The 72089-nt window shown below is 44.1% G+C and overlaps 4 protein-coding genes across 7 annotated transcripts in view; 2 read left to right on the top strand and 2 right to left on the bottom strand.

Moving 5' to 3' along the window:
* LOC139933146 (uncharacterized) overlaps window positions 1–355 on the bottom strand; it is a 10422-nt gene extending 10067 nt beyond the window's left edge. For both annotated transcript variants that reach the window (XM_078289116.1, XM_071927187.2), the window contains exon 1: window positions 208–355. The gene's annotated coding sequence lies outside the window, so the exon portion shown is untranslated. The remainder of the gene's footprint in view (window positions 1–207) is intronic.
* Window positions 356–19503: 19148 nt separating this feature from the next.
* On the top strand, window positions 19504–46528 carry psd2 (pleckstrin and Sec7 domain containing 2). 3 transcript variants are annotated; one of them, XM_071927124.2, is made up of 17 exons: window positions 19504–19623; window positions 19657–19767; window positions 19885–20012; window positions 21852–22649; window positions 35304–35501; window positions 35952–36032; window positions 37000–37112; window positions 37450–37508; window positions 38038–38040; window positions 39689–39778; window positions 39935–39978; window positions 40111–40301; window positions 40620–40690; window positions 41114–41271; window positions 42161–42305; window positions 42595–42738; window positions 43207–46528. In XM_071927124.2, exons 1-17 carry the CDS (start codon window positions 19504–19506, stop codon window positions 43438–43440), a joined length of 2688 nt encoding a protein of 895 aa, XP_071783225.1. In that variant the 3' UTR covers window positions 43441–46528. The 3 variants fall into 3 exon arrangements, with proteins under 3 accessions (XP_071783225.1, XP_071783224.2, XP_078145062.1); XM_071927123.2 differs by lacking the exon at window positions 38038–38040 and having other exon boundaries at window positions 19504–20012; XM_078288936.1 differs by lacking the exons at window positions 19504–19623; window positions 19657–19767; window positions 19885–20012; window positions 21852–22649; window positions 38038–38040 and adding an exon at window positions 30506–30788 and having other exon boundaries at window positions 37000–37145.
* Window positions 46529–53486: 6958 nt separating this feature from the next.
* purab (purine-rich element binding protein Ab) lies at window positions 53487–60572 on the bottom strand. The gene is made up of 2 exons (XM_071927138.1): window positions 59459–60572; window positions 53487–53717 (listed from the first exon to the last, which is right to left on the bottom strand). The coding sequence occupies exon 1, from the start codon at window positions 60530–60532 to the stop codon at window positions 59687–59689; it is 846 nt and encodes a 281-aa protein (XP_071783239.1). The 5' UTR covers window positions 60533–60572; the 3' UTR covers window positions 53487–53717; window positions 59459–59686.
* Window positions 60573–65374: 4802 nt separating this feature from the next.
* Window positions 65375–72089, top strand: part of nrg2b (neuregulin 2b) — a 38155-nt gene continuing 31440 nt past the window's right edge. The window contains exon 1 of the mRNA XM_071927186.2: window positions 65375–65786. Within this exon, the coding sequence (XP_071783287.1) occupies window positions 65375–65786 (412 nt within the window). The remainder of the gene's footprint in view (window positions 65787–72089) is intronic.

Below are 72089 nucleotides of genomic sequence, written 5' to 3'. Positions count from 1 at the left end.
ATACTGAGAGAAAAGTTTGAAAAGTCCCTCAGTCTGAGCAAACAGAGCCCATTTCACACTGACAGAGGAGACTGTGAGAGATGGATGAACTCGGACGGGCCGCAGAATAGCAATCGCAACAAAGCAGGACAGAGAAAGAAAGAGAGAGAGAGAGAGAGAGAGAGAGAGAGAGAGAGAGAGAAAGAGAAAAGTAAAGAGTGGACTTACTCAGTGTGTGGCCAGCCGGTGCAGCATCTCCCGGCTAACTGGTGTGTGAGTTTCACCGCCTCTGTGGCTGTGGTATGATGAATGTGTGTGACGTGAGAGCATGTAAGAGTGTGTGTGTGTGTGTGTGTGTGGGCGACAGCAGCCTGAGTCGTCAGCAGTGGTGGAATGCAGGCATTGCTCTGCCCCGCTGCCTTTGTACTGGATATAGGAGTGGGACGGACTGACATCACAGCATTCCTCCTTTTCTTTCCTCCTTCCTCCTCCTCTTCTCCTCTCACTGACACTCCTCTTCTCCTCTCCTCTCTTCTCTTCTTTCCTCTTCTCCCAATTACAAATTCAGTTTCATTACACTTTATTGGCTTGTGTTGCCAAGGCAATGAAATTAATTGGTGAAATGGGATTACATAACAAATTCCCCCCCTCCATACAGCCTATCCATCGCTATAAATAAATTCACAGCCTGGCTGTTTCACATCTTTTCCCTTGTGACATTTAGTTCAGAACAAAGAACATTTCATTTCCCCTGACAGGATCTTTAACCTCTCTGTATCCAGCCACATGGGAAATGTGGACATCCGAACAAAAAGCAGGAATTCGGGAGTGATTCTCGGACCAGTTTGTGTTTGCTATGGCAGAGAAGGAGTGAATCACTCTGTTTTTAATTTTGTCTGACCGACAGCGACTGCACAGCTCGGTTTCGGGGGGGAACAGAGCTGGAGTCGCTGCCCCACCCTCACAGAAATCGATTAGCTTTGCTTTCAGTGGAAAGTTTTGGAGTCACATGGTACAAATGCGGTTTCAGAGACTTTTTGACCCCTCTCTCTCTCTCTCTCTCTCTCTCTCTCCCCCCCCCCCTCTCTCTCTCTCCCCCCTCTCTCTCTCTCTTCCTTCCTGAAATCCCCCTTGCTTGCCTTGTATGAAACCGTTGAGCACAACAACACATGTGCAGGAAGGAATCTGGGTATTTATTCCACGGGACTTTTTCCGTCAACAGGTTGTTGACACACTTTGATAGGACTGATCATTTCAACAGTCACTGTTATCCATTTGGCCCGCCCCATGGTGACACATTAGATGAGTCCAGTAGGATGATGCAGGTGTCAGTCAAATGCCTCTGAGCAATTACGGCTATTAATATGTGTAAGCAGTCTAAATGTAGATGACTAACCGGTGTCTGGGTTGTTTTTGACCTGTCTGACCCATGTGGGCGTGTCCTGCTCAAAGTGTTTACAGTCAATTTTAAATATTACAGGAACTATTAGTTGGTCCGACCTCACTTGCCTTGTTTACTTTTACGTTCAGCTGGTTTTTGCTATTTACAGTACACATAATAAGGGAAAATAATACTTCCACTGACATGGATCATTCTCTGGACCAACATGATTTTTCAGCTTAACCCACATATAACTACACTTAAATTACTATACATAAGAGTTTGTGTGAATGGGAACAATTAAAGCTTGGCTACATCGCTGTGAAAAAACGTACTAATAGCCTAATTGTAGGCTACTATTAAGTTTTCTTCTTTGAGCCACCAGGTCACATATGTATTATTATTAAAATGGGATTTTAATAATAAAATCATCACTCATCTGAACACTTCATACAGGCTTATATGGTTTGTTGTCACAAGATTTCAATTGGGCCTCGTTTATAGAGCCATAAACTATTTTTTTCACAAGGAAGTGTTATGCTAATATATGCAATGAAAACATGAAATTTCATTTATTCAAAAGGATTTACCCCAGGATTCCAGTATTTTGGCATCACACTTACGGGATATGAAACTTTGGAGACTTTCCACCAAAAACAGTGTTTCAATGATACTATGACATCCGTCTGTTTGTCTCTCGGTCTGTCACTGGTTTCAGGGCAGATAGATCAAGGTCCTACATGCGCAAAAACACACACACACACACACACTAGTGACTGGTGTTGAAATGTATCTAGTTTGTCCATTTTCAAGATTAAAAGAGCACCATACAATGAAAAAGAAAGTGATGTTCTCGAGAATTGCTGACATCCCCATAGTGGGATTTTTACCTCACCATTACCATAAGCCTGCTACTAGACACACACAGACACACACACACACACACACACACACACAGTCTTTTTCTCTCTCTCCCTCTGGGTTCAAGGTCAGGTCTGCTAGGGGAAAGCAACACAGTGATGTGCAGATGGCAGGAGTTTTCAGGGGGAAACACAAACACATTAATCACATACCGGCACAAGACTTTCTGGGTCAACCTAAGATAGGAACAGGTAGATGCGTCTGTACGGATGTGTGTGTAGAGCTGCTGTTACTCCTGTATGTGCATGACCCTGTGGATGGATGTTAGTACACATGATGTCATGATTCTCCTCTTCAACCTGAAGTCACACCTTTTGAATTCCCATCAGTTCCTTCGAAAAGCGTTATCCCTTATAACACGTGTACCAGGAAACATACTTCACAGTGAATGTATTATTTATTGTGCTCTGTCACGGTCACACCTTTATATTTCCTTGCCATGACGCACCTTGGGGAAAGTCCCAGTACTTATCAACACATCATCAGCGTTTATGGATACACTTGAAAAATGCAGTGTTATACTGGGACTCATAGGATCACAGTCAACTGAGTCAACTGCAAATCATGCATGCACAGCATCCTCTGCTGGGGAAAGGGGAAATAGCAATAGTCTATAATAGAGGGGTTCTCCAATGTTTAGGCCATAGAATACCATTTCATTTAATCTTGTCCCAGGGATCCCATCTGAGAATATTTTTTTAGTTGGATATAATTTCAAATTGTCTAAGGTATCTATACTACTACTATACTAATGTCTTGTGAATGAAAGAACTGTGAAATTAAAAGAATCATTCGCCACAAATCGAAAACTGTAATTTTCCACTCACCCCCATGTCAGTTGAAACTCCTTTGAAGTTCGTGGGATCGCCAAACACACAGCGAGTTAGTCCTTGACCAAGTGTTTTGTAGCCAAACGATTGCACTGTGGGTCCAAGAGTCCAATATTTACCTCATTATCTCGTATATTTCCCTCTGACAAATGCTATACGCCCTAAAGTAGCAGACTCTTCGGCCAGAGCGCTATAGACCCCCTGGAACCTCCTGAAGGACCCTTGGAATCCTATCAGAGCATTGTCAGTGAGGAAAACATAAGAGATAATGAGGACTTTTGGACCCACAGTACAATCATTTGGCTACAAAACACTTGGATTATGCTGCACAAGCTGTTTGGAGAAATTTGATGGACATTTTATTCTTTTTTTGGAGCTGTAAAGAGACGGCCCTGTTGACTTCAGTAGTTTGCAAGAAGGCTGAGATGAAACTACGGAGGCTACAATCAAGGGGAAGGCGGCAGTCAAGAGAAACTGTGGCTAAAGGCGAGAGGTGTGGCTAAATAAATGGGCCGCAAATTCAGCTCCGTGTCATGCACGCGCGCGAATGTGAGCGCGTTCGTGCGACGCCATCTTTGACACGGTGCACGAGCATTGGGGGAGGAGGAGGAGGAGGAGGAGGAGGAGGGGGGCGGCACAGCGCTGTCAAGTGCCCCAGTCAAAGCAGAGGATGATGTTTAGTGAGTATGTCTGGAGTGAGCAAGCACTATAGTTAATGTTACAGCATGCCAACACATGAACTGAACATCCAATTAACACCTTTTATTTTGAGTCTGTTGAAGACCCCCTGCATTCCCTTAAACGTTAAACGTGATAATTCAATCTTTAAGACACAATTTATTGTTCATGCAGGTATTGCAGTACTCGTTACTGTCTCTTTAAGAAACTCCCTGGCCTTTGCTCTATCCTCGTGCATTTGTTTACTTTCAGACAAAAACGGTACTTTTGTGACGGTTGGACTGGAGCTGTTCTTACCGCTAATACCTCCATGGGGCTAACTTGCCTTGTGTTTGGTGGTCCCACGAGCTTCAATGGAGTTTTGACTGGCATGAGGGTGAGTACATACTGACGAATTGTCATTTTGGGGGTGAACTATTCCTTTAAACTCTTCCTTCTTTTGCCTGACACCCCTTGGACCCTCTTGAAGTCGACTTTAGGAGCCAGTCCACAAGATTACACAGTAAACAACTTCTGATGGCCTTTGATCTCTGAAACCAAACACACGTAAATCATCTGACAGAAAGACAGCAGAGATTGCCAATAGGTCTAATGTTCTCTGCTGAGACCAAATCTATAGTCTGTCTTGATCCAGTGTCTTCATAATCTTTTTAGTTTTTAGCTATCTAAATGCAGTCCAAAGATTGAAATGGCATTCCAATATGTCTCAAGTGACTCAGAGACAGCACACACTGAGGAAGGCAATTTTCTCTTTTAACCACAAGATGAGATTACACTTCCCGTCATGCTTTCTGGGGCCTTGCAGAAACGGTCTGATTCAGCAACATGGTCAGGCAGATTTTCCATGGCAAAAATATTGGTATTCCAACATGTTCCCTTCCTCGACCGCCCCATGTTTAATGCATGGGCCCCACTGACATGTAGCCGCCTCCGAGAAGGGGATGTGCATTAGAACGGACTCACATGAGAGATGCATGTGGCTGAACAGACCGCACTGAAGGACAGCAGCTACATACAGTATAGCTCTAATTTAACTGCCATCAGGACAAGTTGTGCTGGGGTAGGCACTCTTGGGTGGCGTGTGTCGACTGTCTTTGCATGGAACGCTGACTATGCTCTGCAGAATGTGTGTGAAAGATTTAATGAAGTCAGCTGACTTAATTAGGATGATTACACTGCATAGGCTGTGATTATATGGCACATACAGTAATATAAGACCCTACTGTAGGTGGTAATGTACATAACAGGGCCACACACTGAATTCAAATGATCTCAGAAGATGCATATATTTTATCAGGTAGTGTTGGGTTAAGAAAAGTAGGCCTACATTATTTTCAGCATCAGCAAAACCTGGTTCAAGGCTACATGGCATGGCAGAATAAAGTAAAAGTTTATTTTTCTTTACTGGGCTCTTGTCACAAGAAATGTTTCTGGGCTAAATGTTTCTGAAATACTGGAAATATTCTGAAGGGAAAGTGTGTCTGAAATATTGGCACACATTTCACAAAAATGGAATCTATCATTACTGTCAGTATCAGTATTCCTCTTCGAAGCTAACAGGCACTGCTAGCTTCAAGCTAGCTTGTTGGTAGCTAGCGGTGGTCTCAAAGAGGAATGCTGACAACATGCTAAACAGTTTTTTTTTAATAGTAATTGAAGAACAAATGTAGAAACTGACGCATTTGAATAATATTGGCATCTGCTGAATTTCATTTAGACACCTAATTCAGGCAACACACAGAATACAGTGTATGTAGGAGCTACTTCAGTTTGAGTATTAGATTTACTTGATTTGTTTTGCATAATTTGTGTAGACAGCAGTGACACTAGTGAGCACTACAAGGCAGCACATAGCTAGGTGTTGGGTGATGTGCCAGAGAGGGCAAACAAACTTTTAAGTAGTGCAAGAGAGAGGCAGCGAGACGACTGGAAACCTTTACGTTGGCTTTTTCACTTGGAATAACCAACCAAAGCGTGACTCTTTGCCTGGACATTGGACTTATTTTATTACCTGCACACCAGCCTGCCTAAAGCCTGCCTGGTGCATCAGTGGCTTTTGCAATTCTGAAATTTCAAGCAAACAAATAGCCACTGCAATGAATATTTCACATGTTCATTAAGGTCAATATAGTCCTGTAGTCCAGTGAGTTGAGCATGGCACTATCACTACCAGGGGTTTGATTATGTAATGCCACTGTAAGGTACTTTGGATAAAAGCATCCATCAAATGGCATATGCAGTCAGAGGAAAACACTTAGATGGACCACCTAATAGTTTAATAGTCATGGAAATCCCTTTAATATGAGCATGGGCTGACCTCCCCGATGTATCAACATGGTGCCATTTAGAAACTTTCAAAGCCTCTTGTGATTTCAGGGGCAGTAGGACTTCCATATTTATGTGACTTCCATATTTACAACTTGGCACAGAGGAGCCGAGTGTGGCACTGTTGTCATGGTGATCGGTTTGTCTGTTGACCTGGCTGCCCAGCAGACTCGGAGTTGGCACGCACGCGCACACGCGCACACACACACACACACACAGACACACACACAGCGTCTAACACACATGGCACATTCTGTCAGCAGTTGGCAAGGTCGCCAGTGTTTTCCTTGTCTGTTTCTCTCTCTCTCTCACACACACACACACGCAAATGCAACCCCCCCCCTCACATACATACACATGCACACACACACATAAATTAATGCGGAATAGATTATGTCCATAAGCAAACAGACAGCTCTATGTGTCTATACGTTTTGCCCATTTCTCTGGGGCATCTCAACGATCTATTCCTCTATTCTATTTCTTCCAGAGCAATAGAGGCTTTTCATCTCAAGTCTTCAACTGAGATTCAACCTTGGGCTTTTCTGACTGCTCTTTTCCTCACTCTCTTTCTCTCTCTCTCTCTTCATCTTTCAGCCCAGTTTTAAGGGCTAATGGGCACAGGTGTAAGTAACTGAGGATCAAATTAAGACCCTCCCCCCTCTCTATCTCTCTATCTGTCTCTCTATCACGTGGAGGGATGTGTGTCATTGTAACCCTCTTCTCATGCCTGTGGGTATAATGACCCAGATGAGAGCCACACACACGCACACACACACACACACACACACACACACACACACACACACATGCTGACATGCCATGTCCCCCTCCTCCTCAGTAGTAATGAATGCTGATGAGGTGGTCTAGGGAATCGTTGAAGACCAAGACACAGCCGGCTAGATAATGATGTCCAAACTCTGAAGGCAGGGTTCGTGTTTCCTTTTTTACACAATTTATTACATTCAGGGGAGAGCAGAGAAAGATAAATGTTGTGGCACAAGGCCGTTATGGCATGGATGATGCCCCAGTGCTGCGACGTCTGTCTCTTACTGCACTCCCTTCCCCGTATGTAATAAATTCTTGTGAACCCCACAAGTTTGTATTTAACAGTTTGACAGGAGTCCGCTATTAGCATTTAGCTTAGCGATGCAGCTGAACATCAATCAGGAGCCAAACTATTTCTCTCGGAGTCACATAGTCACACATCCAATCCCTTCTACTTATTCTTACTCTTATTACAGCTTAATGAACTATACAGAATGCTTCTCTGAGAATATTCTTGCTGCCCCATTGACTTTCTTCAAACACTGCACTAGCGCACTAGCCCTGTCATTCCTACCAAACAGGATGCTGAAGTGATTAATGCCAATCTTCTAAAACGCTGCTCGACAAACTTCTTGAGTGTTGTCAAGGGAGTCTTGGTTCGCGATCAATGAAAGCAACTTGTTAAGATTCTGCACCGACTCTTGGCATCCGTCTTCATCTTCGGTAGCGAATCTGCATTGGTGCGCGCTCACACTCACACAAGCGCACACATAAACACACACTCCTGCTCATCTAATTTCCTCTAGTATCAGAGATACACACATGCTTGTGCACTCTAAAGCACATACTGCTGTGAAGTTCTCTGATCAAAATCAAAGACCCCCCCGCTTCCCCCCTCATGCGCACACATATTCTGCAGTGTCTCTGTGTGTGTATGTGTGCCTGCAAGTATGTGCCTGCTGTTAGTATGTGTGTGTGTGTGTGTGTGTGTGTGTGTGTGTGTGTGCGCCCCAGCTGTCTCAGTGAGCTCCCTGTTGTTTGGCCTGCCGTGGCAGACAGAACCGGCGCTGTAAACTCTGTGGATCGATGCTCGTTTGGAGGATTTCTCTCTCTAATTCCACCTCAGTCAGCACTGCATCCCCTTGTGTGTGTGCATGCGTGTGTGCCTGGGTGCATGCGTGTGTATGTGTGTGTGTGTTTGTGTGTGTACGTGTATATCTCTATGTCCGTATTGAGTTGTACCTGCGAGTATGCGCACAGGAATGCTACACATGCTCTTGATGTGTGTGCATGCTAACATCCGTGTGTGCATGCGTGTATTGGCCACTCACACACACACGTGCAGACACACACACACAAAGAGCTGGGAGCAGTGCAGTGGAGGCACACAGCTAAAGACACAGACTATCCGTCTGGCAATGGCTGTCTGAGACTCTAGCACCTCCCCCTTGCTTTGATTAACCACCATGTTATTACTACAGCAGACCAACATCAGCATATTGATTCAGCTTCCCCCTTTACCTGGCTTCATTTGATAGGCTAACACTCCCTTACACACACATTCACATGCGCACACACACACACTCTTCATGCCAGCACACCTTATGGTTGTGCGTGACAACACACACACACACACACACACACACACACACACACACACACACACATACACACGCACACACACATACACACGCACACACAAATCAATGTATGCTTGATGGCACACATACATGGATATACTGTGACAATGCAGCCACACACACATTCACACACTTATGTTTACGCCCACACAATCACTGGAGACCAGCACCCCCCACAAGCCAAAACGCAAGCTGTTACCTTTTCTCCTCACCAGTTACCCCCATCCCCTCCCTCCCTCCCTCCGTCCCTCCCTCTGTCCCTCCCTCCAGCTCCATCCCATTGTCACATCAGGGATTTCCAGTGTTCCCAACATGTTGCCGCCATCACGGCCCTGCAGATGTCACTTAGCAGACACACCTCTCCATCTCTCTATCCATCTCCTCCTCCCTCCATCCATCCATCCCTCTGCCTCTCGTGGGACAGAGCGGGGGGCAGTGTGTGTTTGGATGTGTGTGTGTGTGTGTGTACGGCTTCAGAAGGAGGAGGAGGAGGGGCAGCTGGGCAGGTTAATGAATTAGTAATTAGGATTGACAGTGCGTCTGCGATGGGTTTCCCCCAAACCATGTCCACCTCTCCCTCTCTCTCTCTCTCTCTCTCTCCGGTCATCTGTGCATCCTGTGAACTCTCTTTGTCATCTCCAAACCCTCGCCCTGCCCCCTCCCCATCTCTCTCTCCCTCTCCCTCTCCCTCTCTCCTTGCATAACCCCCCTCTACCTGTCTCGCTGTGGGCCTCGCCTCTCTAACCTTCTCCTTCCCTTGTCTTCAAACACCACCGTGACTCTTTTGTTCTGTCTGCAGCCACCTCTCTCTCTCTCTCTTTATGAATCTCTCTCTCCTTCACACACACTCCCTCTCTCTCTCTTTCTTTCTTCTCTCCTTATCTCATTTCAACCTCCCCCCCATCTCTTCCTCTATCTTCTCTCTAATGTGCTATTGATCACTGGATATCGCTGGATTGTAGACCGAGGTTCTCAGTCCATGCAGACGTTACATTAAAGCTTGGCAGCGCTGTGCGTTTACGGGGCTGTGTTCAAGATCGCTGCAACAAACGTCATCAAATTTTGGAAACGGACCATGCAGATCCCGTGTGTGCTTGTGTACCACTGCTGTGCTTCTGTTCATAACCTTGAGGTGCCAAAATAAGGAGGTACAGTCAAAATGTGTTGCAAAGACAATACAAGTTAACCTGGTTGTCCTTAGCTGTCCTGAATGGAGCCTTGCTTAGGTTTTTGGCTAGGCTTTCCATATGGGAGAGGAGAGAGAGTGAAAGAGGAGGATGAAGGGGAGTGAAATGGGGAGGGGGGGTGGGGGGCATAAGCTAGCATAGTGGATGAAATGACCTCTAATGCTTTGGCAAGGGCAGAATGTACAGAGGCTGCTTTACTGTATGTGTTGGCCAGCCAGTCAGTCAGTCCAGTAATCCAGGAATTGTATGTCACCCTCTCCTATCTGACAGATTGAACATGCCTTCATCATAATCTGGGGTTTCACCTCTCTCTCTCTCTCTCTCTCTCTCTCTCTCTCCTCCATCTCTCTTTCTCTTTATCTGCCTGTCTGTACCTTTCCTTATCACAAGCTCCTTGCAGGCATCATTTGCTTTTTTACAGCACAATCAGAGATTTCAAGCCATGCACTCTCTGTAATACTGATCGGGCCCAAACAAGACTCCTAATCAACTCCCCAGCTTGTCAGAGGTAACTGAGCACACACACACACACACACACACACACATACACACACAAAAGCACACGTGTGCACACACTCACTTTATGAATAAAAAATCAAAGCTTTTCTACAACGGCAACTGACACTAAAAGCCATTTATCTTTGTTCCCCAGACTACGTAAGTGATCTTCTTCACACTGGTTTAATGAGTGTGGTATTTTTCTTCTGGCAAGGCTGTAATTATGGTCCCACTGCAAAGGAAGGAGTATGTTGACTGTGCCCTGAATGACTGGTACCTTTGAAAAACTGACGGATCAGTAGAGAATAAATACCACAACTAATGAACTATGTTCTGTGGTCAGAACATTTGTAAAGATATTTCCAGTTGTTTAAAACTATTTAATCAATTATTATCAATGTGTGATAACCTTTTTTCAAATCAGCAACATTACAAGCAACCAATAGTCAGGAGGTCAAAGGTCAGGGCCATAGTGCTGTGACTAGTGTTACTGTCTAACGTTCTCTCAAACCCAAAATGACAATGTAAGAGACGTTAACAAAGAAATGAGAGAAATACGAGCAAAAAACGCCTAAAAGGCTGTTGATGTCTTTACTGGCAGCCTGTTTTCTCAATGAGAAGTACACCATTGACCTTATTCACACCGTGGCCATATTCGCTATTACATCAAACTCGGGTAGGCTAGTTCATTGGAGTTTTATTTTGAATGCTCTTCAAAGTCTCAACTACACTGACTTGCTTTTGAATTAATCTCAGTTGATTGTTTTGGCATCATCAGGTTTAGCTAATATTCCCTTTGGTGTATTGTGAATAACATAGTTAACTAATGATTATAAAAGCAGGTTATTGACGGTTTAGTTTCTGTTTCCCCTGCTGTTATCAAATTCCCATCTGTCTAAACCAGCCCAAGAAATATCATGGCCAAAACTACATCCGGGATATGACAGTTAAAGGACTTTAGACCTTGAACGCCACTATTTGAATATCTGTAAATCATCTGCACTGTAGCTGCGTTATTGTTATCTATTCCCAAACGTTTTCAAGTCAAGGATCCCCAACAAGTGAAAGTGAATAAATATTAATTCTCATTAGGCAAAATATTAATTCTTATACAGTCTCTCCTAGTGCTAATGTATAGTGAAAAATAAAAGTGAACTTAAAATATATCATTTATACTTCATTTTTCTAGGGACACCCTGGCACTCCCTCAAGGACCCTTGGGGGTCCCTAGTCCCAGTTTGGGAACCACCTTAGTCTGCTCAGCATCCAAAATCCAATAAAGCCTGTGCTGAAGTCTAACTAGAGTGTTTGAGTTTAATGATATTCTAATACATTCCAGCCTGGTCAGTTGTAATAGCACTGGTCAGAGAAGAGCAGGAGTTGTATCAACACTACTGCCAGACCTAATCTTCACTGCAGGCTACAGTCTCTGATATCAACAGGCCCTCGAGACAAGTCCCATTCACACCGTGCGCTAACCACGGGAGAGTGACGGTGCTCTCGTGCAGACCGATGAGCGGAATTACAATTTCTCCGCTGCCGTTCAAAGACACAGAGGTTCCACGGAGAGGACGACTCCGACCAGCCATCCATTCGCACAGTAATCGCTCTCCGCCGCCTGGACCTCCCGCGTGCCCCTACCAGCCTGCGCGGAGGCGCGAGACGACACCGCGAGCGTCGGTCGGTCGGTGGCGGCCGTGAACAGCGGTCGCACGCGCATACCGGTGAGAGGGGGGCAGTTAGGAAGGACGCTCGGCGTGGAGAGAAAAAAAGAGAGCTCCGTCTATCAATGTTATTCCCTCGTGTGGATGTACAGAGAGAGAGAGAGAGAGGGAGAGAGAGGACTAGGCTGTAAAACTCTCCTTTTAGCCTCTGACTGAACGCGTTTTGCTGGTGAGTGCAGAAACGATACGTTATTCTATAGGACACATGCTTAAATGTTATCATTTCAAAGCTAGTAGGTTTATTTGTGTTAGCACTGCATATTTTCTGTTTAATTGACAAGGCTCATGAAGCCCATGCTTAGATATCATGTCGCCTAGTTGATTAACGAGGCGACGTGCAAACTCATTTTGCATGGAGGCTTATTTGAGATTTCGCGTACTATAAATACTCGTTTTTCTTGCTAATCTGTGACCAAAAATGCACAGCCTGCAGCCTTTCGCACCGGCAGGGTTTTGGATAGCTGTGTTTGTTGAGCTAATAGGCTGGAGATATGCACCGTGCGGGCCGAGGGGTTTATGGAGGTGTGTTTTTTCTCTCCGTCCCCCGAGAAGAGGAATAGAAAAGCGTTTCCTTTCCGCTTTTAGGAGGACAAGTCGATCTTGAAACGCGACCAAGGTCTATTTTGGAGGAAAAGAAAGACACCGGCCTCAATTGAGCTCGAGCCGTGTCTCCCAGCCATCCTGTTGTCATGGTTACTGGCTCGAGGAGGCTGGGAGAACATGGCTGTGTCTCGCGCTTTGCTCTCTCTCTCTCTCTCTCTCTCTCTCTCTCTCTCTCTCTCTCTCAGACACACACACACACACACACACACACACACACACACAGGGAGAAAGAGAGAGAGCGAGAGAGAGACAATGAGCCTTGCTTATCTAGTGTTTGTATGTATGTTTAAGTCTATTGGGAGACATTTATGAAAAATAACTAGGTCTATAGTAATACATTCTAGGAAGATGCTATATATATATGACACTAAAACTATTAGTCCCCATAGGAACATTATAGTGATATCACAGGGGATAAAAATACTATAAAGAACGATAAGGTCACTGTAACCTCACCACTGAGCACCACACACACACACACACACACACACACACACACACACACACACACACACACACTATAAGCCCCATAGGAATATTATAGGAATATTAAAGTGATTTTTTTGCCTGTGTGAGGCAGAGATGCTGCCCCAGGCCTATCTTTGCCTTCTTCAGGAGATGGGTGGCTTTTATAAAACAGGTGTTTGATAGCAGCTCATTTTTCACCCTGGAAGCCAAGTTGTTATTATCTTAATTATAGACATTTGCATGTCTAGTCTAAATCCATTGTAATTCACTCCCCAATACGACTGTGGGTTCTTCCGGGCAACTGCAGCTCTCTCCAATGTATTCATTCAGAAATCAAGGTGTCAGACACCCAGACACAGCAACACCAGCTCCAGACCAAACTCTGTCTCACTCTGTTTCTCTCTGTCATTCCCCCTCTCTCTCTATTTCTCTCTCTCTCTCTCTCTCTCTCTCTTTCTCTTTCTCTCTTTCTCTCTCCTTGTCTGTCTTTCTCTCCCTCTAGTTACTTTATTGGCATGACCGTTGATCAGAAACAATATTGGCAAAACAACATACAAAAGATAGGCTACATTTTCAAAAACCCACAAACAACAGTTTATATTTTTAAACCGTATTGAGAAGATACATTATGTGGTTTGAAAACATGCAATACACTGGTACATAATCATCAATATTTATAATGATATAGCAATTCCAAAATTGAGATTACATGTAGTAATGCAAACCATTCAAAAGCCAGTAATTTACATATTATTACATATTGTAGTAACCATTGTGTGCGATTGAGTGTGTGACTCATAATGAAAGGAGTGAATTTGCATGACAAAATGGAAGAGCGCGGTGAAATAGCCCCAAAATAAGATAAATGACCGCAATACTGAGAGCATGTATCCAGATGAAGTCATTGTGAGCGATTAGAGTGACAAAATGCGAGCGGAAGGTTGACCTTGACGGCATAGAAGTGACATATCGGGGTGATTTGGGGGAGCTGGCTGACTGTTCCGCTCCGCTGGGCCGGTGTGGCTAGTTGTAGGCTCTGTGGTCATGCTGGTGTGACATGTAGGCAGGCAGGCAGGGCTAGGAAACACCCTGGAATAGATCCAGACCCATCGCTCCCTGGTTTCCTGCTCCAGTCCAGCATCTGGGAAAGGCTTTTCTCCCTCTATCTGTGTGTGTGTGTGTTACACAGCAGCATTATGGTGAAATGGTGACTGTGTATATCTGTGTGTGTGTGTGTGTGTGTGTGTGTGTTGGCTGCAGTGCCAGTGCTGCATCCTGCCTGCATATGAAAAGGGTCAGTAGGTCATGTATAGTATGAGACTGCAGCGTTTATCTGAGCACATCTCTTTGATAGACAGAGGAAGAAAGGAGGAGAGGAAGAGTAGGGGGGAAGGAAGAGGAGATGAGAGAGGAAAAGAGAGGAGAGGGCAGAAAGAGCCAGACTGAGGTTATGCTTTTATTTTGAAGGTGTTCCCTCTGTCTTTTCCCTGGTGTCACATGTAGCATGCCTTGATATTAAGATCAGTGTGGGATGGATAACTCCAAAAATGAATTCTGATCACCAATTGCCTCCCTATGAAAAGTATCCTTGGGGTGTCATTTGAAAATTGGAAGCAGCCACTTGCAATAATTGACATTAGGTTACTTTAAATTCCATGAGTTGGCCTGTAGTGTTTTTGTATCTTTGTGTTGTTTATTTGGTTAGAGATTCATCTTACAGTTTACAGTTTGTAAATGAACTGAAGGCAATGAGCTCCCTGTGAATGACTGCGGTGAAGCACCAACAATGTGTCCTTCACACCACTTGTCAATATTGTGGTGCTGCCTTTCAACAAGAAACCCTAATGGTGGCACACAGCACAAGCAGAAGAGCTGCACCGTTGTTTTTGTTTAAAATGACTTCAGGTTGCACTACAACGGTAATGAGGTCAGACAAGTTAAAAGTGGTCAATTGGCCACTTGTTCCACCACTTAAACTCACTAAAAGGTGCTGCATTGGTGCTCAATAGGAGTGCTTCTAATAAGGATCCAAGTGGGCAGTCAGTTATATGAGCTTTCATTTGCTGAGGCTGAGACAGATAGACAGACAGATAGATGGATAGATAGATAGGTAGATAGATAGATAGATAGATAGATAGATAGATAGATAGATGTAGGCAGCCATCAGGGTTCTATATACTATTCAGGAAGGACACATGATTGGCTGCCTCCTCACTCAGTTCACTGAGCCAATAGCAGCTCAGTTGACAGGGAAGTGATAACTTGGCCAGGTGGGCATACTGCGACCCCACTTCCTACCTTAGGGACTGTGTTTTTGTGCCAATGGTAATTGGGCTGCTAGAGGTTAAAGTGGGTATATTCCATTGTGGCCTAAACCACAACAGGGGGTTGGATGATTTCCATATTGCTACAGCTTTTGCCTTTCATTAAACTTAAACACCCAGGGAAGGCTGGGTAATGCCTCTCAGCAACGCCCTGCTACACATTCAGTCACTCCCAGTAACACCCTCCCACAGCGCAGCTCCACTGGAGTACCTGGGGGTTAAGTGCCCTACTCAAAGGCACAAAATGATCTAATTGTCTTTTTGTTATGTAGTTCATGCTGCACAGTCTGGTATGGCAGAGTAACTTGTCTAGCTATAGGTGACAGTTCCCTTGACGAACCAAAACAGAACAGTTCCACACTATTTTTCATAAACAGTATGGGGAGCGTTGCAGAGCATAACGTGCAGAAGTTGAAGCGTGTTCAAGTTCAACACGCAATGCACCACACTTTTACTGGGTTTCCTACTCTAGCAAGAAGCGTTCGCTCTGGAGGGGTGTGCCTCATTTTTTTCAAAGCCTCCAGTCTGATTGCCTCCATTGCGATTCCTTGGCCTCTCTGTGCGGCTGCCCATACAGACCAATCATGCTTATCACTGGAGACTCCCAGTGGACTGCGGGTCTGTCTCTCAGGGATCAATAAATTACCCCATGGCGTGTGTGTGTGTGTGTGTGTATGTGTACGTGCGTGCATTGTTGTGTGTCTGTCTGTGTGTGTGTCTGAGAGTGTGTGTGTGTGTATGTCTGAGTGAGAGAGAGAAAGACAGGCGGAGAGACAAAGAGAGATATAAACCCAGAGAGAGAGAAAGAAAGAAAGATTGAGAAGGCAGAAGAGACACAGAGGGAGTGGGTGGGGGAGAGAGAAAGAGGCAGAGAAAGCTATTTAATGGGGACTTGGCCTTTTATCCATCGTCTTCCACACTTGATTGGTAGGGGGTTTATGTGTGTGTGGGTGGGCATGTTTGTGGACATGTGTGTGTGTGTGTGTGTGTGTGTTGTTTGCGTGATTGGCAGATGGTCCAATGGCAATTAAAGGAAATTGATAAGGCTTAAGAGCCCCACTGTTCTGCTGACAAAAGTGGAATGCAATAACTCACTCCTGATACCCATCGCACGGACACAAAGACACAAAGACACACACATACACACACACGCACACTGCCCTCTGTCTCATAGCCCCACACACCCTTTCTCTATCATTGGCTGTATTTTCTCCATCCATCCAGGTGGATGAGCACATCTGCTCTCTCCTCAGCAGTGGGATTCATAGTGCTGTTCACATATAGCTTCCACAGTCCTCCCTCTGTGCTGGCAAAGACCCATTTATCTCAACAGCAACAACAAAATGAGAGGGAGAGAGAGAAAACAGAGAGAGAGTTAGAGTGTGAGAAAGCAGAAAACATAATGTAGGACAGAGGAAGAAGAGAGAGTGGGAGAGAAATAGGATACTGGAGACAGACAGAGAGAGAGAGCGAGAGAGACGGAGAATTCCCAGTTTCCATGTCTGGTTTCATAGCTATTTACTGTTTCCATTTCTGGCGATGTGTCATTGTTTTGGTCGTGTGTGTGTGTGTGCGTGTGCGTTTGACTGTGTGTTAATATGTGCAAATGCATCTTTGTGTAATCGAGTAAATGGATGCAAATTGCCTTGTTTGCATATGCCTACCACATGTGATGATGATGATGTGATGTATATGAGCTACAATGTGTAGATTCAGCTGGAAATATGTAAAATACTTAGGAACTGGGTTTGGGATTGTTTGCACTCACACCAATCACTGAGTTTTAAAGATCAGCAGATATGAATCCAATAATGATTTATTAATAAAGAGTATGTTTCAGATTTTTTCTTCCAGTTTTTGTGATGTTCCTTTCCCAGCATGTCATAGTGCTTAAAAAATCATGTGATCCGCACTATGAAGTGATGTGAATAATCTTTTCTGCAGATGGAGCGCACTGCAACATGCTGCTTGGTGACTAATAGATAATGCAAACGTTTCCCATGCTCTGCCTCACTAAAACAGATTGAAGAATGAGTGGGCCAATCGCTGATCTCGTATTCGGAAGGAATTTGTCGGAGGATCAATCAGCGCATCCCTTGAGATCGTTGCAGTTTCAACAGCAGTCAGTGGAAAGTAGGATTATTTTAGAAGATGCTTGTGGAACACACCACACAGGGCTGTGAAAAAACACATATGGACTAATATTATATTTGCAGAACTGGGCCTCTATTTCTCACAATGTGACAGAAGACAATTTCCACTATTTCAGACCACAGCGTGACAGAAGACAATTAGCACCACTCTAGCAGAGGTCTAAGCTGTAGCTCAACATAAATCCAAGGTGTTTCTTGGCTTTTAGAGCGCTCCAGTGGTAACATTTCCCACAGGGATGAGGATTGAGGGCTCAACTGCACCATCGCATGTAGGTGAAAACATAAGGAAACCCTTTAAAAAGTCAGAAAGAAGGAAAAGACACTGCTGTAATTAGCTGATGAGCGTGATGCAAGGAAGCAGTTTGCATGACTTTTTGGGTTCTGGATAATTTGCATCATCCTTTTGCTGGTCTGATGAAACATTTAGTGGGCCTGTGGTATCCTCATGCTCAAGGGGCGAAGCCAGTGCACTTGCAACATCATGGCTTTAAATTTGTCTCACATCTTAGCTTGCCACATGTCATACCCCTCTGCCATCATCCCTGTCTTTCTCCACGGTTTAATACCCAAATAAAGCAGAAATGCTAAAAATGATTCTTAAGAAACCTCAGAGTTGAAGGGTAAAACCTCGGATTAAGGGTTTTCGATTCAACATAACTAGCTCGTTACCTGCGTCTGCATGCCATAGGAAATGCTTTGAATCTCAGTAAATATTTTTACTGCAGTTGTGTTGTGAGTCCCTTGCTGCGGATGATTCAGCAGAGAAGAGACCTCCAGTGTCTGAGGACTCTGTCTGTGTTGGCCAGACAAGTCTGCGTACTGGCTGCACTCTGCAACAGTGTCGGAATCCAAAACAGTTAACCAACAAATAAGAAGAAATGTGTCTTCAATTTTGCTACTTTTAAATCCTTGTACTGTAGGAATGTTGCAGTTTCATTGTGATTTTTCATGAGGGACAGTTAACATTATATCCTGACATTGTATAATTTTCATGTACAGTTACATCACATGAACGCCAGATGTGACGTACAAATTAAATATGTAACAGATATTCTTTATGTAAGATTGGATTCGAGAAAAGCTTATTTTCATAATTTACTTGCCCAATAAATCTCACTGTGATGTCAGAACAAGAACAATCGATTAAAAGCCAGTATTAATTCAATAAACGTAACTAGCTCTGCAAAACTCTAAGAAGCATGCATTAGCATTTCCCCCTGTGCCGCAATAGTGATACACACATCACAGATATGGAGGACCGACTGAGGTCTGATGGTGCAGCAGACTAGTGGAGGACCATTGGGTTGCAGGTTCAAATCTCAGGTGTCCATCATGCATTTGGACAAAGCAAAGCACTGAGTGGGAGCAGATCGTTATTCAGTCAGCTGTGAAAACAGCAGATAGATGGTGAGGAAGGCAGAGAGAGAGCGAGAGCTAGCTGGATCACTTTGACAGGAATCTGTTGGGCTTTATTAAACACTCCTCTTGCTCTCTGCCAGCCTGCCGGTCTGTCTGTATTCCTCTCCTCTCTACTTTTTCTACCTTTTCCTGCCCTCCTTTTTCAGAGCTGTTTTTTGGGATCATCTGGTGTAGAGGACAAAGTGTTCCAGACATATGCACTCTCTTTCTCTCTCTCTCTCTCTCTCTCTCTCTCTCTCTCTTTCTCTGTCTCTCTCTCTCTCTCTCTCTCTCACACACACACACACACACAGCTGCTCCTTTGTTGAAGGTGACCTCTGTGACTCACAATTAAGACTAGAAATAATCAAATGACTGTAGATACTGTAGCTATCTGCTTCCCTCCGTACCTTGAACCTTGTCTTCTTGTCCTCCTCATCTCTGTTGTTCTTTGCTACTTTGTTCTGTCACTCTAGATTTTCTCTTCTTTTTCACAGACATTTTCCTCCCCTATTGTCCTCTCTCTCTTTCTCTCTCTTCAGACAGCCCTCCCTAGTCATTGATCTGAAGCTCTGGTCCTCATCTCCAGCCCCAGTGGACTTCCGCCCCCCCCAGCAAAGGGCACCATGACCCAGGAGGGGCAGGCTCTGCCCTCTCCCACCCCACCAGAGAACCCAGTGGAGCCCAACGCCACCGTCGCCACCTCAACCACCAGCCAGCCCACGGGGACGCACAGCAGGGCCGGGGTGGGGGAGGGGGGGTGCCCGGGAGAGTGGGAGGCAGAGGAGAGCGAGGGGAGACAAGAACACGAGGAGGTCAGAGAGGGAGAGGAGGAGGCGCAGAGGGAAGGAGCGGGGAGGGCAGAGACAAAGGGCGAGGAAGAAGCTGAGGCGAAAGAGGAGAGGATAGATGACGCTGGCGCTGGGAGTCGACAGACAGACGGAGGGGCGGAGGGAGAGGGGGAAGACGGGGAAGGGAAGCGAGGGGAAGGATGTATAAGTGCAGAGGTAAGCTCGGCGGAGGGGGGGGCAACATGCGAAGAGGAGGAGATGAAAGAAGAAGAGGAGGGGAAGGAGATGGAAGAGATGCCACCGCCGACAGAACAGGAGGCAACTCAGCCTGAGCAAGCTGGCCGGTTAGTTCATACATCACTACTACTACGCTCTGTCAAGACACACATTGCTGCTATTGTGTGGAAATCTTGTAACTCCCTTTTTTGACATTCATTTGTTTGTTTGTTTTGCAAAGTGTGTAATCTCTACCTTTTTCTTACCAGCTAGGAAATGTTGGGTATACATTGCACGACCCTTGAGCTTGTGAAACTCATTCAAAACTCAATGTATAATATAATAACACTAAAACTGCCACGATTGTATCATCCCCTAAAACCACCAACAGGTCAGCCTTACCCCTCACAGTTTATTGCATATATTTTACACAAAAATATGACCTGGATCTGTTTCAGGAGAGCATGAATCAGCATGCACAATGTATCACAAAAAAGCTGTTCATCAATTTGATGAATCACTTTTTAGTAACACACAGTTGGAAAATGTCAATGGCTTGAAAATACCAGCCTAAGACTGTGGCTGGGCAGTTTGTGTTTTGTATCATATCATGATAGAATGAATGTTTCTATGCTGAGTATCGTTTAATGCTGAGTAGTTTTAGCCTAATATGCTTTACTCAGTTTGCATCTTACAAAATGAATAAGCAAAAGCCTTGCCTCAATTAAATGATCTGAAACGCAAACAAACAGAAAAAATTGTCTCATTTTCAAAGAGGCTGTGGACTTACTAAATCGAATTTCCAACACTCTTTGAGAGAACACATTTTGTGGTAGTTATGCTGTTAAAGATTGTCCATAGCATACTTTTTGGACATGGGCTGTTATTTACCTGGCAATATTTTCTACATGTTTTGCATGGAAAGGAACAAGCAAAGGAATGTATAATGCAATCAAAGAGCATATATGGTGCCTCAATAACCACTACAAATGACTAGTGCAAATTAATTATACATGAGAATTGCTCTGGAGTATAGGAGATTAGTGGAAGGAATGACAATGGAGTGCTGAGTTTAAAAAAGTTTAAAATGTGGGAGAAACCTGGGAAAAACTGTGTTAGCTGGTATAAAATATGCTGAAAAACACATGTTTCTGATTAGTGTTTTACTATGTGAGAAAAATGTGAAACAAAACAAAGCAAATTTACAAGATGCTCATTATTTAAGCTTATCTGAACAAAGCCAAATGTTATGGGGATAAATTTGACCTTTTTGCTGAAATAGTTATAAATGCTTTGTTGTCAGTCTTAGAGGATTTTTACACTGTAAAATCCTGATTTTTTGGAAAAGTGATAGACTGGGGCCCAGTGGCATTATTTGGATAAGTTAAATGCATTTGAAAACACAAAAATGTCCTGTTGGTGGTTCTAGTGTCATAAAATACATAGAAATACATCAATACAAAATACAATCAATATGAAAATAAAGCTGTTTTACATCATTCTTTGATAAAAAACTGACTTTATGGAGCATTTCTGTCCAGCAGCAGCAATATAGAGCGCTATAATAGATTCATATTCTCTCAAATTAATGGAAAGTGTGGAGGCTTGACAGACGAGAGATGTGCTTCCGGTTATTCAGAAAGTAGAAAATTGGACATTGCTTTTTCATCTTTCATCTTTCTTCAACTGTCAGTGTGTCTATTCAAGCTGAAATATTTGCCTATTGTGCTACTTCTCCTGAATGAAGAATAATTTAAACAATGAATGTGAATGATCTACTTTGCATGTGTGCCAGTCTTAACAAAGAAACTATTTTCAAAGTATATGCCAATGAATTTTTTCCTAACATTCCTTTCCTTTCCTTTGCTTTCCTTTCCTTTGCTTTCCCTTCCTTTCCTTTCCTTTCCTTTCCTTTCCTTTCCTTTCCTTTCCTTTCCTTTCCTTTCCTTTCCTCTACTTTCACACAGACTGGAAAATGGGATAGATGGACATGAAGAAGATGACGAGGGGGAGGAGGAGGAGGAGGGAGGAAATGAGGAGGTTACACAAACACACTTGGACACTTTCAGCTCAAACTTTGAGACTAATGTAGAACAGGCCGACACAGAAGTGGAGGAAGAGGAGGAGGAGGAGGAGGAAGAGGTCCAGAAAGAGGCAGATGGGAGAGAAAACCAGGACAGTTTCAGCTCGGTGTTCGAGCAAATTGTCGAGGAGGTTGATGTTCAAGAGGAAGACGAGGAGGAAGAGGAGAGGGAGTTGGAGGAAGAGAGGGAGAAGGTTAGGGGGGACAACAAAGACGGCTTCAGCTCCACGTTCGAGCGCATCGTGGAGTCGGCCCTGCTGAGGGGCGGGACCTGCTACAGCAGCCTGGATTCGCTGGACGTGCTGTCGCTCACAGACGAGACAGACAGCTGTGTCAGCTTCGAGGCGCCACTGACGCCGCTCATCCAACAGAGGGCGCTGTTACAGGGCCCCGAACCCCTGGAACTGGAGCTAGCCACTGTGCAGGAGCAGGAAGGGGCTGAGGCCGGGCCGGAAGCCCCGAGAGGTGATCTGCAGGCTGGGGAGAGCACAGCGGGGCCCGAACATGGAGCTGGAGCTGGAGCTGGAGCTGGAGCTGGAGGAAGCCCACTGAGAACCACCATACCAGGGAGCAGGTCAGAGTTTGTGCTTAGCCAGCCTGGACGGTGGGCCATCCCTAATGGATACCATACAGACTCCCAGGGCGCCACAGAAGGTTCTGGAGCCATGCTCAACTCTGTCAGGTAAGGAGGAGGCTGTTTAAGGATGTTTGATTGGGTATTAATGCATACGTCTAGACATATTCCACCTGGACCCTATTTTCCCATCATTTTCCATCATACAGATTGATTCTTACCAAAATCTCATTAATTACTGTCAATTGCGTAGCGAAGCAACTGATGATATTTTGGTCAGAATCGATTGGTGTGATGGAAAAAGATGGGAAAACAGGGTCTACGTTATGCTTTAAACCTTTTGCTTTAAATCTGACTGGACTTTCATATGAGTATAACAGTTAACACACACTGTCCATCTTTCTGTTATGCCTATGGAGAGTTACTATAATCACATTTCCACAATGGCTGACTGACATCTGTTCCCACACCATGGTTACACTGTAGATATAAAGAAAGATACAGTATGCACAACCTTAGATATGTGCAAACGTGTTACACTTCCTTTTCGAATGTGAAACACTGTTGGGTGAACGTCCAGTGTGCATCCTGTCGCAGCCAGGCAAAGGAAGCTTTGTGCAGATTTCATAGGCCTGATGTGTAATTAATATACTGTGACCTTGGCTTAACCAGCAGGTGGCGTGAGCATGGTGAGACCCAGCTGTGGGCCCTGAGTGAGGGGGCAGGGTGGGTGGGTGGGTGGGGGTGAGGGGTGGGTTGTCTGGTTGGTCTGGCTGCTCTAAAGGAGCTCTTTTTGTTCCTGCACACACACTCAAACACACAAGGCGTGCCAAACAATTTAGGATGGCAACACACAAGCCTACATATACATATTATTGGCCAACATAAAGTACACTGCACGGGAAAAAAATCTATGCTCATGTTAAACGATTAGCATAATCATCCTTTATATCCTTCACTGTTGCTGTTGGTTTGGCTTCAGGGTCTTGCTAAGGAACACTGACTCAGAGTCAGTTTCCCCTGTCCCAAATCCTAATCAGTCTCATTAGTGAGGAAGTTGCAAAGCTGAACCCAGTTCAGTTTACACCATTTCCTCCAATCCTTTAGTATATAATAGAATAGAAGAGGAGAGAAGAGAAGGGAAGAGAAGGGAAGGGAAGGGAAGAGAAAACCTTACTGTACACAATTGGATTGGATTTGTGCACTTCAGCTTGAATGCACGCTGTGTTCATACCGCAGACTTAAACAGCAACAAGCAAACAAGGAAGGAAGTATTGAAAAATTAAAAAGTTACAGCAGCGTAGTTTTTACATTTTTATAGAGTCAGTGGTGGTAGGGGAGATATGGGGGCTTGGCCTGTTTAAGCGGTCTTATTGCATTCAGAATGAAACTGCTCCTTCCCCTGTTGGTGGTGATTTAAAGCTGGGCAAAGATTGTGAAGCAGACCTGGAGCTTGGGGCTGGGGTCTTTGCTTCCACCGACCCTGTTGCCCTAAAGCATATTTGCACAGTAGCAGAGACGATCTTATCGCCGACAAGCAGAAAACAAGAAAGGGGTTAAGCATGATAGCAGACTTTTGCAAATGGAAACAAACTCGTGGGACTAGTGTGTTTGTTTCATATGGGAGGCTTACACTGGATATTTATACTACAGTATTTATACAATTTATACTACAGTTGGGAAATCAGAAACAAGGTGCCTGTCAGTATCTTTGATGAACTTTCAAATAGCCAGCTGATATTCATCACAGATGCTGCGATTTTACACAATTACTTTACACTGTTAGATTTTCTATGTTAAGCTCACTAACTCTCATCCATTCTGTCCAGCATTTTGGCACCATGTTGAGGATATTTGCATAGACCCCAAAGAATTGTGGGATACATAGCAACAGCTGACACTACTTTCTTACATTTAATTACCTTAATAGCACTAAGGGGGTTTGAGCCAGGGCAGAGCCACCGAGGGGGAAGTGGTAACAGGAACCATATGGGAAAAAACCACGTAACTTGACCTATGGCTATAGGTCTGTCTGGCTGGCTAGTATGCAATCCTTAAGGCTCATTCTCCACAGCTCTGCCCCCTGCACGGTTTCTAGAGTTACAAATCCACTGGAATGCCAAATAGATGCACAGATCTCTGGCATGATCTGCTCAGCTAACTGCTGGGATTTGCTCTTGGATTCTCCTGGTGCTTCCACAGCTCAGTATGAGTTACAGGATGAACCAAGGATTCTGTATCTCTATCTTTCTCTCTCTCTCTCTCTTCTCTCTCTCTCTCTCTCTCTCTCTCTCTCTCTCTCTCTCTCTGCCTCCCTCTCTCCCTCTCTGTCTGTCTACAGATGTTGTCCTTTAAGCACGGACTGGCTTCCTGACCACCAGCGCCAAGCTGAATGAGCTATTGTTTATGTCATGACATCATCGTCTTCAGCTTTCCTCTACCCAGCAGGGTCTGAGTGTGTGTGTGTGTGTGTGTGTGTGTGTGTGTGACTATTGCTCTACTATGCTAGCCAGCTTGCCAGCCACTTGAGCACTTAAAGCTAGAGTGGATACATGTGCTACTCAGTCTTAAAGGGATAGTTCAAGTTTTTTAAGCCACCTACAGTATCTAATTCATCAGGAACTGGGAATCCTTTCTGTCCATTCAAAAAGCACTTGCCTCAGTGATTTCGTTTTTGGGATATTGGAGGCAGAAATTGCAAGAATTTGTCAGCAGTGCCAGGGCAAGTTAATGGAGCCAAAACCCATTACTCTGAAAAAACACATGCAGAACATTACAACAGTTTTATAAACTTTTCATAACATAGTTTACTATATAGAGGGACTATATGTGATTTTTAAAAGAAAGAAAATTCAGCCCAATTGAGTTGCACTAGTACTGGTAAAAGAAAATCCTTAAAAAAGGATGGACTGTAAGAAGTCCCAGTTCATAATAAATAGATAGAAAGGGGAGGCCTTCATAGAAAAACTCTTCTTAAAAGCTTTTTCTGATTTACAATCCCGTAAAACAGATTTAGGTGAAAGAGAAACAATAATTATGAATACAAGATATAAATGGTGTCTACTAGGTTCTGTTTGATCCAAAGCTCTGCTATCCACACACATTATCTCAACCTTGCTTGCGTTTACATGTCTTTCCCTGCGTCTCATCTCTTTTTTCTCTCTCCTTGATTCTGTCACTCCATCTCTTTGTTTGCTCCATCTCACCTCCTGCCTATCTCCTACCTCCCTTTATCCTTTTATCTCACTTTATCTCATTGCCCGTCCCCTCCTTTCCTGTTTGCATCACCTCCTCCCCCATTTCCCCTACAGTGCTCCCCTGCAGCCTCTTCTTATCTTTCATTCCTCTCCCTCCCTCCCTCCTTTCTTCCCGGTGGGTAGCTACAGAACTGGCATGGTTACACAATGTGACACCTCGGGCCTTGTGGGCAACCAGTCTTTTTCTCCGCAGGACAGACCAGCTGCAAAGCAGTGGATAAAAAATGGCAAGTCAATCAGTCAGCTAGTCAGTCAGTCAACTTGGCAGGCATTTCGTTGTTTTGTGGTTGAATCAGTCAGTCAGTCATTTTGTTGGCTGGTCATCCAGCCACTCAGTCATTTAAGTGGTAATCTGCTCTCTTTTTTTTTGTTTCCATCTTTGTTGCTCAGCCTCATTGCTGTGGTGTTTCTGCACTGTATTTCCCAGAGATCACCTGTCAATCAAACAGTGTGTCCAGTACTGTGACGTCTTTTTCCTTGGATTTTCTGTTGATGCAGTTTCAGTTTCTCTTTTCTTTGTCTGTTCAGCCATGGTGGCTATCACTGCTCATGCTAACTACCCAGTTCTTCTTCTGTTTATTCCAAACAAACCGGAAACAAATCGGAAACATGAAACACTTCCTGTACACCAGAGGATTTTTGAATCACTACTAATTCAACCATTATCAATGTTATATCAATCAGTGATAGCGAGTAGCAAAATGGACATTTCTGTATTATTACTTTAAGTAAGATAGTCAAACAGTCACTGACAGTGCCCGTCTCTTATCTAGTTATCTAGTCAGCAAACCTGCCTGTCAGTCGGTCAGTAAATCACTTAGATCATGTCGTAAATTATTTGATTAGTCTGTCAATCAGTCAGATACTAAGTCATTTGGTTAGTTAGTCAATCAGTCAGTCAGTTACTCCACATGAGTTGTGTCCCTCTGCGCCCGGCGAGAACCGCCACTGAGGTTGAAGCTTAACCTTAATCCATAGAGCCTGCTAAAACCACCACAAATACACTCTCGGTCTGTCTGTCTGTGTGTTTGTCTGTCTCTCTGTCTGTCTGTCTCTCTGTCTGTCTGTGTATCTGTCTGTCTGTCTGCATCCCTAACTCTGATGTAGATCCTGTCTGTCTACCAGCTTAACCAGCTGCTGACTAGACCCACCTAGTACTTGTTTAATGTTTAATAACGCAACCTGTGGTGTAATATTGACACACATACACACACACACACACACACACACACACAAATGCTTAAGAGAAAGGAGATACACTGACATATGCCTACCTTACACAACACACAGAGAAACACACACACACCAAAGCACAAACTGATGTTCAGAAGTCAAGGCATGGCCCGGTGTAGCGGAGTGTGTGTGCGCATTCACGCATGTATTCGAGTGTGTGTACGTGTGTGCGGCGTGTACGCCTGCACATCTGCATGCATGCATGTGTTTCTATGTGTATTCACGCGTTGAGCATACTGTGAGTGTGTGTTCCTCCCCCCCGAAGCTAGCGAGCCTACCAGATCTAAGCCCAAGCAGAGCAGATAAAAGCCAGACGCAGCCGCTCCCATATCAGAGAAGCAGCTCTGCCTCGTGGACTAATCTCTTTCATATACACCGTCGAGTGCAGAAACACACACACATGAAAGACACAGGCGCGCGTAAACAAAAATATGCATAATGCGCATACATCCAAATGCTACGCGATGGGGGCCCTTGATATTTATCGTTCACCTTCTGAATCTCTCTCTCTCTCTCTCTCTCTCTCTCTCTCTCTCTCTCTCTCTCTTTCTATCACTCTCTCTCATGCACACACACACACACATCTTTCATGGTGTCACTTTGGGAATAAAACCCTCAGCGCGGTTCTATAGCGCAGCTGAAATACCCTGCAGATTATCCTTTCCTGGCTCGCAGTCAGGCAGTGATATGGACACACACACACACACACACACACACACACACACACACACACACACACACACACTCACAAATACACATGTGCACGCACTTTTGCAACACAAGCAGTAATACAGACAAATTCTCTCTTTCACCCTTCTCTCCACACACACACATGCACTCACACACTCACTGACTGAATCATTTCAGCACCAACAGATTTATCCCTCTTTCTGTCTATTTATAGCTTGACTCTATGTTTTATGACACATCCCACAATCTTACTGTACGAATGACTGTTTTAGCTGAATGAGGCTCTTCTTACCATAGGCCTGTCTCCTCGGAGGCCTGTGTCAAGGCTTCCTGTATGTGCCGTTTGGAAGGCCAACCAGACTCTCGCAGGGAAAACACTTGTGTCTGTTTTGTGGCATTTTTCCCCTCCTGTCTGCGTCTGCAACAGATTGTAAGGCAGAAAACTGGGAAGTTATTCTCTAGTTGTAGCCAGACGAAGCTGCTGTGGTCAGTGTTTTGCTACACAATCCCACACCTGACCACAATTTGTTTCACCCAGCCAAAAGAGGTCACCATTGTCCATTGTCCACCATTGTATGTGTGTGTGTGTGTTTGTGTGTGTGAGAGAGAGAATGAGAGAGAAAAACAGAACCACTGATTATATTGTGCACAGGGTTGTGGAGTAACAGATTACATGTAATGAGATTACTGTAATCTGATTATAAAAAATAGGCTTTATAGTATAGAAGTGATCAAATTACAGATAATTTTGAAAATGAGGTGGTCACTTTGTTTTTACTTATATATAATATTTAGGGAATTACTAATACATTAGTACTAGTAGATTACTGGACAACAATCAATTAACGGGGAAAGGCATTTCAAGATAATTTGGTTATAACTCTGTAATCTTAATTCTTATTTATAATTCAAATTACAGTTCTATAAATTGGAGTAAATTGTTCATTTACTTTATCCCCACATTCATTGGTTTTAGTGGTAATCCCAATGTTACTCAGTTTGATTATTTTAGTGGGTTATGCTACTGATTACAGTTTCAAGTGGTACAATCTGTAACAGATTGCATTTTGATAGAAACTTGCAAGGGTATAAATGTAAACACTAAAGGACAGGTGGAAAAAGCTCTAGTTCAATCGATAATGACCAATTAATTTAGTAAAATATCAATTACAAAAGCATTAGTTAATCATTTGGAGGCCTGAAAGATGCAGTAAGAGCACGCTCATTGGAAATTTCAAAGGAAATATCTTTCCATCTTTGCAATGGATAGATGGAAGTGGTGGTTTGGTGTGATCAGTGATCTTGTGTGGCCTTGTTGTTTTCTGAGTTGAGTGTGTTGGAATCTGTTGCTGGTTAAACTGGGAGTCAGCTACCTGGAGCACAACTGGACTGATGTTTAATACTGGGATTTGCACATAAACGTTAATGACAACGGTCTTTTTGAGTCTGTTGTTGGCATTATCGCAGCATGGCTGTTTATAGTTGGCTAGCACAAAACTAAGGACTCCTTTGATTGGCTGCATATGTTAGAGAGGATGTAATTGATAGGCTACCGGTGGTAATTGAGGCTGTGATTTACAGAGGCACTTATCTCACTTATCCTCTGCTGGCTGTGTAAACACAGAATCAGTTTTTCCCTTGTTCAGATCTGTGCTACATCAGGTTTATAAATCCTGTCTTCTGTTCCCATGTAAATCCATGGCCTGTAAATGACAAAGTTTAGCCATGATTCACAGGCTGACATGTGACCAGTTTTCAACAGCACCTCCTTGGTCCAAAAAGGATTCTGGTCCCAGTGCTGATCGAATTTCTGTGTTGTTGTTGTCGTCAAGGAAATTTAGTTGTTTTGTTGCCGTTGTCTATGCCTGATGATCTGCAGACCTTGTTTAAAACCGGCCTGAGACCAGATTGCAGTGAATCCCTCAATATAGCGGCCAAATACTGCTGAATACCGGTAAACTTCCTCCTGGGGTCCGTCTCTATTCTCCTCTCTCATCTCTCCTCACCTCACACTCCTCTAAATCTGTCGATTGCGACCCCACAGCTGCCTCTCCGTCCTCTGCCTCCTCTTTTCTTCTCCTTTCCACCAGACTAGAAAGGGGAAGGAGGGATTTAAAAAGAGAGGGAGCATGCAGGGATGTGTCAGTGTGGCTTATAAAAGTCTGTGCGTGTGTGTGTGTGTGTGTGTGGGGGGGGGGGGGGGGGGGGGGGGGGGTGTATCTCCATGCCATCACATGATCTGTTATTACAAACGTTATTATATGTCACTGTAACCTTAAATTATGTTATTAACAGCAATGTAGAGGCCAATAAAAAGGTAAACTATGACCTCCAGTCGGTGATCATCATTAGGCAAAAAAAAAAAAAAAAAATCCCCTAAAAGATCCAATCCCCATACACTTCTCAGTATGATGTGTACTATGAATTTACATCATAAATTGATCTATGCCAGCCTAAAAAGATAGTAAACCCAGAAATAGCCATATGAAATAAGCAGATGCTGGAATGTAGCCCCCTCAGTGAACTTCAGCAGTCCAGATACAAGACGTCCCAGTGATATTGAACTGATCTGCTGGCTCGGAGCCCTTCACTTCAATGCAGAGGAAGTCTGCTGGCCGGGACACACAGATCTATTGTACAGCCACGACTTGGAACATTATAATTCATCAGAAAAAGTCTCTCCAGTCGGCCCGACAGCTCCGCCCCCAACATCCTCTCCTGTGAGGAGTGGGCAGGCAACCTCCAAGAAACTTCAAGGAAAAATACACAAAACAAAACAAAAAAACCCAGCCTGTTGACACTATGGTGGAATAACGCAATAGTCTGATTTACGCTCCCCGAACGAGGAGTAACTATGCATGACCTGGCGTCCGCTTAAGTGAATGAGGAAATCAGATTTTCTTGGGGATAGTTTAGCAACGAAAGCGGGGCCGATGCAGCTTTTACCGACTACTGGATGATGAGGCGGTCGGACCGCAGCGCGCTGCTAACCGCTGATTTCCAAGATCCAAGTGACGATGTGGAAAGACGAATATGATGTGCATTTTGACTTCTTACTGCAGCTCCTGTAAGTTTGATGTTTCCTTCACCCTGCGAAGTTTGTACGGGTTTTACGTCTGAATGGGTGGGAGCTTAAACGCTATGCTTCGTGGCAAAATGGAAATAGTGGAATTGGTTGGCTAGTGTATAGTGTAACTTTACCCTGGCGAGAAATCGCTGTAATATTCCCATAATATTCCTATAGGGACGTAGAGTGTGTCTGTGGTAATTAACAGTGAGCTAAAACTGACTTTGTGGTGTTTTACGGTAATTTTTTATCTCCTATGTTATCACTGTAATATTCCCATAGGGACTTAGCGGGTCTGTGGTGCTCAATAATGAGTTTATAGCGAACTTATATGGTACTTTTTTTTTTTTTTTTTTTTTTTTTTACCTCCTATGGTATTCTCATAATATCGCCATTACCATAATTTTCCCATACGGACTTATAATTTTGCCGAGACATCTTTTAAAAATTAATTATAGGATTGCTATATTTCTTTTTCATGAGGGTCAGTCTACCATCACGAGGTTAAACTTTATGTAAAATCAACGTAGTATTGCCGTAGGCCTGTTATACCAAGAAAAGGTCTCTATTCGTACTTGTAGGAAGCCTAATTGCTCTAAACTCTTGTTTCCATGGTGGTTTTACACTTTGAACTGTGACCAGCAGCTCTACAAAATCAACATGAGCCAGCTCTTTACCCACTAGGTGATGACCCATCAATGTCAACAATACACTGAAAACCAAAATGTATTAAGGTGTGTGACTTCTCCATTTGTTGGCCATCAATTAATTCAGCAGTAAGTTAGTGCAGTCAGAAGTAAATACCATGTAAAATAGTGTGAGGCCATTTCAGTGGCTGGAATTGACATTGTTGACATTCATAAGTCCAATATTGCAACATTGTCTGTGCTGAGATTGTATCTACACGCCTAAGCAGATGACCTGGTGATGTTGACGTGTGTGTGCACACACACACACACAGCTCACTGTGTATCTCACTTTGTCCATTGCAAAAGCTTGGTGTGCGACAGTGTGTGTGTGTGTGTGTGTGTGTGTGTATATGAAAGAGAAAGAAAATCATGTGAAATAACAAAATTGAATATTAACACCCCCTATAGTTGATGATCATCTCATGGAAAATACAGTTAAGACCCCCCTACCACACACACACACACACACACACACACACATACACACACACACCTTACAGGCACACCTTGTAGATGTGGGTGAGGGTGGCGCACAACCATGGAGATTAGTATATGAGTCACTGGCATGCAGCGTCATGCTCTCTCGCTCTCTCGCTCTCTCTCCCTCTCTCTCTCTCTCTCTCTCTCTCTCTCTCTCTCTCTCTCTCTCTCTCTCTCTGACACACACACACAGTAAGTGCCACTCACATTGACTGAATATGTGTGGCCTGGGGATATAGAATTGTGGCTTTAGATAGACAAGTAGTTTTACTCTCTGCCAGTTGGCCCTTAGTAAGGTCAAGTATTTTAGAACAAAAGGCCTGCATTGGATATTTGATACTTTAGACCGTCTCTCTCTCTCATTCGCTCTCTTATTTTATGTGTGTGTGTATGTGGTGTGTGTGTTGGTTCTATCATTGCCAGACAGCATTGCATTGGGAGAGCCCGGCATCATTTTAGCCCCATGACTGATATGAGTTTTGAATGATTTATGAGGTCTCTGAGTCTAGTGAATTAATACGGTCAGACAAGCGAAAGCAATTTCACTGCAAACACTGGGCTAGATATTGTTTTGATGGTTTACCACAGGCTCATTGTGTGTGTGGGTGTGTGTGTTTATGTGTTTATGTGTTAACGTGTGTGTAGGCATGGTCCAATTGTGCATGCATCTTTCTGCCTGCATGTGTATATATACATGTATGTGCTGTGTTTGCATGTGTGTACACACTACATGGTTGCCTGTGTGTGTGTTTGTGTGTGTGTGTGTGTGTGTGTAGTTTCTGAAGCCAGCGTGCGCCTCACAGCAGACATGTGATAGACAGTGTCACGGTAGTCTACAGTCCCTCTTCTTCCTCTCCTCCTCCCAGCACAGGACACCCAGCTTCTGCTGTATCCATGGCAACCGGCACATCACCACGACAACACAGCGTAGCGTATTGAATTTGGGAGGCTAATGCAATTGGCCTGATCAGATTATGCAAAAAAACATCTGAATCATCTGCCGAGAATGCTGACAGTGTCACACAGATGCAGAGACAGACAGGCAATGACATTTAGACTGAGGAAGTGAATGTGCATCTTCTTGAGAAATGACACTGGGACCGTTTGCTGTTTTGCTTCGATTTGCTAGTAAATGCAAAAATAAATAGCTATTTATGCTGTTTCTGTTCAATACTGCCAATTATTAAAAGTTATGCTCTTTTGCTCTTATGTTAGATGATGTGTCTCTATGGGTTGAGTGGGATAAATGTATTATGGGCGCTGTTAATAAGATCTGCAGTCCGTTTCAACTAGACAAGGCCTTTTGATTAGATTTGTCTAATAGGCCTAGAGAAGAGGCATAATTTGTTTCACTTATATGTAAATGCTATCATATGTTACATCGCAAAGTTATAAAAAAGATTGTTTTAACTTGTAATCAAAACCAAACCAGCTGCTTTGAGTATTTCAAGTCTAGTAAAAGCTAAATATCAGTTAAATTAACATCCCACTGATTAACCTTGGGATGTAGTTGTGTGCCAGGTGTACCGAGAATGCAGTACAGTGGACACAACTCAATATCTCAATCAAACTAGCTCAATATGGCACAAGCTTTAAATACATAACTAAATAGGCACTAATTAATACTTTAATTCTCTACATTGATTCTCTCCGTTCTCCCGGTGATACTTGAGCCATCTGGGGTACTGCAGGCCCAGGCTTGGTTAGAGAGACCGTCCCTCAACTGGATGATCCACATTCAAACCCTGCATTGGCAAACATCCACCCTGCTGAAGTGTCCTTGAGTCCCTACCAGCTCCAGAGTTTCCGCTCTGTAGCTGAACCTGAACTCTCTGTAGATGGGAGCAAGAGAGAAGAGAATCAGTCAGTTCGTTTTTTGAAGCATTAATGCTGTTGAAGCATGAAACTGTATGCTATAAGCCCTGTCTCTTGTGAGTTCTCTATCAGTGTGATTGTAGGTAAGCTTTTTGAAGCTGATTGAAGAGTGGGAAGGGGTTAAATCAGTAACAGCAATGGTCATATTAAAATTTCATTGTTCAAAAATCAAACTATTTCATTGAATTACCTTCTCAAAAAACCTATCACATGGCCATCTTTTGAGTGAATGAAAAGAAAGGACAATTGCTTTTTGGAAATAAAGTAATTATGCAAGGATGCAAGTGCAGACTGCAGGGATGGCCTTATTTCTGTATGCCAAGGCCTATTCCTACATGTTTTTTCAGCTTGATCTGTGATTTAAGGAGTTGAGTAAGCTGTTGTTTTTGCTGTGCCAACATTACTCTCAGAGTTATGTCAGCGATTGCATGAAATCATTTTCCAACTTTTTTTTAAAGTGTCTCCAAATCAAGTGGATGGCAATGTGTCGAAGTCTATTGGGGTAGAAAAGAAGCTGTATGGAAGTTATTTTCATAATCATCACAAATTTAACTTTATAATTCAGTATATATGACAGCTTTTCTGTGACTCTTTGGTTCAGTGAATGTGTTGTTGAATCAGTTCTAACCACAAAGCTAGGAATTATAACTTCAACCAGAGTATGTGTAGTGTCTGAATACGGTAATGTCTGTCATTCATGCAGGCTATACAAGTCATTCCTTTGCAATGGAAACTGCATGTTCGTTCTAGTGTCTGTAACTGTTTGGCAACTGATTTAATTTTTCCTTCCTAACCTTAACTACTCATGAAAGGTTGAGTACATTCGGTCTTTTGCAGCAACGCCCTGTTTCAAACTCATGCAGTTACACCCATTCACACCTGGGATCTTCCCAGTACAACCACTGTCTGCTGATGGCCAATGAGCAACTTTACTGGGGCAGCTGGGGGTTAGCTGCTTTGCTCAAGGGCAAGTTGATGGTAATTGCAGAGGGAGGGGAGAACATATTTTTCTGTCTTATAGGCTACAATTGCCCATACCGTTGTTAGTTTTTATATTAAAATACGTTCACTTTCTAACATTATATATTTGAATTTCATGCAACAGTTTGAGATTACTCCACCTTTATGGAAGAGATTGGGGAAGGTACATTCTGCTCCAGGCCTACAGATTTTTCCACAGCCACTGCAGTAAAATAGGACATTAAGTGGCAGTGAAACTGGGTCAACATCATAACAAGTCATTTGAAAGTCATTTGACTTTTATTTGTGTGTATGTTAACATATGTTTATGTAATTGGGTTTTGTGCTCAGCAATTTACAGTGTCTTCTATTCAGCTTAAGTGAGTAGGCGTGTAACGATGGACATGTGTTCCATTCATTAACCTGGGCACCTGCTTGTGTGTATGTGTGTGTGTGTGTGTGTGTGTGTGTGTGTGTGTGTGTGTGTGCGTGCGTGCGTTCCCCTCCCTAGCGATGCCAACCTCACAGACGTGCTGTCTGACTCAGAGGAGTGTGATTTGGGCAGTCTGGAGCGTTTGGAGCGCGGCAGCACCGACACTCTGGCCAACGGCTGCCGAGCCGACTGTGAGGCCGCCAAGAGGCTGGCCAAGCGCCTCTACCACCTCGAGGGCTTCAAACGCTGCGACGTGGCCAGACACCTGGGCAAGAAGTGAGCACACACACACACACACACACACGCGCGCGCACACACACACACACACACACACACACACACACTACTAAAAGACCATAAACAGAGAAAAACATATGCACTGATATGAACAGGCACATATGTGTATAGACAAGACACACAGACACAAAGTATGCATCTACAGCACATTTACAGCATGTAAAACCAGCACAGATTGATTTACAGACTGACAACAAACCTCATGATCAAGCACATCAACACAAGGTCGCCACATGCTCAGAACATTAACAGCAGGACATTCTCAAACACATGCAGTCACCTCAAGAATTTACATTTATATAACATTATATAACATTCATATCCCTTCAGTGCCACGTTGGTATGCTGATGCATCTCTCACTTTCTCTTTCACTCTTTCTCTCTCTCTCTCTCTCTCTCTCTCTCTCTCTCTCTCTCTCCATCCTGCAGTAATGAGTTCAGCCAGTTGGTGGCGTCTGAGTACCTGAGTTTCTTTGACTTCTCTGGCCTGTCGCTGGATCGAGCCCTGAGGTAATGCACAGTCAGCACTCGGTAGCGATGTGTGTGTGTGTGTTGGTGTACGTGCGCACACGTGCATGCGTATTCTCCCCATTCCCTCTTCACAAGGCATTAGCGTTGTGCTAATCAAGCTGTCGTGTTGCATACAGTTGCAGGCTACTGCAGTTGACAGCTGTGTAGCACGTCAGTGCCTTGTACCTGACATGTTGCTGTCTAAACTGCTGCCTTCAGTCCGAGTTCCTCAGCTAAGAAGGCCTGATGTGTGCACTTCAGGCTGGGGCTGGTGATACATGATGAGGTGTGCTGTTGTTGAAAAGTAACACGTAGCACACTTAGTGCCCTGCCTTATTTTGGGTTGGTGTTGTTTGGGTTTTAGCAGTTTTGATTCTAATTCTGCTTATCGATTCGATTCCCTTCCTTATCATGGAAGAAATGAAATGTTTCTGTAGAACCCTTTATTTTTTATCATTGTAGATTATGTTTCGAACAAATAGGCTAGATTGAATGCAGAAAGAATGCAGGTTACTGTAGTTGCCTGCGCTGACCTAATATTTCTTCTCTTTTAAATCCAAGTATTTTCCTCAGCTTCATTTTGACACTTTAAAACTGGGACATGCAGCATTGATATTTCAGCACAAAATGAGCAGTATGAAGGCATGATTGGAGCATGACAAAGCTTATTGAAGCCCATTGATTCTGGCATACTGTTATGAATTCAAATCAATTTATTTCAAATTCAGAAGGAGAACTGGTTTTCAGTACCGGACCATAGACACAGAGGGAAAGAACATGCAAGAACATACGTTTTTTTTTTTTGATGACAGTATACTTCAGGGTGCATGACCAGTTTAGAAAAGAAGAACTGCTACAAAGAAGGTTTCACATTTTCTTTAATACCAATCAGAATCATGCATTTTTCAAAAATGACTAAAATAATTTGACCTCGTGTTGACCTTGTGATGTCATCTGTGTGTGACAGGAACTTCTTGAAGGCCTTTCCGCTGATGGGGGAGACCCAGGAGAGAGAAAGGGTCCTTGTACATTTCTCCAAGCGATTCTGCCACTGCAACCCACAGACACCGACCTCTGAAGGTCAGGACCATGAGGGTGATGATGGTGGTGAAGGTGATGATAATGAGGAAAATCTCTTATGATGTGGAGAAAAAAAGCAACCTTAATGACCTTTTAATGACAGCAAAGTGATGATGTAGATTAAGTAGAGTAAAGCAGTTCTCTCTTTGAACTGAACTAAAGCTTGCTAAGAAATATGATCTACAAAAAGCTACACAGACTGGAACACATTGTATAGTATTTTTGTTTATGTGAGTGTGTGGCAGTGCATTTGTGCATGTGTGTGTATGTGTGTGTGTGTGTAGCAGAGCAGCATGACATTTCAATGACCTTAGCCTTGTCTATTGTCCCCTGGCAGACGGAGCCCACACATTAACCTGCGCCCTCATGCTGCTCAACACTGATCTACACGGACACGTACGCACCGACTTTTACTAAGTTTTCTATTCTATTGGTATTGTAGGATCCACTAACAATAGACAGAATTCTTCTTGCAAAGCTGGCAAACAAAGTGTAAACATAGTCCATTGTCAGCAATGGCATGTCTCCATTCACATCTCTTTTTCTGTCTCTTTCTTGTTCCCTCTCTATCTCTCTCTCCCTCTCTCTCTCTGTCTCTCTTCATCTCTCTCTCTCTCTCCCCTCCCCGGCCTACTTTCTGACCTGTTTCTGTCTCTCCTCTCCTCTAATCGTCTCATCCGTTCATTTTTAAACTGGAGCACTGTGGTCTGGGCGACAGAACTCGATCAGTATCATAGGTCTTCCTCGACCCTCCTGCTCTGCTCTTTAACTCGACTCACAGTCACAAGTTAATGATGCTTTTAGTGAATACCCTTCCTCTAACAAATATCCTTCCTCTTTTTCTCTTTTCCATTGCTTTTGCTCCCTTTCAATTCCTTCCCCTGCTAACCATATCTGGTCCCCCGGTCTCTCTCTGCCCCTGCAGGTGGTGAGTATGCTTATAGTACTAACGCTAGCTGTGGTCCTCATTTACATCTGTGCCTGGAAGGGGTGTTTCTGTTTGGTCAGCTAACAGTATGATTCAGGCCAATAGTTATGCATCCTAAAATTGGATATTGTATTGGAAAATTTCCCAAATGATAGAATCCAACAGAGCCAGGTGAAATTATGTATGGCAACTTAATTTTATGCCTTTTTCACATACAGAAGGAATTTAGATCTCTCCAAAGAAGAGAAAAGACCCAATTTTAATCATCTTAGTTCCATGACAGAAAAATAATTGTCTGCCTTTATATTGTTTAGTAAAAGTAACTTGATATTGGCTAATATTTAATCTACTTAATTTAGTACTCAGTATTTGTATCAGCAGTGAAAAAGTGGTATTGATCCATCCCTACTTACAGTACAATGTTGTAAATTACAATATCTATAAATTGAAATTAAAATTAAACAATTTAGGCTAGGCTACATGTTTCCTACTTGATAATATGAGGCTTTAAATTAATAAGGAGTGCAGTGCCCTTCTAGCATTGCATGAAAGTATAAGTACATTTGTGAACTTTGAGTGGTTAATCCAATTGGATTATGGCCATGAATTATATTACAATAACCTTTTTCTCGCCATACAGTGGATGTAATGAATAATTGAAACGTAATACATTTTGTTGTGAATGTTACATCCAATCCTGCGTATTTTAGCTTTGTGAATGCTACTTCTCCATGAAAAGTGAACATTCCTCATTTCTCAGAGGAAAAGTGTGAATCTAGGGGCACTAACCAGGTCTGCCACCTCATTCATTAGAATTACTGTCCTCCTATATTTTGTAGTAGCAGTGGTGGGTCAAATCGTTTTGGTTCCACGGCTGTTCCTTTTTCAGATTACAGGTTTCATTCAGGCGTAAACAGGCATAAATGTAGTAATTCTAAACATTGGCCCTACACATTAGATAATAATGTATTATTTTAATAATCCCAGTAGGGGACTTCTCTTTCCTCTTGTCCCCCTCCACAGGGAGGTCAGAGGTCAGGGTCAGCTATGGTACAGGAGCTGGTAGGGATCCAGTGTGTTGCTCAAGGACACTTCAGCAGGATGGATGCTTCCCAACACAGGGGCTTGAACCCAAGTCCTCTAGTTGAAGGACAGGCTCTCTAACCACTAGGACACACTGCCATCCCAAAACAGGCCCACATGCTCAGGTTCTTTTAATATCACATTTTCTCTAGTGGCGGTGATTCTATTGCTTTGGTGGCCTAATGCTTCCTAATAACTACAGGGAAAAACACTGGCAAGGCAAAGCTGATTCTAGATCAGCGTAAACCCCCCTCCCCCTGTTATGTAGCAGCATAACACTGCCACCCAGTGGAGGATTAGGGAACTCCGCTCAGGTTGGTGCAGATGAAGGTGGGCTTGAATCACATTCACAGCCCCACATACCGCTGTGTTTTTGGAAACTTCAGGATAGACAACATGGCTCTGCTCAAAAAAAAAAGTTTCCCAAGATAAATCTTTCAGGGAGATGACATTTCCTCTCAAATGTCAATTGAATTTATTCATTTTTTTCTTTCTCTCTGTCTGTGTCCGTCTCCATCTGTCTCTGACTGTCTGACTGTCTGTCGGTTTGTTTTCCTCTCCTCAGAACATTGGGAAGAAGATGTCTTGCCAACAGTTTATCAGTAATCTGGACGGCCTCAACAACGGCAAAGACTTCCCCAAAGACTTATTAAAGGTATAGAACTCCTCCTGAGCCAGTACAGCTACATATAAAGCACCTACTGTTTGTCAGCTTGGAGGGTTTTTCCTCACATTCCAATGCTGTAATCAAATTAAAAATCCTCAAAACACATTTCTACAATCTGTCTCTTTTACCATCTTGCCTACACAGGTCTTGTATAACTCGATAAAGAATGAGAAGCTTGAGTGGGCAATGTGAGTATACATTTTGTACTTATCAAAAGGCAAAAGTATTTAGAGTATGCAAGTTCTTCAGAAGTATGTCAACTTAAATTCATGCTAATGTGGGTTATCTGTATGGATAATTGTGTGTGTGTGTGCGTGCAGTGAGGAGGAGGAGCTGAGGAAGAGCCTGTCAGAGCTGGTGGAGGAGCAGTGTGAGGGCGGGAGTAAACGTGTTGCCAGGGTAACGGACGGCAATAACCCTTTCATCGCCATCCCCATCCTCCTCAACGCCGTCACCTACAAACATGGAGTGCTGACCCGCAAGAGCCATGCCGACATGGACGGCAAGCGCAGTGAGTGCATGCACGCGCACGCACACACACACACACACACACACACACAGACAGACACACACACACACACACTTTATTTAAGTTCCAATTCTCTCTCAATTATTGTCAAAACATGTAAGAAAAGTATTTTTTGTTTCTGTCTTTTTCTCTGTCTCTGTCTTGGTATCTTTCAATCTATTGCTCTCTCTTTCTCTCTCTCTATCTCTCTCTGTCTTTCCCTGTGTCTCTCTCTGTCCATCTCGGTCGCTCTTTCTCCCTTTTTATCGCTCTGTTTCCTCTCTCTCTCTCTTTGTCTCTCTCTCTGTGTCTCTCTCCCAGCCCCGCGGGGTCGCCGTGGTTGGAAGAAGTTCTATGCGGTTCTGAAGGGGATGATCTTGTATCTCCAGAAGGTACCGCATCTCACCCTCTGCTCCGTTGCCATAGAAACACACATCCACCACCGCAGTGACAGCGGTGCTGGTTGCTGCTAGCTGCTCTGCTCTGTGTGTGTGTGTGTGTGTGAGAGAGAGAGAGAGAGTGAGATGGAGAGAGTGTTAGAGAGAAAATGAGGCATAGCTGCTCTAGTGTATGTTTGTCTCCCCTTGCTGGTGAGAAGGATGTACTGACCAAATGTGAGGCTGTGAAGTCATCAACCTGAGGCTGCAAAATGAAATGAATGAGCTGTATCTTTGTCATTGCTTTATCTTGTTTTGGTTAGAATGGATATTGGTATAGATAAGAGAGTAGCTATGTTTAGACTTATCATTTAAAACTCTAAAACTCTACTTTATTCATTATTGTTTGCCTGTTCTTCTTTATTTTCCCTCCTCCAGGATGAGTACAAGCCGGACGCAGACCTGTCGGAGGTGGACCTGAAGAACGCCGTGCGGATCCACCACGCCTTAGCCACCTGCGCCACCGACTACAGCAAGAGAGCCAACGTGTTGAAGCTGAAAACCTCCGACTGGAGGGTCTTCTTGCTGCAGGCGCCGTGAGTCACCCAGATGATTTTAACATGTCGCCATCACACGGCGAAAAACTTTCAATCTCCAAAAAGTCAACAATACAGGAATTAAGAAGAAAACAATGGAATTTTCCCTTTCACACATATATTTTTTGAAATATACAGTATATATACTGTATATGTAACACATTGTCAATGGTTTAGCATGACTCAAAGGTCATGAAACATTTTGTGGGCGCAGTGTCAGTGGTCAATCACATAAAAAATGCAAAACTTGAGATGAAAGGTTTCAGCAGGACACTGAAAATATGGAATTTAAGGTATTTCAAATGAGCAGGTAACCAATTAAATAGACATAATAGTATATGGCGATGCCTAAATCTTCTGGCATATTAATTCCAGTAATTGATCAATTACTTTGTGATTTTGAAAGTATTGGTGCAAAGTATGAATTAAACTCTATTACTACTAAATTCTAACTGAATCTGTTACTGTTACTGTAAACACTCAATAATCACATTAACTTGTTAAATTACTCAAAAACATGTTTGAAGGGAAAAGGCATTTAGATTATAGACACTGACATAATTTACAAAAAATTGAAATAATGGTTGATACTAGTTAGTTGTAGATAGTTGTAGATGATAATAACATAATTAAAATTATAGTCTGTGAACTGGAATAATTGTTTGTTTTTCACTCTGCCTACCCCAACGTACCTGGCTTTTTCTTCTGGAAGAACCCAGGGTTGAATGTGGTGAAACTAAAATATACAGACAGAGAGACACTAGTCAAGCAATTGTCACTCTTTCTGTCTCTCTGCTCCCTTGCTCTCTCTTCCTTCACCCTTTCCCATCTCTCTCTGTCTCTCGCTCTCTCTCCCTCTCTCTCTCTCTCTCTCTCTCTCTCTCTGCAGGAGTGAGGAGGAGATGATGTCTTGGATCTTCCGGATAAACCTGGTGGCGGCGCTGTTCTCCGCCCCGGCCTTCCCTGCCGCCATCGGCTCTATGAAGAAGTTCTGTCGGCCCCTCCTGCCATCCTCAACCACCAGACTCAACCAGGTACACACTGGCACACACACACACACACACACACACACACTACTACTAAACTAACGCATTATCACATTGTAGGCTTACAGACATACACACATTTATGAATGTGCATACATACATAAAGAGTATCACAATACATACACTGCAAAAAAATCTATGTATCAGCAACCACAGTCCACACAAAAATCATACTCATAGGGCCGGGTAATTTTTCACATTCTATTTGCGTCCGCTTGCTTCTGATTGGCTGTTTCGGGGGGTCTTCCGGTGTTTCTTGGGGCTGCGATTGGTGCAGGCGGAGCAGCTGCTGAGTCACGAGAGCAAGCTGAAGCAGATGAGCCTGGAGGTGGAGGAGCACCGGAAAAACCCGCCCTCGCCCGACCCCAAGAGCCGCGAGTGGGAGGAGTACCGCCTCAAAGAGCACTACCTCACGTACGAGGTACAGCCTTCTGGGGAGACGCTTGTTCGTTTTTCTGTCGTTTATTTATTTATTTTTTACAAGGCTGACAGCAGCTGAGAGGTCAAGAAGCATGACAGACTTTTAGATCCCAATAACTCAAAATGTTGTTCCATTTTTTCTATAACATTTACAAATGATACAAATTTACCATTTGCAGCATCAGAATACATGTAAGTCTCTTGTTTTTAGCTGTCACAAACTGTCAGTCCTTATACCAGTACCTCAGTCAAAAAAAAAGAATGAAAAAAAAAAAAAAAATTTCAATCCAACACAATCAAAGCAAGTAGTGAGGCGACAGTGGCTCTACAGGGTCCAAACTACAGTTATTTCAGTTTATCTTATTCTATTTTTTTCTTTTCCTTGTTTTTTTTTTGCTTGATTTTGCATTTCTTATTCTCTTGGTCTCCCTGCCTAAAACATCCCATCTCTCCTCCTCTCCATGAGCAGAAGAGTCGGTATGAGACGTACATCAGCCTGCTGCAGGCCAAGCTGCGCGCCGAGACGGACGACCTGGAGAAGATCGAGGCTAGCGTGATGGGCAGCTTGATTGGCGAGGGGGGCCGGCCCGGCCGCGAGGGCCACCTCCGCAAGACCCAGTCCTCCCCGTCCATCAGCCAGGCTCACGCCAGCGGGCTCAATGGCAGGGCCGCCGGACGCACCGCCCCGGGACAGAGGAGCTGAGGGGGGGAGGAGGGTCAGAGACCGCGCCCTGCAAAACAACAACCCTCCAAGCCAAACCTAGCTTGATCCTACAACATCTTCTTAATAGGGTTTTTTTGGTTTGTTTTTGTGTTTTGGCTCCTCCGTTCCTCCTGTCTCTGCTCCTGGGTGGATGCGCAGTAATATTCGTTGTACTTGAGAGGGGGGGAGGGGGGCAGCTACAGGAGAAATGACCGTCGCTATCCTCGCTAGAATTTATCAACCCTCGTGATAAATTTGTGTCCCTGAGCAATAGATGAAGAACCCGCCCTCCGTCCCCGACAACTTGATCCTGCCAAACCTCAGTTCGTGGACCTTTTTTATTGCACATTAAATTTCTATTTATCACAGTATCATCAGTATTATTTTTCAGTGCAAGTAAGATCGATGCAATTGTCTTTTTTTTTTTAAATGTGTCTTTAGTTATGAGCAGATTGAGGACATTCTAGTGTTTTGGTTTCAGGCTAGAGAGAAGAACAAGGAGAGGGCAGTGTGATCACCAGCAGGTTTTATCCACCGACTATGAAAGATAGAGACAGATTCTTTACAGCTGTCATCGCTCGTGTTCCCCGGGTCTGATTTGCCTTCGGGGACACTGTCCTGCCCTTGTTCTTCAGTCTAGGTGTCGGGTGGTGACGGGTCCCGGGTCCCGGGGGTGAAGGTGGTACTACTGTAGCATTTGGCCTTTCTCACTCACTCTCACACACCCAGCTCCTCACATGCCTGAGTACGGACCCTTTGCGGAGCACGGTGTGTGTAGATACAGCATATCTGTCCCGGCGTTACAAAAACTGGACTCTTGAACGCTCGCAACTATGAACTCAGACGAACTTCTAGAAGGTTGGAGTCCCTGCTATGTGTAGCCTATTTATTTATTTATTTAATTTTTAAAACCCCGGGAAGGGTTTTTGCTGAGCACGCATGCTCTTCTTCAGCAACGCCCCGCTTCACGCTCGTACAGTTAACACACATTCACACCTTGGAGCTGCGCAGTACAACCACAGTCTTTCACTGTGGGCCACTAAGCCGCTCCACCGGAGCAACTGGAGGTGGAGTGCCTTACTCAAGGGCACCTCGACACTAGTTGTTGAGGGAGGGGGAGAGTGTTACTCTTTCGCTTGTCAGATTTTCCCAGCCGGTGCTGGGATTTGAACCAGCGAGCTTCTCATCACAAGCCTGCTTCTCTGATGTTCGGGCTGCCGCCGCCTCTAGTGCTGACATGTATTTAATTATTCTGTGTTTGGTTTTCTTCCAACAGAAAGCTGAACTTGAGATGATAACGATATGTGACTGAATGAAAGCACTGTGCCATGTTCTGTTCGTACAGTTCCCCCTCACTGCTCTTTTAGCGTCATGACAGAGAACACGGACTGGTGCTGGACGTGATAGATAACAAGACACGGTTGGATGCTAGGTTTCTGAAGATGGAAATGAAGGACAGAACAGGAAAGTGTGGGTGGGAGGCATATGACTGGATCGGCTGGTGTGTGCTGTGATGAAGTAAATGTGTGTGTGCGCGTGCGTGCGTGTGCATGCGTGTCTGTGTGTGCATCCGCATGCGTTTTAAGTGCTCGCAGTTGAGACATTGAAGCTGTAGGCAACAGGAATAAGTAAATAAAGCAGGGTCATGTTTTGTATTAAGGATTCAAAAGTGCTATTTAGCATGTTGGGTGAGGAACAATCCCATGGCCTTCTGTTGAATAAGACTGCCGTCACAATCAGGCACGGGTTTCTCAAAAGCATCTCAGCACAAAGACAGTCCTATTGACTAGGGATGCACCAATAACACTTTTCAACTGTCGATACCAGTTCCAAGAAAACAGAAAATCAAGTTACTTTGCTTTCAGATTCAGAATCAGAAAGCACAGTGACTTGACTTTCTGTTTGATTTCTGACATGTTTCATGGGCCTCTTGGAGGCTACCAAGATGAAGATAACCAAGATGTTTTTGGGAAAGCAGGCCCAAGTCTAGCACAGAGTGGCTGGTTGGAGAACGTAGCAGCGGGACTGCTCCAGCTAAGCATGTGAAATCAATGAAAACCGTTTGGATACTGGAATGGAAGAGGGCAACAGTAGCAGAGCGGCCCCGCCAGCCGAGTAGGCGTCAACACATCCTCCACGTGGGCTGGGAGGAGGAGGAGGACGGACAGACTTGAATTCTAAGAAGAAGAGACCGCGTCGGTTTTCTAAGTAGGAGACCGTCTCTGCTTGACCGAGAGGACAAAGCAAACAAAACGGATGTCTGACTCGCTTCTGTCTTTCCAAGTAAAGCAACGTGTTGAGCCTGTTTTTCACAGGAGGGCTTGTGTTGAGTTGTGTGAGGAGGTGAGGATGAGGTGGGAGGGGCACCGGTACTGCTGTTTGTGAGCACCTTAATTGATCCCCACCCACCCAAACACACACACACACACACACATACACGCACACATTTCCTCTTCCCACCTAATATGCTTTTGACACAACTGTAGATCAGTGAGCTCGTGCCCCCTCACTCAGCCTCAGCGGCACAGAAGCATGTGTGCCTGTGGACACAACCGGAGCTGTGGATATCTAGGTTATTAATAGTCATATCTTCGGCTCTGGACACGGCACCGCTGCTGCTTCCCATATCACACGTACAGCGACCGATGGGATCTGAGATCCTTACGGACTGGGCTGGAAACCTGGAATCGGAGCTGGAAGCCCGGAAGCGGATCCGTGTACAGACCAAAATCCTGGAATGGAGCTGAATTTTCAGAGAGGAACTACCATTTTATAAAGCTGTATTGTTAGGATAAATAACTGCTTTCTTACTGGGAGACCTCCCCTTATAGTCACTTTGGCTGTTGTGCTAACCATTGTTTCCCAATGTTCTAGGGTAGGCCTGTGCTGTAATATAGGATTGTGAGAAAAAAAAACATATTTGTTGATTGTTTTGTTTTATTTAAAGAAAAAAAATGACGACTTCGGCACTTTGATGTCAGAATTGGATCTGGATTTTTTTTGTTTTTGTTTGTATATCTGAACTGTTTTTTGACAGGATGCTCATACTATGTAAAGGACATATTTACTGAATATTTAGTCTGTGCTTCATAAAGTAAGCTTTTATACAGATTATTGTGGTTGTGATTTATTAAGACTCAGATCTGCACAAAAAAGAATTATGGGTCATTTTGCCAGTTTGGATGTCCTTGACCTCCTTGACGTTATGTAGGAATATGCTTTGCGCAAAATTTATAAAAAATTTTGTCCCAAATCCACACAAATCTGAAACTTTCAATTTGAAAATCCTATTGTTTTTCTTAGAAGTACGACAGGACCATTTTAAAAGTATTAAAGAATCTCAACCTGTCTGAATGAGGAATCAACAGCCCCTGGATTGGATTTGTCATGTTCAGGTTGTGTTAAACTCATTAAAATTTTTATATGGCATTTCTTTTCCACAGCCTGTACAAAATTTCCACCACGGAAATACTCGTTTTGCTGGAGGATGTCCATTCATTTTGTTTAGCGTGCAGTCGAGGAAGGCTAGCAAACTAGCCACATCCAACATGTAACTGCTAGTAACTGAATCAAAGGACTAATGGTTAAAACTCTGAAGAAAGCTAAACTCTAAGACTGTGTGAGTTGGCACGGCATCACACTCTAATCTATCACAAGGTATTTTGTGGTACTGCTTTGCAGAATTGATTCAGCTGTTGACAGCAAGCTGAGGAAGGAACAAGTTAGATTCAGGAAAGTGGGGGATGCATGGTCCAAATGTTCCAAGAAACATCCAACAGTGCTAGGAAACACATGCTGTAACACATCAACTACATTGACTTCAAAAAGTATTTTTTTTGCACCATGATACCCTATGGAAGCTCTAAAGACACTGATAGTTGTACGAATCAGTGCAGCGTCATTGTATTCAAAGCTTTTGTAAAACTTGGGTAATGCATAGAGCGGCTCCCAGTAAAAAAAAACAGGCTGTTCCCCATTCTCTTTCTTACTGCTGTCAACTGGATTATGCACAGAACAACAGTTGATAAACCAAAAGGATCCCATGGAGCCCTTTCTCCCAGTCAGAAGATGTGGATGAACTTGCAGTGCAACCAACCATCTGTTGAAGACCGAGACGCTGAACAGATACACAGAGCTGGACTCAACACCTTCAAGACTCAAGTAATGTGCATGAACACCAACATAACTAGACCAATCACGATTAATCACAAGCCACTTGAGACTGGGCAGGACTTATTTTATTTTACCATTATTTTACCAGGAAGTCCCATTGAGATCAAAAATCTCTTTTACAAGAGAGACCCGGCCAAGGTAGCAGCCGTACAGAATCACAACATATTAAAATGCAGCATACAACATGATATACAAAAATCCACAATAAAACAGAAGAACAGCTATTCAAACACAGTGGCCTCTCCAGAAAAACAACTACATGTCTCCATCACCACATTCTTTATGATGCCCTTAAATTCATCAATGGATATAAATGTGTCTTAATTTTAGATCATTTTGTAGATTATTCCATTCCCATGGTGCATAGTAGGAAAAGTGTTTAGGATGCCTATGGTAACAGCACAAGAGATTATGTCCTTTTTTCCTATATTTATATATAAGTGATCAATGATGTTTAATGGATACACTTTCAAAAATAGCAGTTTTAAAGCAGTTTAAGCAGTTAAAACAAAGATTATATTAAAGTTAATGCATTTTCAAAACAAAACAAAAATTACAGGCCATTGCAGCTCCAGTTAATGCATCAAAACCAGACTTGGTGTTGATTGGCAGCCTATCTAAACTGTTTAAACCCTTCCTCCAGGCAGATTACAGTGTTTGAACTGACACACAACTGCTGAACCAGGGGAGTCAGTATGTCTGCCAATCATGGGCCAGTGTGGCTGTTCTGGGTGAAAACCTAGTCTTCAAATTCATTAAAAAAATACCCTACTAACTACAGTTATTTGAAAAATATGAAACGCATTAATATTGTCCTGACAGAAAATAAATTAATAAAAATGAATAACATGGAGGCTTGCAGTAAATATGTCTGATAGTATAGGTAACATTAGTTTATTGTGTTGAATTTATTTTGTAAGGTTTATCATATATTTCACTATTAATACATTTCAATTCAATTAATTACAGACAGCTCTGAAATATTAATTATTTTGAGCATTACACAGATAACTATTATTGCCGATATTATTGCTATAGTTGCTATCATTATTATTATTATGTAGCAACTAAAACTATTATTATCATTGTATAGGCCTAATTATAAAATTTTAGTGGGTCAGTGCCCCGAATTAATTTTAGTTCCTATCGGTTGTGTTGGGGACGTTTTGGAGGGACACACACATTCTCTGTCGCACGATAGAACCTCCTTGGTCCATGCCTTGGTCGCACGAGACGGGCCGAGTTGTATTACCTGGCAGATTGCCGTTTTATCCAGGTATTAAAAGACGATAGAAGACTGTAGCTCGGTTATTGCCCACAGAGCCGAGGGACTGGAGTCATTAGTAACTCACCTACAACACTGTCACAACCATCTGCAAACCACACGGCAGTCTAATAACAGAGAGCGTTTGAACGTGCCGGTGTTTATTTGCAGTTTCAAGTAGATCACATCAAATGAACATAGTCAGTGAAGAGATTGTTGTCATTACGGTACACCCCCCGAAAAAAAGGAAAAAAAAAAGGCAGAAAGAAAACAAAGTCTTGCATACCATGGCAAACTGTTGAGCCATCCTTCACACAGTGATTGGACATGTTGCTCGATTCCTTCAGTGCGAGAGAAGTAGTAACTGACTGAATGAAAAGGTGTGTGATCCAATTCAGAAAGTGAATTGCCAAGTTATTCACTTTAATGTGATGTAACACGACCTCTAGCCATGTTGGAGGTGCTCAGCTCTTGGCAACAGATGAGAAATACTGATTGCATTTTTAAATTGATACATAATGTTGATCCATCTCAACAGTATCAAATAGACATGGTTCATTTCTATATTATTTTGTCTGGGAACTGATCATTTCACCACTGATACATCTGACTGATATTATTGTTTAGATGATCTCACCTTGTTAGTTAGCTTAGTTTTAGTTAGCTAACCATCTGGTTAGGGTTATTAACACACACACAGTGGCTAACAGTAGGTGGTTAGTAATAAGTAGTGACCTGTTATTATATGTTAGGTAGCTGACAAAGCTACAAAACAACTTTTTATTTTGGCTAACTGAGCTGACTTGCTGCACGAGTGCTGACTAAGACCAAAAGGAGAGCACACATTACACCTATTTTAATGTCTTCACACTGGTTACCTGTTAGTTTTCGTATTGATTTTAAAATTATTTTATTAGCTTATAAAGCACTACATGGCCTTGCACCAGTCTACCTCTCAGAAATGCTTTTGGTTTATGAACCAGGAAGGCCCCTCAGATCCTCCGGTTCTTCTCTTTTAGCTGTTCCACAAAGCAGAACAAAAACATTTGGTGATGCTGCTTTCAGCCATCACGCTCCAAGCCGCTGGAACAGCCTTCCAGAGGATCTGAGAGGAGCTGAAAATATTGATATTTTTAAACGTAAACTAAAAACCTGTCTATTCAGTCTGGCTTTTATGTAGTGTTTTATAATTTTATGGTTTTAGTATTTATACTTATTTTATTTATTATCATTATTATTATATTATTATAATTATTTATTTTATTCTATTTTGTTTTATCAACATTTTACTGTTGATCATTATTATTTATTTTATTCTATTTAATTTTATTAACTACGTTTACTATAATCAATTTATTTTGTGTAGTATTTCATAATTTTATATTTATTGTTACTTTTATTGCTTGTATTATTATTTTTTTTTATTATTTATCTTTTATTATCTTAACTACCCATCTTTTATTGTTGTCTTATTCAATTAACTTTTGGGGTTTTTTGGTTGTTTTGGTACGCATTAGTCTCTAAATCCATTTTTAACATCCTACGTTTTGTCAATCGCTTGTAAAGCACTTTGAATTGCATTTGATTTGTTTGAGGTGCTATATAAATAAAGTTTGATTGATTGATTGATTGACTTCTTAAACTACAACTTGTACTTCTCTGGAGAAGAGGCTACTAGGGCTAAAGACAAGAAAACGTGGAAACAAATGACTGTTAGAACAGTCATTTTTAGGCAGCATTTTTAGCTATAATGTTGCTGTATAAACCCACGACTTGTACTCTTTTCAGATGTTAGTGTGTGACTGGGACCGGGTCCTGGACAGGTATGTACCTTCATGTGGAATGCTGCTGTTTGTTGAAGTTTCAATTTGGTGGTACTTGCATTATTGAATCAAATTACAGTTAAAAGGAACAATATGTTTATGAGTAGAGACTAGTTGACAAAATAGACTTTTTTCACAGCAGCCATTTTGACGTGTCATAGCAGGTAAACACAGGTGTAACTAATAACATTAATGATGGTTCCATTCCATTTAAGTGTTGCAGTGCCATTCCAGTGAGCCAACATGCACAACACCAAGGCCCTGGCACTGGAACACCTAAATGGAATGGAACCATCATTAATGTTATTAGTTACACCTATGTTTACCCTGCTATGACACGTCAAAATGGCTGCTGTGAAAAAGGTCTATTATTCTTGGTGACATCGTTCGCGAAAAACTTTAGGAAAACAAAGATATTGTTACAGGAGACAATGAAACGATTACCTAGCTAGATCAAGGATTGCGTTCCAGGTATTAGTCCGGTGTTTCAAGGGAAAAAGAGATCTTGCTAGAAAATTAGTTTTGAACACTGAAGTCCAAAAAATTCAACACTGAACACTGCTTATTTGTGACTTGGCAAGTGGCCATTTTGATTTTGTGCCTTGTAGAAGAGATTGCTGCATCATCATTGGACCCATAATCACAAGAACAAGGTCATCAGTGTTATGGCTTTTAAACAGAAGTTACCAACATATGAGTTATAGATAAAAAAAAAAAAAACAAGAACAAACAAGAAAGATTACTAACTTGCTCCCTGGTTACCACAATAAAGCATATGCTAGCTAGCTAGTTTTATGGGAGTTATCAGCACAGTTTGGACGTAACTTTGACCAGTCACTCTTGGCTGAAAATTCCCATTGTATAATCATCATTATAATCTTCATCACTATGGCTAGTACCACATGTATTTTTGCGCAGCTACCACTGTGCTTAAAGCAATACTCCACTTAGTTTTAACATGGGGGTTATTTGGCACTTGACCGCCATGAAAACCAGAATATAAATTAATCAACAAGATCAGATGCAGCGTTTGTAGCGTTCAGATTTTTACTTCCCATTCATTTGAATGAGGCCATGAAAATAGCCTGAAAACTGGCATTCAACACGTTGGTGAACAGATTCAACAACAGATCCCACTACTGTGATTTTCAATTGACTGTGGGTCCAACGTTTTAGAACATAATTTCGCCAAATAGCATTTTTATTGATAGAAGATAACATAGCGGAGGGATACCAGTTAGGAGAGATAGTTCCTGTTTGGGAGACCGGATCTACTTTTATTTTTAAATACTAATTTTTGTGTAAACCAAGAATAGAAATGCAAAATGAGGACGGACCCAGGATGCTTTGTTGTCTTAAAAGCGGGATCTGTTGTTGAATCTGTTCACCAACGTGTTAAATGTAAGTTTTCAGGCTATTTTCATGGCCTCACTCAAATGAATGGGAAGTAAAAATCTGAACGCTACAAACTCGTCCAGCTGCATCTGATCTTGGTGATTAGTTTATATTCTGGTTTTCATGCTGGTCAAGTGCCAAATAACCCCCATGTTAAAACTAAGTGGAATATTGCTTTAAAGGCAAAGATGTGTACAGTATGTCTCCTCTTTAGCATCCAAATGACCACAGCTTACACCTGATAGGCCTAACTCTTAGGAGCCCATAAACAAAACCAAGAAATGACCTCCATTCAGTTCTACGAAATTCTTCACTACTATGTGCCATCATTCGTTTCCCCTCATTGTAATTGGGTTGGCTTGAGACAGCAGAAATAGATCAATAACTCAAAGGAGACTGCACAACTCAGAAAGGCGGGGTGCTCAAGTCAAAACTCCTCACTACTGACCCAGATTTCTTGAATACAGTAAACTATCTCCCTAGATTTTAATGACTTCCAAGCTATAACACCACTGTACTGCCACTGTATCACCAAGGTAACCAATTCAAATCAGCCAGTCAGGCATCAGACACCTCACTCCTCTAACTCTATCAAACCTCAACACTGTTTACAGCACTTCAGAAGTAAATTTCTACAAATCACGTTTTCTTTTTTGAGCAGTATCTGATTAATAAGCAGAAGTAAAAGTTGTATTATGGTGAAAATTTAATGAATTGCTTAAACTTGATCTTGGCGAACTAGAGAGGCTCCATCAAGGATCATTAGTTACCTCCCTATTATGGCTGTGGCTCCATGTCAGTGAGGAAGCATCCGGACTGATTATTATTCTTTATTCAATAACGCTTCCAAGTACAGCTGAGGGGGGGAGGGAGGGGGGAAGGGGAGAGAGGGGATTGGGCAAGTCTTCAGAAGCCTTAAATGATTACTGGAGAGGTGGTTAGCCATGGGGATGAACATGAAACACACAGTTGATAACAATAGTCTTCAACTATAATAATCACTACAGCTGTATATGTATGTATGTATGTATCAGGACAGCGGTCAATTAAAGTTAAAACATGTAATGGCTAATATGTAATATGATTGTCATATTCAGTCACTTGATAGTGGATGTTTTCATAAGCCATTTGAGACTGGGGAGGATGCCTTCATGTCTGCAAGTTTCTGTTTCGGTTTACTTCAGTTTCATGTCTGTAAGTTTCTGTTTCGGTTTACTTCAGTTTCATGTCTGCAAGTTTCTGTTTGAGTTCGACTGAATCTGCTGAACTGAAAGTGAAGTGAGCCCGGCCTCGCTAAAATGGATGACAGCAACTCTCGTACTCAGACAGTCGTGCGGAGACAGGGACATGTGGAATGACATTTTATTGCGCGATTAGTCATTTTTCAGACGACAAGGCTCCCCCAACATTGAAACAAGGAACAATGTACAAAACAGCACACCTCTTTTTTGCCATCAACGGAAATTTAATAAGGTAGTGAGAGTACATAAAACAGAAAGTAATGAAGTGTAAGGACGTGAGTTATGATGATGTTGAGATGTATAGGATGAGCTCGATGTCAAAGCCAAAGTAAGCACCATCGTCATGTAGTCAGGAAAGGCCATATTTCAGTAAGAAATATTCTAGAAGGGGTGAGGAGAGGTTAAACATGATACAAGAGGATTGTTATCACAGTTTTCAGACATTTTTACCAACTAAAAAAAAAAAAGAACAATATCGGTGTAGCACTACTTTATCATGCAATTTACTTTAGTAAACCTTCTGACACACAGACAAAATATACTTCAATAAGTAGAACTCAATACATCTCTCCAGCAATAGTCACAAAGCCTGTAATTTATACTCTTTGAATGTGAGATCCCTATCAAAAATAATATGCAGATTTTTATTTTTCTTAATATATCTAAAGTGCAAGTATTTATCCATTTTTATTCAATGCTTTCTGTAAGTATAAAATACAAAGGAAAAAAACAGCAATATGTTTTTCCTGTTTACATGTTATATTTTTCTGAAAGGAGGAGCATCATATATAACAAACCATATATATATACACACACACACGCCACAGATAAAATATTTTTGAAAGATACAACATATTATCTCATATGGGGATGGTAAAGGGATTTTAGACCAAACGGTGACATGGGATATGTTCATTGTGCATTGACCCCACCCCTTTAAAATCCAGGATCCATCTCCCAACATCTTCAAAACATCTTAAAGAACTTCTTTATAACTATACACAACAGTAGCCTATACAGTCTGCAGACATGATGGACCCTACTTGGTACGTGTGCAAACAGAAGACGTGCTGAATGAGCTCCTCTGTCAATGGTTTGTGATGAGTCATATAGCGCTTGGCTTTGACCAGAGGCTGCGATTGGCTGTGTGATTAATCAGGAACTCTGAATGGCCAATGAAAAACTACAACACTGAAACCAGAAACAGAGCGGATTTTGCCACCGCCACCGCCCCCCCGTTTCATTTGTGGAAGTTCGCCTTTATAAGCCCATGTACATGCGTGTGTGTCATAGCAGTCACATACATGAATAATCTCCCCCCCGTTCAAAACGGGAGGGACAAGCAGACAAAGCACCTACAGATGTAGCCACCATAGCAATCCCACTGGGAGTCACATGCAACAAGTACCTACTGCTGCACTTTGGAATCGTCTCTACAAATCGTGTTCTCCCTCTCTTTTCCAGCAGCTGAAATGTGCAAGGAATGGTCCGGTCGCCAGTTGTTTGAGAGTTTTGCGTTACAATATTCAGTTCTACTTTACAACATTTGGAAAAAATAGAGACACTGCAGTAATAAGGGACAACAGACAGGACAGGTTCGTGATGAGGGACTCCTATGATGGCTACCGCTGTACGATACGCTTAGTAAATCAAAACATCTCTCTCGTCAACGCAAACAGCTTCAGCGCACCATCAGCCGCAACACACTGGACTGAGCCAGAGCTGCTGATGACGGCCGCTGACGCTTTACAGAAAACAAGACAAAAAAAACCAAAAACACCTGCCTACCATTTTGCATTTGAGTCCCAGACATGGATCGCCGTGTAATGTGGGTACAACATGGCTGCAAGGTCACTCCAGTTTAAACTGTGACATTGAGTGAGTTCTCATAAACTGAGAAGTCGGATCTAATCACACTACTTTGTAAAGATTTTCAAGTGAAATCACAAGTGCCCCCCCCCCTCCTCCTCCGTGACGCCAATTGAGCCGTGACCCCAGACTACGAATGAACGAGCCATGTTTCACCACACCGAATCATTCCATGCCAAAAAACACAACCGACCCAGTAGCACCTTGTGATTACGGTCTGTAACAAAAACAAGACGACGCGTCTTTTAATCTCCTAAAAAAGAAAATGTGTGCGTTTCACAGAGTGAGGCATTCACAAAGTGAACTCTATGAGCAGGTTTAGGCTCTCTATATATTTGGCCATTAGAGAAAGGAGAGAAAAGAGAGAGAAGGAAGTGTTGTATTTCCAGTCTTCATGTAGCAGAGGCCTGCTGGAGGCCTCGATTCAATCAAGCTAAAGCCAGAACACTTTGGGGAATAAGTGCTGTATCACAACAGAAAGTACAGACTCATGTTGAACTTGAGTTGAACTCACGATGACCTCAAATGTGCTTTGCTGGGCACATAGTCATAGGTGGTTTATAAGTTTTGTGTAATGGAAATGGGCGTTTGACAATCCACGGGGCAGTGTGAGGAAATACGCCGATCTCCGCAGGAGGAGAAAGTGCTTTCCTGTTACTCTCCAAAACAGTACTGGATACTGGATCTAACAGCTAGGCTAGTAGGCCCTGGTAGGCTGCTGTCGGTAAGCCCCTACTGTGCAGTGCCAGGCTTCATCAGGCCTTTCACTAACACTCCGAGACAAACCTGGGCCAAAAAAGTCCTGCCTGGGACAGATGGGGGTTTTTTTGGAGCATTTTACTTGGCTCTATTGCCACAGGCGAGACCAATCGAGCGCAGATCGAGCGAAGGATCCGAAAGGACAGCGTTTCAGCCCAGGTGTGCTGTGGGGAGCTCTGCTTTAGCCTAGCCTCGGCTCTGCCACATGCCCGGCAGGCCCAGGCTGTAGCTCCACTAACTGTCCTTATCCAGCTGAGGCCTTATCTAAAGCTGCAATCCACGGACTGTCTTTCCCCTTCACGCCAGCTAGGTGGCACGACTCCCCTGACAAGGCCTGTAACTGGGTTTGGTCACATAAGCTCGTCTAGGCCAACCTGCTTTAAATAAAGCTGATCGGTGAACTCACCACTCGGGGCTTATTGATTGTTAACTAACGCTTCGGTGAAAGCCTTGAGGTCGATCGGGTCAAAAAAGACGGAATGGGCTATGTGTCTGAGGGAGCGTGTGGGAGAATTCACCCAGGCATTCGGGTCGGCTTTCGCTCAGCAGAGAATGAACCGGGGGCCAGTTTTTATGCTTTGAATCCCTAATGCGTTTGAGTCCGAGCGGGGAAAGGGGAGCAGACCTGAGATCAGCGTCTGTCCGCGTCGGGGGGAGGGGGGGGGGGTGGGGGGGTGGAAGGATTGTGATCCTCATTGTAAAAAACAACAACAAACTCCTCTGTCCTTTAGATTCGGTGCGGCTGATCCCTATCTCCGGGCTCGACTGAAACCGCAGAAGACGAGCTTTAGCGTCTGGAACACAAAAGTCAAATCGTAGCTGTCGGGTTCACCTGTTCTGCCGCCGCCAATCCCAGGCGAGAGAGGGGCGACACAACAGGCTCCCGGCACACAATTTTCTGGCTTCAAATGACAGGAGGCCTTGTGCGGTTCGAGACGCTATTCAAAATACTTTAGGGGCCTCCCAAGCACTCAGATAGCAACAAGAGGCCTCGACAGGGGGAGACGCTGTATGTGTGTGTGTGAGAGTGTGTGTGTGTCTGTGTGTCTATGTGTGTGTGTGTGTATATGTGTGTGTCAGCCACCCCTGGACCCCTAGCCTCAAGATACTATTCAGCTTTAGGGTAGGCCGCTGCAGAGGGGCTGACATGGAGACAATTGGGAGGTTCTTGACTGTCTGCTGTGTGTGTGTGTGTGTGTGTGTGTGTGTGTGCGGAGAGGAGCGAGGAGGGGAAGGGTTTTTTTCTCTGGGGCGACTCCGTAGGGGGGACGTAAAAACACCCGAGCTAGACTACACGCACTGAGAGACGGACAAGGCGGCCTACTGGTTTACAGAACAGTGACAGGAAAATACCTCACTACTAGTCGGATATTTTTTTTTTTTTTTTTTTACCACTTAAGAGCAAGTGCTTCAGAAGAAAGACTTCACATTTCGGTAATATAATGCAGATTTATCAACCTCATCGTCATGCTTTCAAATATCTATTGATCACATAGCCTGTACATTTTTATCGTCTTTTTAATAGTCTATACACGTGATACAGTGCCGCAGTTGGCACGTACACAATATTGCACACTAGTATGAAACGTCCTACACTAGTCAGTAGCTCCCTCTCTGCCTGGGAGGGGGAAAGCCTGACACGTTTTTTTGGACAACATAACGTGGAGGAAAGAAGTTTTTGAAGAGAAAAAAAAAATTAGCATCAGAATAACAATAATGCAAAAGTGACATATTCTGAGCGGCGAGGCCCCCCGGGAGCGATCAAGGGGCTGTAGCACCATAAAGAGATAGATACTGCCTCGGCCCTGCACTGGCAGGCCTCTACATCCACTGGACTGCACTCCGGACCGGCTGCGCGGGGCCGAGCGACGGGCCCGGCCCGGCCTGGCTGGCTGACCGACTGACTGCCTGGCTCTTTAACGGCATCCATCTCGGCTCTGACCGATCGCCTCATCCAGCCACTCCTGCTCTTTTTTTGTTTTTTTTGTTTTTTTTGTGAGTTTTTCTTTTTTTTTAACATCGTGGTGCATACGGCGTGTGCAGAGCCACCCGTAAAAAACAACATCTCCAGATGATTCTCCGTGCGCTGACGACTACATCCTGGGCCCGTACTTCTCCTCAGCTCACCTTTTTTTTTTTTTTTTTTTCCGGGGGAGACACATCTCTCTGCTCTGTGGGAAGCCTCCCAGCCAGGGGTGCTGCTAGGAATTCTGGGCTCCGAGGTTAAGGTGCGACACTGGGGCCCCCCCTGTCCCCTCTCCGCCCCATTTCCACCCCACTCCGAACCCCCCCCCCCCCCCCATCGTAGCTTAGTACCGCAGCGCTTCACCTCTCTGAAAGGGCCCCCCCCTCCGGCTCGGGGTGGGGGCCCCGAACGCTCCCCGTTTTCCGCTCCCCCCCAGCTCCCAGCAGCCCTTTGGCTCACTTTCGGTGTTGTCACCACGCATCCCGATGGGGGCGCGCACCCCCCGCGGCCCTGGCGAGTATATGTTTCTGCCCTACGTAACAGCACTCGTAAATGAAAACGTAACAGCGGTCGAGGTCACAGACCATCCACGTGAGTAACACACGTAAACGAGTGGAGTGTATAAGGCACCGGGTCGTAATGACGTCAGAGAGGATGCGTTGCCTCGCCGCGCACTGCACCGACGGGTCCGGGTTCGATTTTTTTTGTCGGGTTTTTTTTTTTACCCGCGCCTCGCGCTCCCACAAAGTGGACCTCGTCCTTTTGCATCCCCCAACCCCCCACCCCCACCCCCTCCCCCCCCAGAGGAAAAAACAAGAAAATAACAAAGAAAAAACTTCACCCACAGAAAACGTGGGCATCTTAAAAAGGATTTTTTACAGCTGATTCACAAAATCATAATTAGTACATCTAAGTTAGCACTTTTTTTCATTTAAGTTTATATGGACATGGTGCAAGAGGGTTGATATTCAATATAGTAGCGTAGAGATAAATTTATCCCGTTTGTTTGAGGCGCACAAAATAGGCTATTTATTTTTGAGTTCTAACCTTTCCATAATGGCATGATAGAAATGCTTTCATTAGCCTACTACGTTTTAGGTCAAATTAAAGACTATAGCCTACTTTGCCAAACTTCTTTTCAAAACATGAGCCTATACGCATGCTGACAGGTGTTTACAGGCCTGTACTGCGTTCTGCGAGTCATACACTTTTAGAGCGCTTTCATATTTATTCTGCGTACCTTTATAATAAACTATACATCTGGAATCAGATTTTGGTTTCATAAAGTCCATAATATATTCTCTTTGTGCTGATGTCAAATATTCGTTCTACATGAAGACCGTTCATTTTACATAATAGACCTCTGGTTTCGTTTTTGATTAAATCTTAGTATATTACCAGTTTGAAAACATTTAAACATTTTTTTTTTCGAAATAGCTTTGATGTGTGCAAAATCTGTCGTTTGATAGAGATATAAACACTCTGTTCATTGTCATTTAAATCAAGTAGGAAACAGTTCATATCTTACAGTTCAGTTCTTGATAGCAGCGGCTTACTGTTAACATGGTTGGTAAGTGGGGTGACATCCAGTAAAATGAGCGGAGACAGCAGAGGTGCTGCCATGTCTGTGGAGGTTGTGTGTGGGGGGTGATTCCCTTGGAAATTCTCTCTTTCTATTTTACAGTTAAAAGTCTGATTTTTCTCTCGAAGTTCAGTTTTGTCTTTGTTATTTCATCTCCGCTCTCCAAAATCCGCGTCAATCATCGTCTCCGTCGTCGCCGACGTGCGGGCCCTCAGGTAGCAGTTCGGAGGCCCGTTTCTCTCTACTCCTCTCCTGGATCTTCCTCATCTCCTCCGCGTATTTACAGAAGGTGTTGCCGAATTTGGACCACACTTTGCACGGAACCGTGATGGAGTTTCGGTACGTGGGCTTCACCTCGCTGACCCGCATGAACACCCCGTACTTATTGGAGCCCACGTCGAAGAAGAAGCGCTTGTTGTCGACCGTCAGCGAGGTGCCCTCCGGGAGCTCCGCCGGCTCCTCGTCCACCCCGTAGTCGTCGATGAGTTTGGCCAAAGCGTCGCGGAACTCGATGAGACCCTGCGCCGGCAGAGCGATGGTCTGGCCTTGCGCGCTTCCCAATCCGGGCCCCCGATTAACGGTCTGTCGGATCCTGAGGAACCGCCCCCTCTGGTTCTCTTTCAGATCCATGTAATATTTCCGATTCTCCCGCACCAGGAATTCGCTCTTGAGCGCCCGCCGGGGCTCATCCTGCACCATGTCCGGGTTGGTCGGGCCCAGCTGGGCGTAATGTTCGATAAAGTCCCCGAGATAATCGCGGAACTCCACGGCGACCGACATGGAGAGAGTGAGGCGGCTCTTGTTTCCCCCAGCCCCGACCTCGGCTATCTTTAGGAAGCGGCCTTTAGCATTCTGCTTCACGTCAAGGTAGAAGCGCTTGTTCTGGATGTCGACGCGCTTGGAGGCGAGCTCCTCGGTGTCGTGCTGCAGCCGGGACGCGGCGCCCATCGCGCCCGGGGGCAGCGAGCCGGGGCCTGCGGCGGGCCCTCCGTGGTCACTGCCACTGTCTCTGTCCGCCATGATGCTGCCTCCCTGCTTTACCTTCCACCGTCTCCCTCTGCCTGCTGCAACCTCGACTGCCCGTCAAACCACTCCGCCGCTCTATCGCGAGAGGAGCTGAGCGAGAGAGAAGACGGGGAGGGGAAAAAAAAGGAAAAAAAGAAAAAAAAATGAAAGTACTGTAGTTTGTGTTACTGTAGTCCTCTGGAGCGGCGGGCTGCGTTCAAGACGCTCGCGCGGTTTTTGCAACGTTTCACAGAATTTCCACCTCAGCCTTTAGTATAGGCTTATATTGCAACTGAAAGTTTACCCCCACCCATGTGAGCCCAAAGCACTGCAGTACTAAAATCAGCATAGACAGACAGACAGACAGACAGATGGATAGACAGATACATACATAGAAAGATAAAAAGAAAGCTGAAATAAAGTGAATGGTAGATCGTGTATTTGAAGAACACAGCTGACTGTACACTGTCTATGAAAAACAACTAATAAGAGAAGCAGATGTGATTGATGGAAAACCATAAGTAAAGGGCATTTATTTGGGTGTTTCAGCACCATGGACAGCGAACACGGACAGTGGGACGAGAGAGAGAGCGGGGTGAAAGAGGGATTTGTGAATGAGCAGCAGATGATACAGTAGTTGTGTGGGTGTCTGAGGGAGGGGGTGATACATTGTGAAGCATCATGAATCATTACCTTGTGATTGGACTTGCCTATGTGTCACTATTTCTCAATGGGGAACTATTGACGGCCTTGAAGGCGTTCCAGGACCATCGACAAAAAGCAGCAAAACTGTCGGAGGAAAACCTCGTATATGTTCAAAAACTTTTCAGGGATAAAGAAAAAGCTGCTTATTTTCACATAAATGCGTATAAATGTTTGGAATTATATAAATGGGTGATAAATAGGACCATGAACCTTTCACAGTAGATAACCATGTAAAATAGGGTTCAAAATCTAAAGTGAATCTATTTAGGCTATTCATTGATTCATTATGTAGTAAATTATATAGTAATGATATAGTATGCATCCTCAATTATTTCATTAAAGACAGTATTTTTATTTGTATTAATTGTTTTTCATTTTACTACCTGAATTGAATATTGAGACCAGGTCAACTTACTCAGTTAACATTAAAAGTGTTTTTTTTTTTGTTTTTTTTTACATTTTATGATAATATCTTCATAATATTTGAGTTTGAAATGTTTGAACATGTCATGAACATTTAAAAAAAAAGGTGTTTGAATGTTATGGTAGTAGTAAGTCTAAGTTGACTGACCCTGGTGTTAATGTTCAGTTTAGGTCCTAAAATGAAAAAACACCCCAAGTGAAGTTATGAGGTTTTCCTGCAGCAGCAGCAGCGAAATGTCAGCCTGCACGGGCCGGAGGGGCGGGGCAGACAACAAGTAGAATGATGGTGTGGGAGACTTGATGGATGTCGATATGAATAAAGGTTGGATGGGATTGGAGGACTGTGGAATATTGTTAAAATAAATGGACTCAATCTGAAACAGGAGTACAGCGCCATCTATGCTGTAAAGATTGACAAACCACTATCTTATTATTTGAAGCTGTTTGTGTATAGGTTCATGTTGTTTGCGGACCTGCATTTTGAGTGAATGTGGGATCTGAAAGTTGCAAAGAAGTTACTTTATTTCAGCAAGACAGTATTTGTATATAGGCCTTTGCCAAACATTCATTCACTAAAAAAAGGGAAAAGAGAATTCTTGCAAAACTCACAAGCCTTGCGTAATCAAAAAACAAAAAATAAAAATTATTAGATGCCATCCATTTAATCCCAAATTAAAGTTTGATCTCTTGTGAACGACTGACAGACTGGCATATAGGAAGAGAAGGGTGAATTGACCGGGAATGGGAAGGTGGGCCAAAAATATTGTTAGCGGTATTCGTTTCCAGCGTCGTTTAAGCGGATAATTCACCGTTCCCCGTTTTCAGCACCGCGGACAGCGGACGGCGAATTGGCAGAGGGAAACAGATGGGATTTGACTTTGCTGATGTTGTATTGCTGATGATATATGGGGAGAACTGACAGAAAGAGGGGTGGAAAGAGGGAAACCTGGCACAGATGTCGAAAGATATCTTCCATGATGATTACTGGAACAAAAAGGAGCCACTCTACCAGTAAAACCGATATAATTCAGCACCGCGGACAGAGAACACCGGCCTGACCTTTGTAACAGACTGGGGAGCAAGTGTGTCATTACAGGCCGATCCAAGTGACCTCATCGGCCTGTTGAAATACCCAGGAGTCCATCTCAAAGGTCCCAAGGTTCGCCCTCGTGTCAGTCAGGAATCAAAGAGGTGTTTACTCCTCTTCGCTTTTGATAACAAATGATTCGCTTTCAAGGCTAATTTGAAAATGTTTTGCGAGGCCTCTGAACGGGGGCTGAAGGTATTGAATGTGTTGGCGGTTGGATGAATGAAGGAGAGACAGATCGGTGAATGGGTGGGCAGGGGGGCGGGGATGGAAGGGGGTGGCGGGGCGGGGGCGGGTCATTTGACTGATCAAAGACTCTGAAGGGCCCTTGAAGTGCAGTTTCACAGTAAATCCCAGGCTAATAATGACAATGACAATAATCCCTAATATGGGATCATCATTCAAAATCTACACTGAAAACGTACTTATAAAACCTCTATATTTTAACATTCAGCACCATGGACAGCGCACGATCCGCACTCCGCTCTCCAGCAAATGAGATTTGACTCTTTGGATCATAAGTTACACTAACATACAGTAGCCTATTACAGTGAGGTAGAATGGACAAGCAGTGGGGGGAGAGACCTTCATTGCAGCAATCTGGTTGTGTGGCCTTCGGTCCATAGTATGAGGCAGCATCTGATTGGCCCGTTTGGACAGTAAACCTGTCAAGACCTTTCAGCACCATGGACAGAGACGGACTGACTTGACAGAACGGCTGTGGATGGAGAAACAGAAGGATGTGTTTCTAGGGTTAAGAGTGGAAATATCAATTTTAGTAATGAGAGGCCAGGCCAAGTATAGCCTCACAATGATGTAAGTCCGTACTGTGATGAAATAGCCTCTCATACATTTCCTTTATCATCCCAGTTCTTTATAATAAAAGGACTTCTCCATCCGTCCCCTAAATGACATTTCATTATTTTATCCCTCTCGCAGGATGGACAATGAAACGGCTTTCTGACCTCTACCGAAGGGCGCCCGGCTCCCGAACGAGAGGGAACGGCGAATCTTGTGAATGACTTGATTGATGGATAGAGGGGATGGAGGGAGGAGGGACCGGTGCGCTGATGGAGGGAGGGAGGGAGGGAGGGAGGGAGGAGGGGATACTGGTGGCCACCGTAAAAAGCCGGAGCAAGATTGTGTAGAGCTCTCGTTTGATTGGTGGAGGTATATTCAGTAGGGGGGGTGGGGGGGAAAAAAGTGATTTTATTAGCTGTAGCTGAGCAGGATAGGAAAAATATTTGGGCAGAGTGTCCCCCCCCACCCCCGTTTCCACCATAACACCAGCAGGTTAGGGGAATTGATATTTCCACGTGTTGCCATACGGCTGTGCACAGCATCCCAGCGCAATATTAGTGAATTGCAGTCACCCGCATAATGCCTATATGTGGAAAATGGCAGGTTTTGGGGCGTGCAATGAGCGGATCGTATGTTTGAGGACATGCACACGCTCAAGTCTCCAAACTCTCGCTCTCCTCGCCACGCCGAGGAATCCATTGAGAGAATTTCGCAGCGTTAGTCATCGCAACAACTATCCGCAGTGTGTGTAGCAGTCGCCTATAGCCTCTCTTGCACCTCTCGCACTGGAGATCCACACTTGGCTGCAGACGCACTCTGTGCTGTGTGTGTTGTCTGTGTGTACTGCGTGTGTGCGTCTGTGTGTGTGTGTTTTCCGCTTGCACCCGCCCGCAAGAGGTGCGTTCTTTTAACACAGAGTCGACCGGTATGGTCACATGCCGGTTGGGTCGGTGTCGGCGTACCGGCGGGTGCCCGGGTCATTAGGGTGTTTGCGCAGGACGTGGCGAGCCGACGCCAGTGACCGGGCAGGTGATGTTTGCTCACGTAAGCCGCTCGCGTTTGATGAGGGGCGCAGGGGACGCGGCTGGAGGGTGCGCGCTGTTGCATCGCCTCACCGGATAACCGCTGCTATCTCATCCTGTCCGTCCGTTCGTCCCCGGTTTTCTTTTCTTTTTTTGGCCTACCGACAGACGGATTTTGGGGGGGGGAGCCGGTCTCTTTTGATGGTCGAATCGGGTGGATAAAGGACCCGACCTTGCGTGTGCGTGTGCGTGGCGTGCGTATCGTTCCTTGTGATTCCCCCTGTACGCGCAATCTGTAGCTGCTTTTTTCCTTCCAGAGAGGCAATGCGCCCACCCATGCGATGCTAGCCTATTAGTTGGAGAGAGAGAGAGAGAGAGAGAGAGAGAGAGAGAGAGAGAGAGAGAGAGAGAGAGAGAGAGAGAGAGAGAGAGAGACAGAGAGAGAGAGGGAGAGAGAGAGAGGGAGGTTTCATGTAGAGCCCCTGGATTCGAGCGGAGGCTAATTTACGAGTCTTGTTTTGCGTTTCAGGAAAAGGGGAGAGAAGCGAGGGGGGAGGGTGGCTGGTGAAGGAGAATGCAGCAATCACATTTTTTAAGCATGCAGGAGCGGGCCGTTTCCGCTTCCTAGGCTGGTGTTTCCCCCCCATCCGAGGCCAGCAGCCGTATGGGGAAAGCAGCGGCAGACACAGATGGCATGGACACTTCCGCAAGGTCTGCCGCTCTGCCCTGCCTGCTCTGCCGGAGCCCGTTCGCCGCCGTCTCTCTCTCCCAGCTCGCTCCGCCGCCCAGCAGCACTGCAGCACAGCACAGGCTGACGGCATGAGGCTTGATCCAGTGCATTTCTCCATGCTGGTCATCGGGGTCTCCTTCGCCTGCTACGCCCCGAGTCTCAACTCGCTTCAGGACCAGGCGTACCGATCCGCCGTGGTCATCGAGGGCGAGGTGCGCTCCTCCCCGGAGAACGTCTCCGCCCGGGAGCCGTACAGTGTGAATGTCAAAGTGCTGGACGTGTGGCCCGTCAACAGCGGCGGCCTCGAGAGGGAGCAGCTCGTGACCGTCGGGGACTTCGGCGCCGAGGCCCCGTGCACCACGGTGGAGAAGGACCACAGATATATCTTTTTCATGGACCCGACGGCCGAGCCCTTGGTATTCAAGGCATCGTACGCCCCTCTGGACGCCAGCGAGCCGGAGCTGAAGAAGGATGTGGAGAGAGTGTTGTGCGAGGACTGCGGTAAGTTTAAGGCTTTTCCCCCGTTATACCTGCCGTACACTTACACCGCACTATAAGGGCCACTGGAGCTGCCATGGTGATGTAAGGAGACAGTCACCGTTCCCTGTGTGCGCGTGCATGTGCGTATGTATGTGTGTGTGTGTGTGTGTGTGTGTGTGTGTGTGTGTGTGAGAGAGAGAGAGAGAGAAAGAGAGAGAGAGAGAGAGTGTGTGTGTGTGTGTGCATATATGCATTGCGCGTGTTGGTGCACGTGCGCGTGCCGATCGACGCTTCAATCCTCCATAACCCGGTCACCCATAATGAAATGAGAAGCGTGGCGGGGGATGTGTGTGTGGCGTGTGTGAGAGAGAGAGGCAGTAGGATATAGGAAACCTAAGTTGAAGCCACACACAGCAGGCTGTTCCTGATGATTAGACAAGCGCCAGTGATCAGTGGCTACTGAAACTTCAGTACAGACTGGATTCCAGCAGGATCCGCATCACCGTGTTCAGTACCATGAAGTAGCCTATGTGCGGTGTCTTAAGGTGGAACATACAGGCAGGGCAGCGAGCCAGTGGCAGCAGGTCTTGTGTGCGTGGGTGTGTGTGTGTGTGTGTATGTGTGTGTGAGAGAGAGAGAGAGAGAGAGAGAGAGAGAGAGAGAGAGAGAGAGGGAGGGAGAGAGCCTGTGATGGGAATTAGTGACAGCAGCCTGGTCTTGAAGTAACCTCCTTTCCAGACTTTGTAATGTTGCCTTTACATTGGTCCAGTATTACATGGCAAATCTGATGCTGTTTTGTGGCAAAAGTACAAATACGTCAACTTGTTGCCACCTTCCGCCATGGATTTCCAAACTCTTCTTCTTGCTGTACACCAAAAACTAGAAACTCTTATTAGACTTTCTGGCTTTCAGTTTAGAAATTTGTGTGAGAACTATAGCCAAAACTGTGCAGCCTGTAAGAAACTCAATTTAACTGATGCCACCAGAATGGCTTTTATTTAAATGCAAGAATCTGAACACTACACAAGAATAGAGGTTTGATACCTGGGACAGTAGTACGAACAAACCATGAACCAAATGCACTCTTCTTCTCTGTTTCTCTTCATCTCTTTCTTCTTAGGGTGAGAGAAAAAACTGGGATTGGCCCGTTTTTTGGTCTTTCAGAACCAGGGTCAAATCTTCAGTACAGCCTTTGCCCAAATAATACTACTGAACTATTAGTGACCCATAAGAACGTCCTGTGAGCCCGTTGGTTTACATTTGGATGATGTGTGCGTTGCATGGTATTCACCGCTTTCGGCTCTCTGACTGTACATAGACTGCATTTAATGCCCAATCCCTAAAGGACTACACTGACTTTTTTGGCAAATAATCTCGCTGATCCACTTAGCATCGGTCACCTCTGTGTTTCCAGTATTTAGTGCACTACAGTGCTTTTGCGGTGATGCTGCTCTAGGTCGTACCCTCTGCTAAACATACTCAGTGTGCTAACGCGTTCGCCTGTCCTGTGGTGAACTTCACCGGAACAAGTGGACACAGAGGGGAAACTGCTACCAGTGCCCTTGCTGCACTAACAAAAAAGAGTTGAATCAGAATTTATTTGTGAAAACATCATGCATTTCTTCAAGTCCAACTGTACATTATATTGGGGGGTTTGTCATTTTTGTACTCTCAAAGACACAAAATAAGCATCATGTTGCAAAAGTCAAATACACATGCATTTTCTGAAAGCACTGCAGCAAAACTGACCTTTACTTTGAAATACAACGGGATAAAACAATAATCCCACTAATCAAGAATCAACATCATCTCCACAAATACAGGCCAAATATTTGAATAGAGTCTAGAAAGCGTTAAATCCTAATAGGAAGTAACTTAGATGTCTTAACAAAGGGCCCATCCAGCGTTTGAGCTAACAACGTGACGTTCTATTTTTGCCTCAGTAACATGCTAATATTATCAAGTCATTTATTTATGACTCTGCTGTAGCAATCAGGCTTCAGTCTAAACCACGCTTCCCAGGCAGGGAAAGGATCATGAGAGGAGATACCCACTTATGAGGTGATTCACCCCAACACACACACACACACACATAGAGGGAAAGACAGAGGTAGAGGGGGAAATGCCGCCTCTAGATGCAATGATGACACTTTAGATACGTTGGGACGACCCGTAGCCTCTGTATGCCCACAGCATCCTGCTATGACCGAAGTCAGTTAGCTTTACTCTTACTTTCCTGGGATTGATTGGTCTGGTCTTGTCCTTTGGAACCACATATGTGCCCCCACTGGCCTAGAACTGGATTCGGCCACAGCTTCCTCTCTGCTGTGCCCCCTTTCCACTTCCCTGGTGTCTAAATATATAAAGAAATACTAAAAGGTGCGCGGACTGCCCATGCTCCCTTTGGAAAAAAGCACAAAACCCCGCCTATCTTGCATCCCAGGCAGTGGAAGGCATAATGTAGGTCTGCTCTGATCATTGCTGTTGGCATTCCTTTTGAGATACATTGACGGTTTCTTCCTAAAATAGCCTTATCTGATGCCCAAACATGCTCCTGTCGCTGATTCTGTATCTAGCTCTGCATACCTCAAGTCTTCTGCTCTCTCTCCCTCTCTCTCTCTCTCTCCCTCCCCTGCTGTAGCTGACTGTAGCTACAGTGTATGGTTCAGCTTATGCCTGCCCTCGTGTCAGTCAACCACACAGAGCAGGAGGGAGATACAGAGAAAGAGAAGGAGAGAGAGAGGGAAAGAGAGGGAGAGATCTTTCGCTGTGACATTAGCAGTAGGCAGACTACGCCGCAATAATATTGCATACGGCAAAAGTTCCAGTGATGGCCGGGGCCTTTATTTACCTCAACAAAAGAGAGCGCCGGGCCTTTATTAGAGACAGGTCATTATTTTCTTTTGTCAGATCCACAGTACCTGACAAAAGGAAATGTCTAGAAGTGAGAGGATTTACTTATTCTGTAAAGAGCTGTGCTGCTCAAATATACAATTATTATTATATACAATTGCCTTATTATAGCTTAGAAATAATACTGGTGTAGGCAGCTGATGTCACAAACTACTACTACTACTACTACTACCACTACTACTATTACTACTAATAATAATAATAATAATAATAAAATATCTGGCTGAAATAATCACACGAAACAACTGGCTGCTTTATCAAAAAATGTTTAGTATTTAGTATTGTTAACTTACTGGACGACATACAGGTTGGTTTGGTTTATGATACGATACAATACAATATGATATGATATGATATGATACAATATGATATGATACAATGTGATAGGATAATATACAACTTTATTGTCAGATTTCTCTGAAATCGGTTATGCATCATAGCTCCGTTTAAAAAAAAAAACCCACACATCATACAGAGGGTGAACACACAATCACATTGCACATAAAACACATAATCACACTATATTCAATTACATATAAACATCAGAATAGCACATGAATAGCATAGGGACCCTAGGTTACCCTCATATTGCACTAAGCCCATATATTGCACTCTGCACCCAAAATCTTGGTATAAGCAGTATTAAAGTTTCCAATGTAACCAAGCAGTGTATATATACATATTTATATGCCTATATATGCCAGTATTCACTCATCTGTCTATTATATTCCTAGACATCACAGAAGTCACACAACTGGCTTTAATCAGACAGTAGGTGTGTGAGCACCTGTGCACATGTGAGCACGTGTCCAAGTGTGTGTAACAAGGTGCTTCGGTTACATCAGCGTTGCACTGACCAAGCAATATATCATTTCTAGCAGCTAACATGCACTGCTGTCTTGCAAGTGCGGCTCGCATCGGCGTGTGGAGCGGCTGGCAGGCAGAGCCGCTGTGGCATTGATCTCCTCAGCCCAGAAATTGGAGATTTTGGCTCCGGGGCAGGAAGTCAAAAATGATCCTATGCGAGGCCGCTCCCTTCAACAAGTCCTTATTCCAATTCCGCTGGATTTCAGCTTTAACATATGCCGATGTGCTGACACATTTGGGTCTGTAGTGAACTGACTCACTATTGTCTCAGAAGTGTTTGGTGAGACTTCACAGAATCTGGATTGTGGATTCTCTGGGTTCGCGCTGTGTGGTTTTTTCCAATTTCTGGCTCGTGAGCAGAGCTGTTCATGTTCACAACGCTGTTTGCACTCTCCAAAGCCATGGAAACAGCATTATGAGAATTATTGAATTAAGACATATTCCCCTTTGAGCCGGTGTAAAGGTGGCCTGCAGACTGACGTACATACTGTATGTTAATGTGAATGCGCATCAAGGGAGATTCATTGGTGGAATCAGTGACTTGAATAGAGTCTATTTGTGTGTGTGTGTGTGTGTGTGTGTGTGTGTGGCGAGAGGTCTCTCACTTGTCTGCCTCGTCCCTTTCCCTCTCTTTGTTGCTTTATCTGTGTCTATTTCAGACACCCTCTGTGTCTCTCTTTCTCTTTCTGTCTCTCTCTCCTTCTTTCTCTCGCCACTCGCGCTGTCCTTGTCTCAACAGAGCATTACACCTCTGCACACACACACACACACACACGCACACACACACACACACACAGAGCCATGCCAGTGAGCTGTTGCTATTGCTGCTGTGCTGCAGATGCCCCAGTGTGCTGTCGTTAGCAGGGAGATCTGGGGCTGCTATAAATTATGCACACTGAATAACAGAAGGCTGAGGATTTCTCCCCTCTGCTGTGTGTGTGTGTGTGTGTGTGTGTGTATATAGGGAGGATGTATAGACTGTGGCTTTGCTGATTTGTGTTCTTCTTCTGACGTTATACTGATCAACTTTGCTCTACTTCCAGTTATTGTGTGCGTACGTGTGTGTGTGTATTCGTCACTCGGCGTAGTATGGCTCACCGACGACAGCCTACCTCTTGTCCATGTCCTTCAGTTAAGTAGTGTGTGTGTGTGTGTGTGTGTGTGAGTGCGTGTGTGTCCTTGCTTGTGAATAATGTATCGGCACTCATCTTTTCTAGCAGTCAGCCTTAGTAGAAAACTCCAACGCCATGCCTCTTAAAGGGACCGGCCCAGCGCCACATGGCTCCGTTTGTGAATGAGAGAGGTCTTTGTGTAACCCCGCGCCCTCCGCACACACACACGCACACACACACACACACACACACACACACATGAGCACACGCATGCAGATGCACGGCACACGCCACCCACACACTCTTGCGGCTGCCGCTGCGCACACACACCCTCCTCCTCCTCACTGCATCAGCAAAAGCGGCCCGCTTCAGATAGAATGGATTTGGGCATTTTGCTCTCAATATTTCTGTTTGAATTCTCTTTTCACAGAATAGCATCGGCAGACATCAAATTCAATACATGCCAAGAATTTGTCTGTTGATATTCCAGATAAACCCCTTTCAAGAAATCAGAGTTTGATACAGTTGTGATTCCTCCAAGGTGTCATGCAGTTTAATTGGCAAGGCATTAGAATCATTGGCACCATTGGTTTTCCATAAGCGGCCCTGCTGTGCCAGACTGTTAGAGGGAGACATGCGGTCAGCGATTGTCTTGTAGTTGTAAAACGACATTTTTCGACTGTCAGAGTCTTTGTGAGACTTCTTTGACCCTTAGAGAATCAGGATTGTGACTGAAAGGTTGTTGGTTCAAATCCCTAGACTCTCTTGGAAAGTCAAGGTGGGGCAAATGATCGAGAACTGCTCTCTCTTGCATCGGTAGTGCCTATGAGCAAGGCATTTAACTCATAAATCTGCTACAATGGTGATGCTCAGTGCCAGAATGTGGTCGCACTGGTCAGTGACCATGTAAATGATGTATGGCATTACTGAAATAGACCATGCGTACATTTCCTGGGCAAAAAAAGGGTTAAAAAAAATCCCTTTCGTCCTATCAGGCTATCTTTGGCTCAGCAAGGTAGGCTATCTTTATCTCTCTTTGTAGTGGTGATCTATGATTGTGAAAGGTAGAGTATCTTCATCTGCCTTCCACATCGTCCTCCTCTGTCTCTCCAGATGTTATCTTGGACTCTTATAGGTAGGATATCTTTACGTCTCCTGCTAGATGTATAGGAGATCTTTGACTTCTTCTCTTGCCTTTATATGAGCATGTCTTTGACCGTAAAGACGTAGTAGATGTTGTGGTGCATCTTTATTCTCTTAAAGGGGAATTCAACCCGTTAATGGAGAGGGCGGTGGCAATAAACGGCCCAGTTCTCAGATAGAAAACTATATTTCAGTTTCTTTTGTCAACTTGCTTCAACATATGAGTTGTTGTTCTTTTTCATTTCAGTCAGTTTATTAGGCTACAATCCCTGCAACTCCCAAGATTGAT

Source organism: Centroberyx gerrardi, chromosome 16, assembly GCF_048128805.1.
Source record: "Centroberyx gerrardi isolate f3 chromosome 16, fCenGer3.hap1.cur.20231027, whole genome shotgun sequence".
Classification (NCBI taxonomy): Eukaryota; Metazoa; Chordata; class Actinopteri; order Beryciformes; family Berycidae; genus Centroberyx; species Centroberyx gerrardi.
This window is presented reverse-complemented; position numbering and strand designations above follow the sequence as displayed.

Bases quoted from the DNA above. Each gene is read 5' to 3' on its own strand.
- purab (XM_071927138.1), bottom strand. From the start codon at position 60,532: ATGGCGGACAGAGACAGTGGCAGTGACCACGGAGGGCCCGCCGCAGGC.
- psd2 (XM_071927123.2), top strand. From the start codon at position 19,504: ATGACCCAGGAGGGGCAGGCTCTGCCCTCTCCCACCCCACCAGAGAAC. The intron at 37,113-37,449 runs GTCAGGACCATG...GTCCCCTGGCAG, and splicing joins ACAGACACCGACCTCTGAAG to ACGGAGCCCACACATTAACC. The intron at 40,691-41,113 runs GTACCGCATCTC...TCCCTCCTCCAG, and splicing joins TGATCTTGTATCTCCAGAAG to GATGAGTACAAGCCGGACGC.